The sequence below is a fragment of the Balaenoptera borealis genome (genome assembly GCF_965194805.1).
Source record: "Balaenoptera borealis genome assembly, chromosome: 11".
In the NCBI taxonomy this organism is placed as follows: Eukaryota; Metazoa; Chordata; class Mammalia; order Artiodactyla; family Balaenopteridae; genus Balaenoptera; species Balaenoptera borealis.
In genome coordinates this window covers 101233143-101305231 of record NC_138868.1, presented here as the reverse complement: position 1 = coordinate 101305231, position 72089 = coordinate 101233143, and the positions used below count along the sequence as shown (strand labels likewise).

Genomic DNA, 72089 nt, shown 5'->3' with positions numbered 1-72089 from the left:
CTTTAAATATATCTTGCCACTCCCTCTGGCCTGTAGAGTTTCTGCTGAAAGATCAGCTGTTAACCTTATGGGGTTCTCCTTGTATGTTATTTGATTCTTTTCCCTTGCTGCTTTTAATATTTTTTCATTGTGTTTAATTTTTGTTAGTGTGATTAATACGTGTCTCAGCATGTTTCTCTTTGTATTTATCCTGTATGGTACTCTCTGCGCTTCCTGGACTTGGGTGGCTATTTCCTTTCCCGTGTTGGGGAAGTTTTCAACGATAATGTCTTCAAATATTTTCTCAGACCCTTTCTTTTTCTCTTCTTCTTCTCGGACCCCTATAATTCGAATGTTGGTGCACTTAATGTTGTCCCAGAGGTCTCTGAGACTGTCCTCCATTCTTTCCATTCTTTTTTCTTTATTCTGCTCCTTGGCAGTTATTTCCACCATTTTATCTTCCAGTTCACTTATCCGTTCTTCTGCCTCAGTTATTCTGCTATTGATTCCTTCTAGAGTATTTTTAATTTCAGTTATTGTGTTATTCTTTACTGTTTGTTTGCTTTTTAGTTCTTCTAGGTCCTTGTTGAACATTTCTTGTGTTTATTCTATTTTTGAAATTTTGGATCATCTTTACTATCATTACTCTGAATTCTTTTTCAGGTAGTTTGCCTATTTCCTCTTCATTTATTTGGTCTTGTAGGTATAATTTTGTATAATTTACATTCATTTTGTATAATTTACAGTATTTGAGGTCTCTTTTCCCCAGGCTGCTGGATTGTAGTTCCTATGGCTTCTGTTCTCTGCCCCCAGTGGTGAGTTTGGTACAGTGGCTTGTGTACGCTTCCTGAATCACAGAGGGGCTGGTGCCTGTATTCTGGTGGGTGGTGCTGAGTCTTTTCCCTCTAATGAGCAGGGCCGTGTCAGGTGGTGTGTTTTGGGGTGTCTTTGAGCTTAGTATGACTTTAGGTAGTCTGTGTGTTAATGGGTGGGTTTGTGTTCCTGTCTTGTTTGTTGTTTGGTGTGAGGAGTCCAGCGCTGGGAGCTTCTGGCCGTTGAGTGGAGCCAGGTCTTGCATTCAGATAGAGGCCTCCGTGAGAGCTCTCAGCGATTAATCTTCCCTGGAGCTGGGAATTCTCTAGTGGCCCAGTGTCATGGACTCGGTACTCCCACCCCAGAGCCTCAGGCCCAACTTCCAGTAGAGGAACCAAGACGTCACAAGTCGCTCATCCTGGCAATAAAGGGGATTAAAAAAAAAAAAAAAAAAAACTAACAAAACCCCAGACAAATGGTAAAAAGTAAAATCAAACAAACAAAAATAGAAACAAGGAAACACACACACACAAAAGAAACGAAAACAGAACCAAATAAGTCAAAAAGTAAGAGAACAACCAGACAAACAAAAGAACCCAAGAATGAAATGAAACAAAAGGAAAACTGACAAAATGCAAAAACAAAAAACAAAACCAAAGCAGAGTGCCAACTGAAGAATGAAGCAAAGAAACAAAACAAACTGACAGAAATGATTAAAAAGAAAAGAAAAAGAGTAAGGGGAAAGAAGACAGAACAGAAAAGCAACGTAGAAATAGAAATATAAAAAAAAATAGAAAATATATTAAAGGAAATAAAAAAGACAAACAAAACCCCAGAGAAATGGAAAAAAAAAATCAAACAAACAAAAACAGAAAAAAGGAAACACACACATGTAAAAGAAACAAAACAGAACCAGATAAAACCAGATAAAACAGAAAGCATGAGAACAACCAGACAAATAGAACTCAAAAACTCAGACAATTAGGATTAAAACTAACAAAAACACATAACCTAAAAACAAAACCAAAGCAGTGTGCCAACTGAAGAATAAAGCAAGGAAACAGAACAAACTGATAAAAATGATTAAAGAAAAAAAAATAATAAAATAAAATAAAAAGGAAAAAAACACAGTACAAGAAAGCAAAGTAGAAATGGAAATACAAAAAAAAATTTTTAAATATATTATAGCAAAAGAAGAAGAAAAAAGGGAAAGAACACAGCACAACAGAAAAGCAAAGTAAAAATAGAAATATATTTAAAAAATAAAAATAAAAAATATGCTACGAAACATGGAGATCCCAAAAGACTAAATAAAAAAATTACTAAAACAACACAAAAAAATTAAAAAAGAAAGACCAAAAAAAAAAAGAAAAAGGCAGAACCAACGACAGAATGAATCAAAACATAATAAAATTAATAGTAATAATTGTGTTTCCCTGGGGTCTCTGCTATAAGTGTCCTTGAACACGCCATGATCCACAGCCCACCTCTGCCTCCCCAAGAGGCTCTCCTCTGTCTCTGGGCTGGTCTCTGGACCTGATGTGGGCCCTGTGGGGACACCTCAGACTCTGATCTGGCCCAATTCCTGCATGTGCTGCCCCCAAAGTCCACAGCTGCCAGAACTAGACCATTCTCATTTGTGGGAACACTCATTGCCTACTCAAATATTCCATAGACGCAGGGTCTACCTAGCTGATCATGGGGATTTAATCTGCAGCTTTCACGGCTGTTGGAAAGAGTTTCAGGAATCTCTCATCTGCTTCAGCTCCCCTGCCCTGGGGTGCAGGTCCTGTCCCGCTTTCTCACCTCCTCCTTCTCCCTTCTTTTTTCCATCCTACCCAGTTATGCAGGGATCTTTATAGCCCTTTCCAGTGTCCAAGGTCTTCTCCTAGTTTTCAGCCAGTGTTCTGTGAGAACTGTTGCATCTATAGATGTATTCCTGATGCATCCGTGGAGAGAGATGAACTCCACATCCTCCTACTCCTCTGCCATCTTGAATCTCTCAAATATTTATTTTTGAAAAAGATATTTTAGTTCTTCTACTCCCATTTGTCCTGTACTTCATTTGTGTGGGGAGGTGGAGGGGGGATGAGTGGATGTGATATACGTGTGTATATCTAAACTTTAAAGATTCTGGGCTTCCCTGGTGGCACAGTGGTTAAGAATCCACCTGCCAATGCAGGGGACATGGTTCGAGCCCTGGTCCGGGAAGATCCCACATGCTGCAGAGCAACTAAGTCTGTGTGCCACAACTACTGAACCTGTGCTCTAGAGCACGCATGCCACAGCTACTGAAGCCTGTGCGCCTAGAGCCCGTGCTCCTCAACAAGAGAAGCCACCACAATGAGAAGCCTGTGCATCACAATGAAGAGTAGCCCCTGCACACTGCAACTAGAGAAAGCCCACATGCAGCAATGAAGACCCAACGCAACCAAAAATAAATAAATTAAATAAATAAATTTATTAAAAAAAAACTTTAAAGATTCTATTTCACTCTCTTCTGAAAATCCTGGGTTGTCAGTGGATGTGTAATATAAGGATGGGATAAGTAACACTGAACAGTTTTAAGATACAGAAACTAGTAATAACTGAAACAATAAATTAATCTTTGTAAGTAATATATTTAGAAATTATTTAGGTGCTTGGAGGAAACTTGGCTTATTTGTTCATTTTTAGGTACAGCTAGAAAGTAAATCCCAACCTTTTACTTTCAACTAATTTGTATTTCTGAACCTAAAGTGTGTCTTTTGTGGATAGCATATAGTTTGATCATTTTTTTTAGGATGGGCCCAGGGGATAAAGAATGCAGTTTTATTGTATCTTTCAATATATGTTATATACATGCATACAGACATACATACATGGCAGGATAGATAAGAGATAATAAAACTGAATGAGAACTAATTGTAACAGTGACCTAGGATAAGAGAATTTCTTTGAGTGGATGCTAGATGTAGTTCTAATCTTTTTTCCAGTCGTGGTAAAAAGGGCATCTAGAGGATTATAGATTTTTCAATGTGTAACTGAAGGACTGATGAGATCAAAAATTCATTCTGGATGGAAAGCAGAACATGCTTGGGAAAGGAGAATTGCCTCTGGACCATAAGCTCAACAAATTCCAGGCTTAGTTTGATCATTTTTAAATACATTCTGCCAATCTATGCTTTTTAATTGAAGAGTTTAATCTGGTTATATTAAATCAAATTATTGATAAGGCAGGACTTATGTCTGCATTCTATTATTTGTTTTCTCTATGTCTAATAAATTTTATTGTTCCTCATTCCTGCATAATGCCATCTTTTATGTTAAAAATATTTTTTGTAGAATACTATTTTAATTCCTTTGTCTCTTCTACTATTCTGAGTTATTTTCTTAGGGGTTGCCATAGGGATTAACATTCTCATTTAAACAATCTAGTTCAGATTTACAGTAACTTAATTTCAATAGTATATGTTATGAACTGAATGAATTGTATCTCCCCAAAATTCATATTTTGAAGGCCTAACCTCCAATGTAACTGTATTTGGATAAAGGGCCTTTAAGGAGGTAATTAAGGTTAAATAAGTTCATAGGAGTCGGTTCCTAATTTGATAGGACTGGTATCCTTATAAAAAGAGGAAGAGACACCAGAGGGCTTTCTCCCTGTGTATACAGAGTAAATGATATGTGAGGACACAGTGAGGTGGTAGCTGTCTACAAGGCAGGAAGAGAAGCTTCACCAGAAACCAATTCTGATGCCACCTTGATCTTGTACTTCTAGCCTTTAGGACTGTGAGAAAATAGATTTCTGTTGTTCAGCCACCTAGTACAGTCTGTTATGGCAACCTAAGCAGACCTAATACAATTTACAAAAACTTGGCTCCTGTATGGCTCCATTCCTATCGCCTCTTTATGCTGCTATTTTGACAACTTACACATCTTTACATTGTATGCCTATAAACACAGATTTATAATTATTGGTCTATGCAGTTGTCTTTTCAATCAGATAGGAGAAAAGTGGAGTTACAAACAATAATACATTGTCTTTTTTTTTCCTCATGTGAATTTGCATTTTGTCTAGTATTCTTTCATTTCAGCCTGAAAGATTTCAATTAACATTTCTTGTATGGAAGATCTAGCAACAAATTCTCTCAGTTTTTTATTATCTGGGAATCTCTTAAATTTCTCCCTCTTTTATGAGGAATAATTTTTCTGGCTATAGATTCCTGGTTGTCAGGTTTTTCTATTTGTTTTTCTTTCAGCACCTTGAATATGTTATTCCACTGCCTTCTGGCCACCATGATTTCTGATGAGAAATCAACTGTTAATCTTATTGAGGCTCCCTTGTAAGCAATGAATCACTTCTCTCTTGCTGCTTTTAAGATATTTCTTTTTCTTTCTTTTTTCCTTCCTTCCTTCCTTCCTTCCTTTCTTCTTTCAACAATATGATAATGATATGTCTAGGTATGGTTCTTTTTGACTTCATCCTACTAGAAGTTTGTAGAAGTTCTTGGATGTGTAGATTAATGGTTTTCATCCAATTTGGGAAGTTTTCAACCATATTTCTTTAAATATTATCCTCTGTTCCTTTCCTCTTTCTTCCTTCTTCTGCAACTCCCATTATTCACGTTATTGTTGATGATGTCCTAGATGACTGTAAGACTCTATTTTTTTTTTTATTCTTTCCCCACCCCATTTCCTCAGATTGGATAATTTCAATTGATTTACCTTCAAGTTCACTGATTGTTCTACTGGTGCAAATCTGTTGAGTGCTTCTATCGAATTTTATTTTCAGCTATTGTATTTTTCTTTTCTTTAATAGATCTTTATTGGAGTATAATTGCTTCACAATACTGTGTTAGTTTCTGTTGTACAACAAAGTGAATCAGCCATATGCATACATATATCTCCATATCCCCCCCACCTTGAGCCTCCCTCCCACCCTCCCTATCCCACCCGCTAGGTCATCTCAAAGCACTGAGCTGATCTCCCTGTGCTATGTGGCTGCTTCCCACTAGCTATTTTACATTTGGTAGTGTACATATGTCGATGCTACTCTCACTTCACCCCACTTCCCCCTCCCACCCCGTGTCCTCAAGTCCATTCTCTATGTCTACCCCTTTATTCCTGTCCTGCCCCTAGATTCTTCAGAACAATTTTTTTTTTTTAGATTCCATATATATGTGTTAGCATACGGTATTTGTTTTTCTCTTTCCGACTTACTTCACTCTGTATGACAGACTCTAGGCCCATCCAGCTCACTACAAATAACTCAATTTCATTTCTTTTTAAGGCTGAGTAATATTCCATTGTATATATGTACCACATCTTCTTTACCTATTCATCTGTCAGTGAACATTTAGGTTGCTTCCATGTCCTGGCTATTGTAAATAGTGCTGCAGTGAACACTGTGGTACACGTCTCTTTTTGAATTATGGTTTTCTCAGGGTATATGCCCAATAGTGGGATTATTGGGTCATATGGTAGTTCTATTTTTAGGTTTTTAAGGAACCTCCATACTGTTCTCCATAGTGGTTGTATCAATTCACATTCCCACCAACGATGCAGGAGGGTTCCCTTTTCACCACACCATTTCCAGCATTTATTGTTTGTAGATTTTTTGATAATGCCATTCTGACCCGTGCAAGGTGATATCTCATTGTAGTTTTGATTTGCATTTCTCTAATAATTAGTGAGTTTGAGCATCTTTTCATGTGCCTCTTGGCCATCTGTATGTCTTCTTTGGTGAAATGTCTATTTAGGTCTTCCACCCATTTTTGGATTGGGTTGTTTGCTTTTATGATACTGAGCTCCATGAGCTGTTTGTATATTTTGGAGATTAATCCTTTGTCCATTGTTTCATTTGCAAATATTTTCTCCCATTCTGAGGGTTGTCTTTTCACCTTGCTATGGTTTCCTTTGCTGTGGAAAAGCTTTTAAGTTTCATTAGGTCCCATTTGTTTATTTTTGTTTTTATTCATTACTGTAGGAGGTGGATCAAAAAGATCTTGTTGTGGTTTATGTCAAAGAGTGTTTTTCCTATGTTTTCCTCTAAGAGTTTTATAGTGCCCGGTCTTACATTTAGATCATTAACCCATTTTGAGTTTATTTTTGTGTATGGTGTTAGGAAGTGTTCTACTTTCATTCTTTTACACGTAGCTGTCCAGTTTTCCCAGCACCACTTATTGAAGCGCCTGTCATTTCTCCACTGTATGTTCTTGCCTCCTTTGTCGTAAATTAGGTGACCATATGTGTGTGGGTTTATCTCTGGGCTTTCTATCCTGTACCATTGATTTCTATTTCTGTTTTTGTTCCAGTATAATACTGTCTTGATTACTGTAGCTTTGTAGTATAGTTTGAAGTCTGGGAACCTGATTCCTCCAGCTCCGTTTTTCTTTTTCAAGATTGTTTTGGCTATTTGGGGTCTTTTGTGTTTCCATACGAATTGTTAAATTTTTGTTCTTATTCTGTGAAGAATGCCATTGGTAGTTTGATAGGGATTGCATTGAATCTGTACATTTCTTTGGGTAGTATAGTCATTTTCACAATATTGATTCTCCCAATCCAAGAATATGGTATATTTCTCCATCTGTTTATGTCATCTTTGATTTCTTTCATCAGTGTTTTATAGTTTTCTGAGTACTAGTCTTTCGGCTCCTTAGGTAGGTTTATTCCTAGGTATTTTATTCTTTTTGTTGTGATGGTAAATGGGATTGTTTCTTTAATTTTTTTCTGGTCTTTCGTTGTTAGTGTATAGGAATACCAGAGATTTCTGTGCATTAATTTTGTATCATGAAACCTTACCAACTTCATTGATTAGTTCTAGTAGTTTTCTGGTGGCATCTTCAGAATTTTCTATGTATAGTATCATGTCATCTGCAAATAGTGACAGTTATACTTCTGCTTTTCCAATTTGTATTCATTTTATTTCTTTTTCTTCTCTGATAGCCATGGCTAGGACTTCCAAAACTATGTTGAATAAGAGTGGCAAGAGTGGATATCCTTGTCTTGTTCTTGATCTTAGTGGAAATTCTTTCAGTTTTTCACCATTGAGAATGATGTTTGCTGTGGGTTTGTCATATATGGCCTTTATTATGTTGAGGTAGGTTCCCTCTATGCCCATTTTCTGGAGAGTTTTATCTTAAGTGGGTGTTGAATTTTCTCAAAAGGTTTTTTTGCATCTATTGAGATGATCATGAAGTCACCTGTGAAGCCGTCTGGTCCTGGACTTTTATTTTTTGGAAGATTTTTAACTACAGTTTCAATTTCATTATTTGTGATAGGTCTGTTTGTATTTTCTGATTCTTCCTGGTTCAGTCTTGGGAAATTGTACCTTTCTGAGAATTTGTCCATTTCTTCGTGGTTGTCCATTTTATTGGCATATAGTTGTTTGTAGTAGTCTCTTATAATCCTCTGTATTTCTGTGGTTTCAGTTGTGATATCTCCTCTTTCATATCTAATTTTACTGATTTGCATCCTCTACCTTTTTTTCGTGATGAGTCTGGCTAAGGGTTTATCAATTTTGTTGATCTTCTCAAAGAACCAGCTTTTAGTTTTATTGTTCTTTGATATTGTTTTCTTCATTTCTATTTCATTTATTTCTGCTCTGATCTTTAAAATTTCTTTCCTTCTACTGCCTTGGGTTTTCTTTCTTCTTCTTTCTCTAGCTGTTTTAGGTGTAGAGTTAGATTGTTTATTTGAGATTTTTCTCATTTCTTGAGGTGAGATTGAATTGCTATAAACTTCCCTCTTAGAACTGCTTTTGCTGCATCCCATAGGTTTTGGGTTGTCATGTTTTAATTGTCATTAATTTCTATGTATTTTTAAAATTTCTTCTTTGATTTCTTCAGTGATCTCTCAGTTATTTAGTAGCGCACTGTTTAGCCTCCATGTATTTGTGTGTTTTATAGTTTATTTTCCTGTAATTGATTTCCAGTCTCATAGCATTGTGGTCAGAAAAGATGCTTGATGTGATTTCAATTTTCATAAATTTTCCAAGGCTTGATTTGTGACCCAAGATGTGAACTGTCCTGGTGAATGTTCCATGTGCACTTGAGAAGAGAGTGTATTATGCCACTTTCAGGTGGAATGTTCTATAAATATCAAGTAAATCTGTGTGGTTTATTGTGTCATTTAAGGCTTGTGTTTCCTTATTTATTTTCTGTTTGGATATCTGTCCATTGGTGTAAGTGGGGTGTTAAAGTCCCCTACTATTATTGTGTTCCTGTCAATTTCCCCTTTCATGGTTGTTACCATTTGCCTTATGTATTGAGATGTTCCTATGTTGGGTGCATAAACATTTATAATTGTTATATGTTCTTCTTGGATTGATCCCTTCATGATTATGTAGTGTCCTTCCTTATCTCTTATAACAGTCTTTATTTTTAAGTCTATTTTGTCTGATATGAGTATTGCTACTCCAGCTTTCTTTTGATTTCTATTTGCATGGAATATCTTTTTCCATCCCTTCACTTTCTCTCTGTATGAGTCCCTAGGTCTGAAGTGGGTCTCTTGTAGGCAGCATAGACATGGGTCTTGCTTTTGTATCCATTCAGCCAGTCTGTGTCTTTTGGTTGGAGCATTTAATCCATTTACATTCAAGGTGATTATCGATATGTATGTTCATATTACCATTTTCTTAATTGTTTTGGGTTTGTTTTTGTGTGTCTTTTTCTTCTCTTGTGTTTCCTGCCTAGAGAGGTTCCTTTAGCATTTGTTGTAAAGCTGGCTTTGTGGTGCTGAATTCTCTTAGCTTTTGCTTGTCTGTGAAGCTTTTGATTTCTCTGTTGAATCTGAATGAGATACTTGCCGGGTAGACTAATCTTGGTTGTAGTTTCTTCCCTTTCATCACTTTAAATATATCGTGCCACTCCCTTTTGGCTTGCAGAGTTTCTGCTGAAAAATCAGCTGATGACCTTATGGGGATTCCCTTGTATGTTTTTCCCTTGCTGCTTTTAATGTTTTTTCTTTGAATTTAATTTTTGTTAGTTTGATTAATATGTGTCTTGGTGTGTTTCTCCTAGGGTTTATCCTGTATGGGATTCTCTGTCCTTCCTGGACTTGAGTGACTATTTCCTTTCCCATTGTTAGGGAAGTTTTCCACTATAATCTCTTCAAATATTTTCTCAGACCCTTTCTCTTTTTCTTTTTCTTCTGGGACCCCTATAATTTGAATGTTGGTGCGTTTAGTGTTGTCCCAGAGGTCTCTGAGATTGTCTTTGATTCTTTTCATTCCTTTTTCTTTATTCTGCTCCTCAGCAGTTATTTCCACCATTTTGTCTTCCAGCTCACTTATTCGTTCTTCTGCCTCAGTTATCCTATTTTTGATTCCTTCTAGTGTATTTTTCATTTCAGTTATTGTGTTGTTCATCTCTGTTTGTTCTTTTGTTCTTCTAGATCTTTGTTAAACATTTCTTGTATTTTCTCAGTCCATGCCTCCATTCTATTTCCAAGATTCTGGATCATATTTACTATCATTACTCTGAATTCTTTTTTGGTCTTGTAGGTTTTTACCTTGCTCCTTCATCTGTGACATATTTTTTTTGCTGTCTCTCTTTTTTTTTTTTTTTTTTTGATGATTGGGATTGTGTTCCTGTCTTACTGGTTGTTTGGTGTGAGGTTTCCAACACTGCAGTTTGTAGGCTGTTGGGTATAGCTGGGTCTTGGTGCTGAGATGAGGACCTCCAGGAGACCTCACTCGAATGAATATTCCCTGGGGTCTGAGTTTCCCTGTTAGTCCAGTCGTGCATACTCAGAGCTCCCACTGCGGGAGCTTTGACCTGACCCCCGGCTCATGAACCAAGATCCTGCAAGCTACACGGGGTGGCAAAACGACAACAACAACAAAAAAAAACAAACAAGTAACGAAGTAAAAAATAAAATTAGGCTAGGAAACTAACAGAGGTATTAGAAAGAATATAAGAATAAAAATATAGATGAAACAATAACCAGAAGGTAAAACAGAACCGCAAGAGTAAAAAAGAGGAGGAGAAAAAAAAAGAAAAAGGTGGAAAAGACCTTGGCTGTGGAGGGTGGGTCCTAAGCCGGGGCGGGGGGGGGGTTTGGGCAGCGAGTGGGGCCTATTCTTAGGACCAACAGGGCTGGAAGAAGCCCTGGGTGGTATGTGGGGTGGGGCTTAGGCTCAACGGGGCCCAGGCTTGCCTCCCACCTCTGGTCTCAGAGGGCAGTGGACCCCACCTGTGAGCTCAGCAGGCTTCCCAGGCCTGAGTGGGTGGGGCAGATGCCCTCTGTTCCTTCTCCTGCTTCTCAGGTCCTGGAGGGCCCCTCCCGCCTGCCTCTCCTGTTCTCCCCTGGCCTCTCTCCTATGCCCCCAGGACCAACGTGGCCAGGAGGGGGCCTCTGAGGGCATAGGACCCAGCCCAAGAGCCAGGCAGACTTCCCTGGCCGATTGGGCAGGGGAAACGCTGGGCATGCTGCCCCCTGATCCAAGCCCCCAAGGGTCCCTCCAGGCATGGGAACCCCTCCCCCTTCTCAGCCACCCCTCAGGGGTCCCAGTCCTGTCTGTGATCCAGTTCTTCTCTGCCTTTCAGTCCCCCCATGTTATACTGGTTTGCTTGGGAGTTTCTTCTGTCTCCTTGGGCATCAAGGTCCCCCACCAGCATCTGGCAAGCACCCTAGTTGTGGGGAGACACGAACTCTGAATCTTCCTGCACCGCCATCTTGACTCCGCCCCCCAGCTATTGTATTTTTCAACTCCAGAATTTCTATTTGGTTCTTTAAATAACGTCTATCTCTTCATTGATATTCTCTATTTGATAAACCATAATTCTCATATTTTCCTTTCACTCTTTAGACATGATTTTTTTTTTTTAGTTCTTTGAACATTTTAAAAATGGATGATTTAAAATCTATGTCTGCTAAGTCCAACATCTGGACCTCCTCAGCAGTATCTATTGACTGCTTTTTTCCCTGGGTATGAGCCATACTTAATTGTTTCTTTCCGTGTCTCATAAATTTTTATTGAAAACTGCACATTTTAAATAATAGAGTATGGCAACTCTGGAAATCAGATTTTCCATTCTCCAGGGCTTGTTGTTGTTTCTGCTTGTTGTAGTTGTTTGTTTACATACTGTTCTGAACTAATTTTATAAACTATTATTTTTTATGTGTGGCAATTGGAGTCTCTACATGGCTAGCTTAGAGGTCACCTAATAATCGGATAGAGATGTCCGTAAAAGCTGTCTGTTAGTTTTGTATGGTTGTATAAAAAGTTACCACAAACTAGGTGGCTTAAAACAACACACATTTAATCTGTTATAGTTCTGGATGTTATAATTGAAATAATTTTCAGTGGGCTGAAATCAAGGTGTTAACAGGGTTGCAATCTCTCCAGAAGGTCAAGGGAAGAATCTGTTTCTCTGTAATTTCCAAATTCTAGAGTTGCATTCCTTGGCTCATGGCCCTTTACCCTATCTTCAAAGCCAGGAGTGTAGCCCATTGCCTTAGTCTTCACATTGCCCTTTCCTTCTGTGTCAAATCTCCCTTGATCTCCCTCATATAAGGGCACTTTTGATTGCAAAATTAAGGCCCATTCAGGTAACCTCCCCATCTCAGTATCCTTAGCCTAACAACATCAGTAATTCTCTTTTGCCAGGTATGCTAACATTCGAAGGTTCCAGAGATTAGGACTTGGACATCTTTGATAGCCATTATTCAGCCTACCACAGCCAGGAACCCATAAATGTCCTAGTCTTTGCCAAAAGACTGTGTGTGTGTGTGTGTTGAGGAACACCTGCAACACTTGACAACTCTGCCTTAGCCTTCACTTCCTGCCAAGCAAACTCTCTTACCCCAGCTTTTCCTTTTAAGACTTTTGATTTATCTGTTGTTTGCCCCCATCATTGTCCCCCACTTCATGCAGCTACAAAGTTAAAACACCTATCAGTGACTTTTTGACAAGGACTCCCTAGAGAGAAAGCTTTTCATATTGGACAAGTTCCATGTTAAATAAAATACAGGTGAGCTTTTCCCTTTCTTCTAGGGAATCACCATATAGGTCAAATAATAGTAATGCTTTGTGCATGAGGTTCTGCAAGAGCTTTGGCTTTATTCTGCTCCTTACAGTGGCTGCCAGGCTGCACTAGGAATGTAGGCTATTATTTTTCAAAGTTACTACATAGTTGGTGAATAGGACACGGGAATAGGGCAAGTTAAAAATGTTATAAAACTTACTGTTCTTACCAAGATTCAGCTGTTTTTTTTGATTAGATGTTCCCTGGATTGCTGCAAGCGTCTGGGTAATTCTCAGAGTTCCTAAAATGTGAGTCTGGCCACTTTTGCCAGTTTTGTTCATTGTTTTTACGGAAAATAACATTTTTGAGGTACTCCATTATTTTTGTTGATGTAACTCATCAAACTGTTTTTTTTTAATGGTTGTACCATTTTCTGTTCCCATCAGCAGTGTTTGACAGTTGCAGTGCTTTTGTATTATGTATTCTGTATGATTGTGTTTTTGTTTTAGATATTCTAATAGGTGTGTACTGATATCTCTTTGAGGTTTTAATTTGTGTTTCCCTAATAAGTGGTATGCTGAATGTCTTTTCAGATATTTATTTTCCATCTGCTTATCTTCTTTGGTAAAACGTCCTTTCAAATATCTTGTCCCTTTTTTCCATTGCTTGTTTATTTTCTTATTATTGAACTTTGCAGGTTCTTTCTATATTCTGGGAACAAGTCCTTAATCAGAAATGTGATTTGCAGGTATTTCCTAATGTGTGTCTTTTTATTCTTTTAACAATGTCCTTTGAAGAGCAGAAGTTCTTAATTTTAATAAGTCCACTTTATCAATTTTTTTACAGTATGGATGATGCATTTGGTGTCATATATCACAAATCTTTGCCTAATCCAGTGTTCTAATTTTTTTTCTTTTAGAATTTTTATAGTATTGGGCTCTTACAGCTTTTTTAATGTATAATTTTAGATTTTTATTGAAGTCTTTGATCATTTGAGTTAATTTTTGTTTATACAAGGTATGAGTTGAAGGTTTTTTTCTTTGCTTGCTTGCTTGCCTACCTGCATAGGGATATATGATTCTTCCAGAACCTTTTGTCAGAAATACTGTTATTTTTCTACTGCCTTGTCTTGCACCTTTGTCTAAAATCAGTTGACCAATTTAGGCATTTCAGGACTCCCTCTTTGTTCCATTTATCTATTTTTAGGCTATCTTTATAGCAAAACATTCTTTTGATTCTTGTCGACTCAATTTTGGACTCAAGTAATGTAAGCCTTCCCACTTTATGCTTTTTTAAAGTTATGCTATTTTAAAGTTGTCATGGCTATTCTAAGTCATTTATATTTCCATACAAAATTTAGAATCAATTTGAAAATTTCTATAAAACATATATTTTGGGAGAATTAATTTCTTAGCAATATTGATTGTCCTAATCTATGAAGACAATCTATTTCAGTTATTTTCTAATTTTTGATATATGTTTATCGTCTAGAATATCTCTTTTGGTGAATATTTGTTGTATTCTTTAAAATGAATGAATATTCTGTTGTTTGGGTAAAAGCTTCTATAAATATCACTTAGGTCAAGTTAGTTGTTCAGGTCTTGTATTTCCTTACTGATTTACTTCTATATCCTTACTGAGAGAGGAGTATTGATTTCTCCAACTATACCTGTGGATTTGTCTATTTTTCCTCTAAGGACTATCAGTTCTTGTTTTATGTATTTTGCAGTGTTCTTGTATTATCAAATAGTATAATCTTTAATATCATGTAATATCTGTCTTTATCTGTAATAATAGTCCTTGCCCTGAAGTCTACTTTGTCTCTTGTCTTGTATTAATAAAGCCATTCTAGCTTTTTAAAAACTGTTTAAATTAGTAATTGCACGAGATATATCTTTCATCCTTTTACTTTTAACCTATCTATGTTTTTATATCTTAAATGAATTTCTTATAGATAGCACATAGTTGAGTCTTGTGTTTTTAGCCAATATGACCATCTCTCCCTCTTAATTGAAGTGATTAGAACATTGATATTTACTCACTGCTATGATTCAGTTCAAATCTAATACCTTGCCAAATTTCTATTTGTTGCACATTTTTTGTTGTTCCATTTTCCTCTTTTCCTGCCTTCTTTTTTTATTAATTGAGTTTGATTCCTTTTTATTTCCATCATTGGCTTATTAGTTATAGCTCATTTTTTTAAAGAAAATTAGTTATTGCTTTAGAGAAGTGGTTCTCAACAGCGGGAAATTTTGCCTTATAGGGGACGTTTGTCTGGACACATTTTTAATTGTCACAACTGTGAGGATTCTTATGGCATCTAGTGGGCAGAGGTCCAGAATACAGTTAAATATCCTACAATATGCAGGGTGGTCCTTCACAGCAAAGAATTATCTGTCCCCCAAAGTCAGTAGTATCTAGGTCCAGAAATGCTGTTCTAGGATTTACAGTATACATATTTAAAGTACAGTAGTCCACCTTCAAATAATATTCATCACTTCAGGTATAATTTAAGACTCCTAGAGTGGTTTACTTCAACTTTCTCCTTCCCATACTTCATGTTATTGTGTATTAGAGTCTGGCTCCATCTTCAGTGTCTGACTACTGACAACTTTCAAGCCCCACCACTTCCCTTTCTCTTTCTACCCCACCCTGGGTGTGTTGATGAGAAAGCCCAGGTGCTCTCTTCTTTGGCACCAGTGTGAATTTCAAATTATGCAAGCCTTGGTCTCTATATAGAAATTCCCACCCCAGTCCCATCCCCTAAACACCATAAAATCTAAGCAGGTCTCTTTTCCCCACTTTCCTAAACCAATTCAGGTCAGCTTAAGAGCCCTCCATGCCCTCCTTATAAAGTTTCAATATGTGAGTAATAAGCTTTTTTAAACCCTCCCAGTATGTGACAGGTGTCATTGGTCTCAACATCCAAACCAAATTTTTGACATGTACTGCTCTATCTCTTGACAATGGGTCATATTTTCCTTGTTGTTGTTTGTCTCATAATTTTTGTTGAATGCCAGGCATTATGTGTAGAAGAACAGGAAATATAGAGGTAAATAGCATTTATGTCCAGAAATGGTCATGTCTCTACTGTCAAGACATTCGTATGTGTCTATAAAGGTGTTTTATCTCAAGGTTGTCAGTAATTGGACTGGGTTTGTATTTCGCTATTGCTAGCATAATCCTCAGCACATGACAGGCTTCACATTCCCCTGGTTGTGGGCTTCTGTTGGTTTGTGGGACCTGTGCATGCGTTTTTCTCAGTGTTCCAATTCCACCCTTAGCTTTCAGCTATCCTCATGTCTATGCCATAGAGGAGGTCTCTTTCCATGTTTTTGCCCCATCTCCAGGGTAAACTACCATTGTGTTACTGCTAGCTCATGGTGGGATAAGGGGTTGGTCTTCAGTTCTGGTTCTGACTATTGTATTTTGGCAGTCTTGTTTAACATCTATGACTAAGATTATTTGATTTGACTGTTCTTAAACCTATTAAGATGAGAAAATAAGTCAAGGAATTTCATAATATTAAACAAATTCACATTCCTTCAGTAAACCCCACTCAGTCATTGACATTATTTAAAAATTTTTCCACCAGCTTCTTACAAATATTTTACTTAGAATATTTGAAAAAATATTTGTAAAGGATATTGGTTTGTAATTTTTCAATGCAGCATTTGTCCAGATTTGCTTGAAAAATAACTTGAAAGTTAGTATTTAGCTTCATAAGTTAATTTGCAAGATTTCGTTTTTTTTCCCATTCTTTGGAATAGTTTAAATAGCATTGGAATTACATGCTTTTTAAAGTTTTGACAACATTCTTCTGTAAAACATGCTAGGTCTGGTACTTTTTTTTATGGGTGGGTCTTTTCAGGGGAAATTTATTCACTTAGACGTTTTATTTCTTCTAGGGTCAGGATTGGCAAATCATAGTTTCCTAAAATGTACTTGCATAAAATTGAACAAAGCCCTTTCTTAAGAGTATTTTAATTTTTTCTGCTTATGTGACTTTTTTTTTTTTTTTGGTTTTTGCTTTGTTTTCCATTTACACTTTCTCCCTGTTTTCACTGATTAGGTTAAATTGTATTTTAATTTTGTAATGAAAGTGCTGGTTTTTTTAATGTATTAATTTGTTTTCTGTCTTCCTGTTTTCTAACCCCTTCATATCTAGTTTTATCTTTTAAAATTCCATTCTTCTGCTTATGTTAAGTTTATTTTATGGTGCTTAATTAGTTTGCTTTAAATCACGTTTCATTTTTATGTTTTGTGAACTATTCTATATTTCTGTAGTGTTTATTCTTCATTGTGCTTCTTATAATTTTGATTTTATTTGTGTGATGAAAATTTTCCCTTTATTCTTAAGTTCTGTTAGCTCATATTTCATCTCCTCCTGTTGTCTCTTCTCTGGATTCTTTTATCTCTGCCTTGGGGTCTCCCTTTTAAAGGCAGTAGTTCCTTTAAGTTGTTTTGTCTCTTTTAATTCATGGCCACATGCTTCATCTGCTCTGTTGCAGCATTGGCTGATGAGCGTTCTTTGTCTGTTGGCAAAGTCTTTTGTTTTTTAGCTATATGATCCATCTTAAATTTACTTTTGTGCGTAGTCTAAGGTAGAGTTCCAGTATCATGTTTATTTTTATTTTTTACATATGTTTATCCAGTTGTAACAGCAAAATTTGTTGAAAAGACTTCATTTCCCTATTGAATTGCCTTTAGCACCACTGTCAAAAACAATAGACTATATATATGTGAGTCTCTTTCTGGACTCTATTCTGTTCCATCAGTTTCTGTGCTCATTATTATGCCAGTGCTACACTATCTTGATTATTATAGCTGACTATTAAGTCTTAAATTAAATAGTACAGTCCTCTAGCCTTTTCCTTTTTCTTGAGATTGGCTTGTTTATTCTTGGTTCTTTGCATTTCCATATTAATTTTAGAATCAACTTGTTGATTTCTGCAAAAAATACTGCTGGGATTTTTATTAGGATTATGTTCAATTAATAGATCAATTTGAAGAGACCAAGAAATTTGAGTTCTCCAGTCCACAAACATGGCATATCTCTCCATTCACATAGGTTTGTGTTTTTTATAATAGGTTTATGTTTTTTGTGGGTAAGCCTTGATATTTTCCCCATAGATTTTTATTATAGCATCATTCTCTCAATGGTCTTCCAGTTTCTTTATTATTATTTATTATTGCATGGGTTGGATTTTCCTAGACCTGCTCTTTGAAGGAGTTTCCTGTAGAGGGAAAGATGATAGGGGAGCCTTATAACTGGTACAGAAACAGATTGGTTCCTACAGATATGATTGATTGTTTTATTCTTTATATAGCCCTGACTTTTCTGTTTAGTTTGTTTGTATTTCAGTTATATTGGCTTCAACCAGCAAGACAGCCCACCCTAGTTTCTGACCCTATTTGGGTAAAAAATGGAGCTGGTCTCTCCCCTTTGAGAAGTATATTTTCACTACCCTTTTTTCTGAGATTTGCCACTCCTGGGCTACTCTTTCTATGCTTTTTTTCATGGCTTCACCCCAATATTAGCACCTGTTGGCAGCAGTCCTTACACAGTTTTTCCTATCTGTATATTATATTTCAATATAGTTTCATTTAAAATGGAGTTTCAGAGATTTTCTTGGTGGTTTTGTATGAATTCTAGGGGAAAAAAAGGGAAAAGATACTCAGTTATGTAGCTATGTTAATGTAAGAGGTCCAAATTTTAATTTTCAAAAATGACATTTAAAACAATATATCAAACTTCCTAAACAAACTTATAAAGGAAATTCTCTATGTAATAAAATTAGGAATTATCTCATAATGTTCTCAGTGTAGAAGGAATTCTGGATTTCCATCACTTAACCAAGAAATATCCATTTCCAAAATATATTTCTTTAGCTATAAAGGCCTATATTATTACAAAGGATTAAAACTAAATTAATCTGAGCAATTAGCTAAAGCAAAACTCCTTCAATATTTTCATTTTTCTAAGACTCTTTTTAAGCTCTGTTCTCTTAGATTCGTAGGATTTTAGAGCTGGCAGAGATATTAGAGTTAATTTGGCAGGAAATTGAAATTAAGGGCCTTGATCTAGATGCCATTGCTGAGTGGCAGGACCGTAGCATTTGTATAATCCAACTCTCAGCCGTTGGTCCTTACACTGGTTCCTGCAGGCCCTTTTACTACTTATTTCTGGTGAATTTATCTCTTAAACATTTATTTCTAATAAATTATCAAAGACAATTTTCTTTTATGTAGATGTGAGAAAACAGATTTGAGTTGGATAAGTCTGTATACTTTTGTTAATAACAAAACTAGGACTAGAACCCAGGTCCACTAAAGTAAGCATCTCAATTATTCAGAGAGCCAAGTATTAGAATAATCAATGGAAATCCCTATTTCCTCCCAATATATACATTTATTTCTTCTTTGAGAGAGCTATTTCAGAATAGCTGCAATTGCTTTGGTTTTGAAACCCTAGGAAACAAGAATCTGAGTGTGCAATGCATTAAAAATGACCCAACAAGCCATCTCATTGGTAGCTGCTCTAAGAGTGCTTTCTAATGGTTTTCACCATCAACAGATCATGCTGAGAATAGTGTATGCTTTGGTGCTCCACCTTCCTTTTCTTCCTTCCTGACTCTCCTTGCCACCTTCCTCGGGTATCCAGCTTCACACAAGACCAGGAGCAGTTGATGCTCCCAAAAAAGCAGTTGCAAGCCAAGACTACAGGAGGTAGGACGAAGTGAAAGACATTACATAAGGACAAGGCAGGAGTAGGAAAGACAAAGGGGGTCGTAGGAACTGGGAATTAAGAGAAAACTAGGGATGCAGAAACAAGAGACTCACAGAGCCTGCATATAGTCCAAGGCTGGGAAGATCAGGAACCAGGCAGGCAGCAAGCATAGCAAACCCAAAGCACTAGCAGCAAAAAATGCTTGAAACTGAGGTAGATACCAGTCTTAAGGAGGAACTAGCTTGGGGCCTGTGGGCCGCCATTTTGTACAGCTCCAGGGAGCATCATTCTTATTACCTGCTGTGAAGAGCAAGTCAGCTACATTAGGGAACTGGCCAGTGTCTTTAAAAGGTTAAAGATGAAAGATGGGATATAAATCTCTTCCTGTGACATCTACTATCGAATACACTCTGTAGAAAAAGACTGAAATTCACCTAAGGTTCTGTCTCCCCAGGACAGTTTGGACATTAGCAAAATCAGAGTAATAAGCTAAAGGACTTAACCTTCAAGTGAGGGAAATGTTACGGGCAGGGGGTGATCTGGGCCATTCCTGGGTTCCCTGACAGCCCTGAGTGGGTGACCTGCTGCCTGGGAGCCTCGGTACCAAGTCTGGTAATTGCAGAGTCCTTGGGAGGGCACCCGCACGCAGCGCCTCAGTTCAATACACATGCCTTTAATTTGGTGTTTTTTAATTCAGCTCCAAGGCTGTCGTCAGCCATTTCTCCCTCTTTCCTTTAACACTGACCACCTTGTTCCCTTTTATACCCTGAACAGAGCCAAGCAGTGTGCATTGAAATCCAACATCCTTTGTGCTGTTTGAGAAATCTGAGGCTGACATCTCCGGGGCTTTTTTGTTTCTCTTGCCTCTCTCTGCCGTGACCTGCCAACTCCTTTTGGCTCTCCTGGGCTTTCGTCATGTCCCGTATCGATTGCTACCCTTTTCTTTGTTTGTGGGCTGCTAAGGATGAACCCTCCAGCACAGTGACGCTGGCTTTGGACATGGTCAGGTCAGCCTCCAACCCCGGGCATATAGGTCCAGTGATATTTCACCAGACCAGGGTTGTTGTTGCATCAGCAGCTCATAAAGGAGCCAATTGATTTTTTTTTTTTTTTTCAGACTGCTATTCTGAATTCACAAGGTCTTTTCTGGGATTTCATTCTGCTGCTTTAAATGCTCTTTTTCCTGCTTCTTTCCCATCTTAGACCTTGTGATCCTCAGGTACCCGGTTTGCTAATTACCCCCAGTGCTGGCACCTGACAGCAGGTGGCCACAGTTCTGTTAATTATGTCCCCAGGCTGAGGAACTCTCTTGCAATGACATCCAATCATCTACCTCTGACTCGTGGGCTGAAAGCAGGTTGCAGACATGCTTCTCTTCCCCTGAGCTCTTAAAATCTATTCTTCTGGCCTAGCACCTTAAGATTCATATGCTGTGCCTTGAAGGTATACGACAGAATAGCCAGCTCCATGCCTTCTGTGGCATCCAGTGCAGCACAGGTATTGTAGGCTCACGTGAAGGGGGATTCCAGACCCAGCCTGCACCTCACCATTTACCAGTCACACAGACTAGCTGGGAAAGTATTAGCAGAGGCATTCTGGGTAGACCTGTAGTAGATTAAGGCCCTTAAGGCCCTTCTCTTGTCTTCTTCCATCCCCCTGACCCCAATGTAAACTGTCCTTTAACTCAGAAATTACTGTTTTCCATAGAGAGTGGAATAAAGATTAAAGGGAGCCATGGTGAATTCCTTCCTATGGAAATGACAAAGACTATGGTATAGGATATAAGAAGCCTGGGTTTCCAGAGAAGTAGATTCTAATCAGTTATAACATTCATTCCATGAGTGACTGGGACTCTGTTTTTCATCCCCAAAATGGGGGAAATATCTATTCCTTCTCTGGAAGTGAAGTTTGAAGTGCGGCCAAGAGAATTAATTGTGCAATATTTCCAGAAGGCTTGGTTTTCCACGGAGACAGGTGCTGTGTGCATACATGTAAACACACAAAGATATGTAGATATAGAGATGATTCCTCACTGATTATTTCAAGATACTGGAAGAAATGAATTGTGGGTAAGGAGAACTGTTGAGCAGGGAGTTTTAGTCAATTTGTAGGTACTTTAAAGCAATTGCGATGGATGTGGGAAAAGAAATCAATGGAGAACTATCAATAGGGATTTCACTGTAAATACAATATCCTAACAGCCTAACTAGTCATCAGAAATACTGCCTATCTGTAATGTGGGCAAATTAAAAAGGTCAAATAAGATCTTTGCATATAAGTCATAAAAATAAAACAAAACATGCACTTTGCTTCACACATGATGAGGCAAGTATGGGGCGAAACAGATAAAGTTGGTCCTGGTCCAGGTCAGAGGTGCCTTATCCGGTCTACAGTTACAATTGCAATTTTCATTTGCATAAAAGACTTTTATGTGTTCTTGCAATTGACTCTCATAAATAAGAGAGTAGGTCAGGTTCCCTTTTTATATATGAGGAAACTGGCTCAGAGAGCTCACCCAGGATCACAGGATGTACACACAGGAATGTTCAGACTTAATCCCAGGTCATTCTTCCCGAGCTAGGGCGCTTTCCACTCGTCCACACTTGCTCTGGCAATTAAGTATTTTCTTTGAGGCCTCAGTTCTGTCCTAATACACTGTTCTCTCTCTTCAGAGAATCTTCTTCTCATTGATCTTTCTTCAATGACTTGGTAACGTAGGCCCACTTAATGCCTGTTCTCTGGAAATAAGACCTTCCTCTTGAGTCAGCAGATGCCCTTGGGTTGCCCCGAATGCCCTGATGTATCATTTGGCCCTGGCGGGTCTCCAAACCCTCTCTTCAGCTGATTCTACCTGAGCAGCCTCCCAGTCTGGAATTTCTAGTCATTGCCTAGTCAAAGGTAAGCCCACGGAAAGACGGTGATAAGAAGGAAGTAACTGGGGAAGCTCCCTAAACAAACGCACCCTACAATTCCTGGCAACTCTGTAGTCTCCCCTTCCAACTATGGGCCGGCCCCGCTTCCAAATATTTTTGATTTTTCTGCACTGATAAAATAAACTCTCAAGAGGAATTTTTAATTTGCGCTCAGTTTGGTTGGGTCTCTTCTTTCATGCGTCCATCTCTAGTTATTGAACTCTTTGCTCTCTCTCTTTCTCTCAGGTTGTTTGAAATCCTCTCAATCAATGAATTCCCCCACTCCTACTTGCCAATATCTTTGGGAGCTTTGACTCTCAGACAGATCAGGGAGGCACATGAAGGATGCTGTTAAACGTGCAGGCCAGTAAATACACCTATATGATGACCGTTGTGTCCATTCTTTGTATTCAGTTGGCCAACCCAATACTATGGTTAGATCTAGGGAAAAACTGTCACCATGTTAGGTTCCTTCCATCCCATACCCATCATAATTTTTCCTGACCCCTTGGAGACTGAGAAAAGGTAGCAGTGATAAGGATTTATTGCTCTTCCTTGATATGTGTGAATAAATTGCACCCTTCCAATGAGATCTGGACTCATGCAACAGACTCTCCCTGCCGGCTTGGCTGTGTTCTCTGTTCTGCAGACAACAAAGGATGACAGGTTGTTAAGTTTCAGCATCAGAAGAGAGCAACTGGCTTCCGTTGGCAACCTCACTTGTTAACTGGCAGCTCCGAGAAACAAGACTCCCTGGGTCATCTAAGGACAGGCAGAGGTTGATGAGTTGTAGAAGTGGCAGCAAAGAAGGGGGAAGGGGTTGATGATGATTCTGTAGCACAGCAGTGCCTTGGTCCCCCTCTCCCCCTTCCCTTTCCTCCTCTCCAGAGCTCTCATCCCATCTCTCAGCCCCACGCTGGTAGTAGGGTCAGATTGTAAGAAATATAATAAGAAGCACCCCCATTTCCTGAATAGGCTTCATGGAAAGGACCTCAGCCCAGCCTTTGTGACTACAAAAGTTGTCTCCCCAGTAAATGCCTTTCTATACTCCACAGCAAACCTAGCCAGCTGGAGAGCATCTGATCCTAGTAAGGAGTAAAGTAAACCTGTCTGATTTTTTTTCACTGGAAGACTCCCAAATGCTTAATTTTCATTCAATATTCTAAACCCTGTTAGGTCATAAAATATTTTTAATAAATGTTCTGTCAAAAAAACACTTCATTTTGGAATAATTTTAGATTTACAGAAAAGTTGCAGAGATAATACTGAGTTCCCATATGCCCTTCACTCAGTTTCTAGGAGACCAATTTTAATACTTAACTACATTTAGTACTTAACTAATGCTTTAAATAGGACAACACTGGACTTTTAGAACCTTTTAGGCCTGTCTAATTTGCAGCAACATCTCTCTTCCTCATAACTGGAGTCCTTAACTCCCCCCTGCTGCCTCAGTCCCTTCTTGGGCTCTGGGCTAAGCCTGACCAGCATAGGAGGAATTTGCATGGACCCAGCCACATATTCTGGCCCTCAGCTATAAGTTGACCTTGTGGACAGCCCAGCCAGCCCTTGGGTCCCAGATGTGAGCAAGCTGCACATTGAACATTTACCTCATTCACAGGAGGAGTGTCCCCATTAAGCCTCCATCAGGATCCCCGAGTCAAGAACCATGTGCTTACCTCCCAGCTTAAGGAATAACGCAATCCCTTGCTTGTCCTTTCTATGGCTCCCGAGGCCCTGTCCAGCTCCTGCTACTTATCTGTAGTTATTCTGATGCTGTCTGTGAGCCTGGGTCACTACGTACTTAAAATCAGGTCTACTGGTTCACACTTTTCAGATTTTGTGTCCTGGCTCCTGGATGCTGGACTAAGCCTTCTCTTGACCCCTGCTCTCTCTAATGAACTAATCTAGGCCCACACCCACACTCTTCTGGGGCTTCTTCAATCTACTGAAACTGACCAGGCCATGCTTGATTACATCATGAGTTATGGTAATACTCACCTTATTCAGTCATTTTTGTGCAAACACTTACCACCTGTCATTTTTTAGGCTCCATTACTGAGGTTTATGGAGATGAATAATAAAACCTTACTTTCAAAGAGCTCATAATCTAGCAGAAGGGACAGGCGAGAAGAGTGAGGACTGCCATAGAGCAGAGTCGTTGCTATGAGAAAGCTAGCCCAGGGTAAGTGAATAGGTAGGACTCAGCTCCATACAAAGGGACACATAGGAAGGGACACATAGAATAGCAGGTTTGAAGAGAACAATCAACAATGTCATTTTGGATATATTATATTTGAAATAACAACAGGACACCCAGATGAAGATGTCCATTATGCATTGGAAATAGAAGGCTGGGAGAGGAGAGACATGTGGGATGAGCTTTTGGGGTTATCAGAATACAAAGGCAAATTGAATTCTAAGACCACTCAGAGATCATGGATAGAAGGAAAAAGGTGCTAAAAAGGGGACCTGGAAGATATCAATACTTAAGGGATAAGAGGGACAATATCAAGCAATTTCAAAAAGCATCCCTCTAACTTGAAGCATTCAAGGCATGGGGGAAGGGTGTTTATTCACATCCTCTCTTCCCTGCACGTTAGCTCTCTTCCTGTTGTGTAATCTGCCCAGGCAGGCAGCCATTGGATATTACTGTCTACTGTTGCTGCAACAAAGAGCAAGAGAGCCAAGTGTCATGGCCTCTGCTATTAAGACATCAGAATACTTATTCCTCTCCAAGTTGTTCTGGATATTGGTGAAGTTGGAAAAGAAGCTGGGGAAAAGCTGGGTACATCCACAGTCCCTGAATAGATTTCACTATTCTTGTCTATAATGTGGGGATAAGACATGGGTCATTAAGTGGCATTCTGAGAATGGCATTCTGTGCTCCTGAGACAGAGATTGCCTAGGAGTGATTGGAACCAGAGAGTGATTGGAACTGGTAAATGTTCAGGTTCCCAAAGAGCTTCCAATATAATAAGGACCCCCAAAAGAGCCTAATGAGTAAAGGATAAACTCTGGAGTCTGTACTTGGGAACTAGAGAATCAGGTATATGAACTCTGTATCCAGCAAGACAAAAACAAGATGAAAATACATAATTGCAATGATAGTGCCCAGAAGTGTAACAAACACATTGAAGCATCCAACTTACTACTTGTGTTGAATTAGCTGATCTATGATTAATAGTGAACATTGTTTTCAAGCTCCAGATTATGGAAAAAGTAGCATTATTATTATTGTACTGTGGATCCTGTTGGCTCCCTGTTTTCAAAGTGAGTCTACAATATATATGTGAACCCTGGTTGTTTCCCTGAGAAATTTGAGAACACAATGTGGGTTCCTCTGGGATCTCCTATCTGAAAACATTTCTTTAAAATCTCTTAAGTCTCCAGCAACAGATCAGTTGTTCTCACTGGGCTCTCAGGCCACTTCTGTCCATCTGACCTGGAGGAGGTTCTCATAGAGGTATTTTTAAGTAGCACAGATGGGTTATTGTCTGGTACCGGGGTATCTAAAAACTGCACGTGAAGACTATCCTTATCCCAGAGCCTTGATAAGGCAGCCTGTGTCTATGTGACTAGATATCCTGAAACAAGTTCACCTAGAGACAAAGTACAGGAACAGGCCAATTCCTGCTAACAATGGGACCCACTGATGCTGCGGATTGTGGGGAGAAAGCTGGAAACTGGTACAAAGTCTGGGAACTGTATGCGAGAATACCCCTTCTGGAGTGCAAACTTTTTCTCACCAGTCTGGAGAGCTGCCACATTATTTGTCCTAAAACGCTTCTGCAATCTTGTGCCCTTAAGGAAAGAAGATTCATTATCTAATTTGATCTTCTTAGCATTCCTATGGAACAGATATCAACGTGCCCAATTTTCAGAAGGGAAAGCAGAAACTTGATTTTTTTATCTAGCAAATATCTACTGAGCACCATTAAGTATCAACATCTACCATGTGATGAGTATAAGATATGATCTTTGCTCTTATGCAGATTGCAAATCTGAGAGAGGGAGAAATAAGCAAGTAAACGAAATTTCAAAATTTTAATCATGCTAAAGGTGAATGGACATTGTAGATTCTATTATTTTTTCAAATTCTTTGCTGTCCCTATTTCTTGTGATTTCCTAGGGGACACCTCCCTGATGCTTTCCCTGTAGGAAGTGTATTCTTACCTCACTGAGATCAAGCTTGGATGTATGATGTGCTTTGACCAATGAACCGTGAGTGGAAGTGATCTATTTCACATCTAGGCAAAAGTTTAAAGAACCTCTCTTGGTTTTGCCATTACTTGCTTCTCTCTGCCTCAAGAATTGAGTGTCGCAGATAGAGACTGCCTTTTCTGCCATTTCGTAAATGAAGACAGCACATGGAGGAGAACCTCAGCCTTGAAACAGCCAATGTGAGTGAGACAAGAATGAGAAATGAACTCTTTGTTTCTGGAAGCCACTAAGATTTGAGGACTGCTTGTTACTACAGCATAACCTAGTGAAATCTGATTAGTACAATGAGTATGTTCATGGGTTGGGGCAAGAGATAGAAGGAGGCTTTGGGGATGGTCTCTGAAAGCTTGCTCGGGACCCAACATTTTTTTGATGGGTCTGAGGTCACTGTGTACCCAACATAGTAACTAGGTTTCTCCAAGTCTGTTTAGGCCACTTCTCCGCAAATGACACTGTGCAAAAGGGCTGGATTCTGAGCGAAATTCACAGAGCACATAATGGAAAGATGCATAACTGAATTTCTGTGCAGATTTATGAAAATTTCAAACAATTTCTCAAACATTTATGTTTAGATTAAGTCTAAAGCATGTTTTGCCTCAAACTCCTTGTTTCTTAATTTTAAATCTGTATGGACCTTCAGGAAAATGGAATCCATATGGTTCTCATTCATTTACCCTTACCTCATCAAAATACAGTTTGAAAGAATCACTTGATGTTTTAAGCTCTTGAAATCATATTTTCCTTCCCAAATTGGGAAGCTGCCTTTCCTGTGGTCGGCACCTCAAAGGAAGAAAATATGTTCATCCTTTTGGGGTGTGGCGAGGTCCCCAGGTCAGACTACTACTCTCTGTTGGCCAGAATGAAAAGTCCTGCAAATGTGGCCTCTATTATCATCACTACATGGTAATCTGGCAAACTAAATCACAGTGTCCAGCCATTGGAACAAGACATATTTCTCTCAAGAAGGTGAAATATTCAAAGCCAAGAGTCCAATGTGTCTCCAGGCATCTACTCTTTTCATTGACACAATCCTTTTCTTTGCAACCAGGTCAACGTCAATACTTTATATCTTATTTCTAGCTAGTAAGAAAAGTAATTTTGGAATTTCCCTTCTTTACTATTTAAGAAACTTTAAACATTTTTAGCATGGCATAACTAGCCCTTTGTCCTTTATCCTACCTTGTTATTTTAATCTCTCTCCCTCAACATCAAGCCGCTTGTAATTTCCCAAACAAGACCTGTTTCTGCTGCTGTACATAGTCTGTTCTCACTAACTGGGATGCCATTATCTCCCTGGTCCACCAGGTGCCTTCCTACTCTTCCTTCCAGATTCTGCTGAAAAGTGTCTTGCCCTGTGATCTCCGTGCAATTTCGTGCTTCATCTCTAGTGCTCTCACATGGCCATGCACTTACTTCCATTAACGTTTATCTCATGGTGTTATAATTATTTATATGCAGAATAATCTCCTCCAATAGATTTTGTCCTATTTGAGGGCAGGGAACAGGTTTTATTTGCTTTGTTTCCATGGCATTGCCAGAATAAGAGGCCTCAATCACTGTTCACTGGTTGAATATAGGGTTAAATATATTCTGGGTTGGGGAAGTGGGATTCAACATCTCACCATAATAAAAAAAATCAGAATTTAGTATTTTTTCAAATTACTACAAAAAAAAGAATACATCTGCTGAAATGAAAAAGTAGAAAGAGAAGAAGAGAGCCAGCCAATTATCCGGAGAACTCAGACAGTGTAGCCTGGAGAGGGTGGGCAGTCAGTTCTCCGCAGCTTTCTAGGTCTGCAATATTCCACATTAATTATGCTTTTATAATATTTCTGAGGTTGTTTTTTGTTTTTCTCTCCCCTGCTTCTCTAGGCCTTGCTGCTAACCCACTTTATGTTTCAGAAAGTGCTGAATTTTCAACAATTGAAGGCAGAGTTTCTGGGGGCAAGTAAGGGGAAGAGCAGGCAGATTTTTTCAGGACTCTTCATATTAAATTATATCTATATCTGGGACTGCCCTGGCAGTCCAGTGGTTAACACTTTGCCTTCTGATGCAGGGTGTGCGGGTTCGATACCTGGCCGGGGAGCTAAGATCCCAAATGCCTCGCGACCAAAAAACCAAAACATAAAACAGAAGCAATATTGTAACAAATTCAATAAAGACCTTAAAAAGGGTCCACATCAAAAAAAAAATTTTTTTTAATTATATCTATATCTATATCCATATGCATGTGAGATATATCTATATCTAGATATACTTATATCTGTATCACATGTATATATAGGTATACATATGTATATATAGATATATCTCACATGTATATGTACACACATAAAAATATATATATTTTATATATGTGGCTATACATATATAAAGAAAGAAAGAGAAAGATGTAATACGTGTGTTTCTGCATGTGTGTCCATATTCATTTGACCTTGGATGTGAATATATTTTCAGGCCAATTTAAATCCCAACTGCCTAATTACCATGTTGCCTTAAAGGAAAATTCTAGATTCACATTGTGTGGAAGACAAAAAGTATTTCATGAATTAAGTACCCATTATTACAATAATAAGAAGCACAGTAAAAGCTGGTTGGATTCTGGCCTTAATATTTTGAGCAGCAGAAAGAAGAAACAGATGATGAGAAGCTAAGCAAATAATTCAAGTAAAATGCGTGTGTCTCTTCTTGAAACAATGAAAAGACTCAATCGAAAACTTCCTTCCCCACCTCTCCTTGCCTTAAACCTCTGAGAATCTCTTGCAGAATGTGTTTGTTTTGTTAAAACCATGGATTGAGGAGCAGTCAGGGGAGAACTAGGGGGATAAACTTCATTGAGTATTTCAGAGTTGGAAAATCTTGACTCACATTAAAACTGTGGGCACTGGGAAGTATGAAACAGTGATTCTTATCTCCTAAAGAGTTTTACCGTCATCAATGCCCAGAGTAAGCTGATGAGCTGAGAGTGGGTGACCTTAATAGACATAACTGTGTATGGGTTCATTGTACCATGAAATTAAATTTTAAATCTGAATTGATGAACAAAAATGCTGGTTTGATATTTCTGAACAATAGTTTTAATAGTTTTGTAACTCTTTCCCTTCCATGAGAACTGATCTGAATTTGGGACTGTGCAAGGAAGCTTCTTGTTTCTAAAGACTATATCTGAGTTCTACCACTAATTGGTGAATTATAATTATTCAAGTAAATTGGCAAATCCAGTGGCCTCTTCCCAGCCCTCTAGCTACCTACTCTCTCTTGGAATTGGCCATTGTTAACCATTCTCTTCTTCTTGAGTATCTCCTCTCTGGCTTCAGGACAGAGGCTCCTCCTACTCTTTGGTTGACTCCTTTTTCCAATTTGCTGTTTCCCCCATGTTACCCAAGTAGCCCTGATCTTACTCCACCACACCCCCTTTATCCCCTCAGCAGTCTCATCCTTATCCCTGGCTTTAACCATCACTGCTTCACATGACTCTCAAATCTATACTTTCTGTTTGGCTTCTCATCTGAGCATTCACCCCATATTCTTATTTACCTTCTAGACATTTCCACATGGATGTCTTCTTAGCATCTCAGATCAGCATGATTAAAACCCAAATCATCACCAATTTCTGTGTATTTCTTCTTTTATAATTTTTATTAGAGTATAGTTGATTTACAAGGTTGTGTTAGTTTCAGGTGTACAGCAAAGTGAATCAGTTATACATATACATATATCCACTCTTTTTTAGATTCTTTTCCCATGCAGGCCATTACAGAGTATTAAGTAGAGTTCCCTGTGCTATACAGTAGGTCCTCATTAGCTATCTACTTTACATGTAGTAGTGTGTATATGTCAATCCCACTCTCTCAATCAATCCGTCCCCCTCTTACTCCCTGGTAACCATAAGTTTGTTTTCTACCTCTGTGACTCAATTTCTGTTTTATAGATAAGTTCATTTGTACCCTTTTTTTAGATTCCACATTATTATATGATATTTGTGTTTCTCGGTCTGACTTAAATAAGACATAGTCTCTGACTTCAAGGAATTTCATAGTAAGAGACAAAAATTGCATAAAACTTTCCAGATGCTAATAGAAACATTTGAAATTTGGGACACCAAGTAGGAGATGGTCAGTATCATTGAAGGGAGATAAGTTCAGGAAGTCTTCAAAAATAGGTGGCATGAGACACATCTTAAAAGATGAGTTGGTGTTCATCATGTGCACAGGCCCAAGATGCTGCATGAACAGGCACCAAGGTCTGAAACAGCACCCCGTCTTGTAGAAGCAGAGGGTGGAAGACACTGCGAGTTGGAATTTAAGAGGTAGGAAAGGCCAGTTGGTGAAGATGCTTGTACTCACCATGCATAGGAGTGTGAGTTTTATCCTGAAGTCCTCATGGAGTCACTGAAGAGCCTGAGTTGGGGGATTGCCAGCTGGGAAGGTGCAGTTTTGTCTTCTCCTTGGGCTCCTGCTACCAATTTTAGTATTTATTGCTCTGGCTTTAGTCTCTGACTGAGGAGAGAACAGCCTCCCCTTCTTGCTTCTCCTCCTCCAAACTCTTGAAACAGCTGCAATAGTTTCCAGTTTTCAAATAGAACTTTACTAAATGCTAAAGGGAAATAAAAGGAAATTGTTGCAGAAATGTCATCTGTAAAGCAGTAGTCTAGTTTCCTAAGTACAGATGTCTGAGTCAACCATTCTGCTAGAAAGAGCAAAGACATTTACATGGTTTCCAAATCTCTCTCTACAGTTCATACTACTCTTGCCACCAGTGTTATTACTTCTACCACTGCCACCATTACTGCTGCTCCCATCACCACCACATATATGTTAACACTTTAGCAGCTCACATACATTATATATCTTATGCCAGTTGCTATGCTGGTTGCTTTATTGATAACGTCGCCTTTAATCTCCATCAAAAATAAATGGATGAAATATTTGTCAATATCCCATTTTATTTATTTATTTATTTATTTTAACATCTTTATTGGAGTATAATTGATTTACAGTGGTGTGTTAGTTTCTGCTTTATAACAAAGTGAATCAGTTATATATATACATATATACCCATATCCCCTCCCTCTTGCATCTCCCTCCCACCCTCTCTATCCCACCCCTCTAGGTCATCACAAAGCACCGAGCTGATCTCCCTGTGCTATGTGGCTGCTTCCCACTAGCCATCTATTTTACATTTGGTAGTGTATATATGTCCATGCCACTCTCTCACTTCGTCCCAGCTTACCCTTCCCCCTCCCCCATATCCTCAAGTCCATTCTCTACACCTGCATCTTTATTCCTGTCCTGCCCCTAGGTTCTTCAGAACCATTTTTTTTTTTTTAGATTCCATATATATGTGTTAGCATATGGTATTTGTTTTTCTCTTTCTGACTTACTTCACTCTGTATGACAGACTCTAGGTCCATCTACCTCACTACAAATAACTCAATTTCGTTTCTTTTTATGGCTGAGTAATATTCCATTGTATATATGTGCCACATCTTTATCCATTCATCTGCTGATGGACACGTAGAGAAATGGAAATAAAAACAAAAATAAACAAATGAGACCTAATGAAACTTAAAAGCTTTAGCACAGCAAAGGAAAACATAAGACGAAAAGACAACACTCAGAATGGGAGAAAATATTTGCAAATCAAGAAACTGACAAAGGATTAATCTCCAAAATTTACAAGCAGCTCATGCAGCTCAGTATCAAAAAAGCAAACAACCCAATCCAAAAATGGACAGAAGACCTAAATAGACATTTCTCCAAAGATATACAGATTGCCAACAAACACATGAAAGGATGTGAAACATCACTAATCATTAGAGAAATGCAAATCAAAACTACAATGAAGTATCACCTCACACCAATCAGAATGGCCATCATCAAAAAATCTACAAACAATAAATGCTGGAGAGGGTGTGGAGAAAAGGGAATCCTCTTGCACTGTTGGTGGGAATGTAAATTGATACAGCCGCTATGTAGAACAATATGGAGGTTCCTTAAAAAACTAAAAATAGAACTATCATATGACCCAACAACCCCATTACTGGGCATATACCCTGAGAAAACCATAATTCAAAAAGAATCATGTACCACAGTGTTCATTGCAGCTCTATTTACAATAGCCAGGACATGGAAATATCCCATTTTATAGGTGAGGAAACTAAAACTCAATTGGAAGTAAAGGAGCATCTCCAAGATCACAAGCAAGTAAGTGATAGAACAAGTGGTCCATATCAGCTGGTACCAGCAGGTTCGAGGAGTTTTTGCTGTCATGCTTGGCAACCAGAGGCATTCATGCCAAGGTGCCTAGCTCACTGTGGCTCACACTAAATACTTGCTGGACACACCCAGTCTCTTGTCCTTTCTGCTGCTAAGTGTCTTCTCTTCTCTTTAGCTCCTTTGCCCAATAGAGTACTTGACTGGGATGGTAGAGTAACTGCTCTCATCAAAGCACTTCCCCAGAACCAAGACTCTTGTCATTCTCTTACACAGAGCATTCTGTGGGGAAGGATGGGTGGGAAAATTGTTGATCTGACGTGTGGTCACTCATATGTGGCCCAAAGAAAGACTAATAGATGAGATTCAAATGTGTTTCACTCCTTGTCATTCTCTTGGATTAAGGGTTTGTGGGGTAGAGGAAAGTAGTAAAAAGACAACTGCATCCATTTCTTGTGTGGTTTTGAGAGGATTCTTCATGCATTGTTGGGGTTTTTTTGTTTTATTTATTTCCAATAACTGAACCAACCAAATTGTCTTCAGATGTAAAATAAAATAATCTATCAGTTCTGCATTTAGTATAACACAGTGCAAGGGATTTCCAGAAGCCACTGACTCTCTCCAGGATCCACTTTCAGAGGACTTGAAACTAGAGCTGAAGGCAGACTGTCTCTTTCCTCAGAAAACAAAGATTATGGTGACACTTTATTATCATCATCAACGTGTATAAAGTCTGTGCCATGTTCTAGGCACATCTTTAAATATTTTATACATCTCACAATAACCCTACAGTGTAGGAATTATCCTCATTTTTGTGTTGAATACACTGAAATTTTGATAGTTGGGTAGCTCACTCAGTATCACATGTTTAAGAGGCAGAGCTGAATTTCAACTAGCTCAGACTAACTTCCATGCTTCACATCAGCAAGTCAATATACAGGGCTACATGACCCTTCCTTGATATCCAAGATCCAGGGATGCTGTTTCCCATCAGTACACCTGTACTTTGTCTTCCTCTCCTCTTTGTGGTTAAGTCCCCACCCACCACCTGCTGTGTCTTAGATTTAGACTCTGTCTGTACCTTCTCATGTGACTTAGAATCTCCCACAAAGACTTCAATCTATTACCACCTCTTTATCAATTATTCTCTGCCTCTTGTTTATCTTTCCAGTTTGACCTGAAATTAAAAATGTTGACTCTAGCCTAACACTCTGAATTCATGAAATCACATAGCCTCTCTTTCTACACAAAGCTCCACATTCTCCAAGACTCTGTCTTGTATTCTGTGCCACCCACCATACCCACCTTGGAACCATTTCTTGTTTTCCTGCCTTATTCAGCAGCCACCCATTATTGGCCCAGACAAAGAGACTAATGCAATGGACAGTGTGGCAGTGTTAATGAGAAATTTTTTAAAAAACCAGACATTTTGAAGAAAAGTCACAATGATAAAGAGCTGTCAACAATTTTGTTCCAGATGCAATTACTTCACTCGTAAGCACCAGAGCCACTCAAGTTGGAAGTCTCTTTCCTGCTGTGTGTGTGTGTGTGTATGTGTGTGTGTATGCATAATTATTTATCTGAAAATAGAAATGGAATCTTTAGAGAAGAAATAACTGTGCAGAGCAGATAGCTCTTCCTTCCTAAATTCAAATGGTAATAGTGCAGCTATTGCAAATAGGCCCATTTTCCCAGATCATCTCAAAGTCCCAACTTTTCCTTGGTACTCAAGTGCAGGGCTGCTCAATGAAGATGAAGTATCCACCCAGTTCTTTGCCAAGGGAACAATTATTTATAGCCCTAAGAGTTTTCTGAAGCACAAGCAATAATAATGTTTTATATCATCATCACCACCATCACGGTATCATCTTCTTTGGCACTTTGCAGTGTGATCACAAAATCTTTCCACACCTAATTTACCCTTTGATCCTTATTAAAACCACCCTGCGAGTTAGGTATTGCTGACCCCAATTTTATATAAGGAAATGGAGTCTCAACGAGGACAAACTACAGAGAATGAAATCTGTGCTAATTCCCAGGCCTCCTGACTTCTAGGCCAGGCTTATTACATCATGTCTTATTGGGTAGTCAGGGCTAAATGATACTTACAGGGGCAGGCAATGTGGCAAAGTGGTTAAGACCAATAATTTTGGAGGTCGATTCCTTAGGGTTCAAATCTCAGCTTAGGTGCTTGCTATTTGTGTGGCCTTGGACAAGTTACTTGAGATTCAGTTTCATCATCTGTAAAATGGAGCTAAAATGACTATTCACAATACTGAGGTGAAGGTTGAATAAAATCATGCCTGTAGAGTACTCTGGCTCAGTACAATGCTTGACACAAAGCAGGTGCTTAATAAGTGGGAGGTTTTTTTTTTTTTAATTACATGACGTCCACAGTCTACCGTCTTTCTATTCAGAAATATGAAAGCTCTGAAAAGCAAGATTTTCAAAAATAACTTATTTCACTGCACAACTCAACCTAAATAGACCTTAAGTTAATCTTGTATTTTTTTATCTTTTAAAAATTGTTTTTTACTTGGTTTATCCACCTTAGTGTGAATATTTATGCATTTTGGTGCAGAAATATTACTGCTTTTGCTGCCACAGACCCCCGGGTATATTACATAATATTCAATATCACCTCTTTTCTAAAATTTAAAACATTCTATATTCTGAAACATATACTCTGAAACATAACATATATTCCATAACATAACATATAACATATATTCCATGAGGTTATTGGCAAATGACTGTGCATCCACTCTTGCACACTGGTGATACTGGCATTAGGAGAGGCTACTAGTATTTCTATTTATTCCTGATTCCTTCGGTATTTATTTCTTTTACCAATGGGGGTTGGACGGTCTTGCCAGTCGGTATAGAGTTCTGAAGGCCTGGAGCTGGAATGGAGAAGACAAGCTGAAAGCATTAGCCACAGGGATGGTTAGACCAAGGTGGGTTAGAGAGAGGTGAGGCGCAAATGCCTGAGAAAGCAAGCAAGGATGCTGAGTGCAGGGGCCAGAAAAGGGAGCTGTACCAGCATAGGCCCTCCGAGAAGCAGAGGCCAAACAGAATTAAACCTGCAAGAGATTTTTTGGAAGAAGCACCTGTACATGATAAGGCAGCACGAGTAAGCAGGGAAAGGGTTCAGATTGCGATGCTGGTCTGACACCTGTGAAAGGAGAAAGAGAAGAAAGGAGGGTGGGGTAAGTGAGGCTCTCAGGTGGTAGCAGAGCACAGAGAACGTCTCAAGCAAGATGATGGGAGCCCTGACCACAGGTTCACTAGTGGAGAACTGCACTGGGCAGGAACAGCCCTTCTCTGTCACCTCCCGTGATCGGTCACTGGCTGGGAGCACCTCGTAGAGACTGTGGCCTTGGCACCAACACTGCAGAGGATCCAAAGGTGCAGCATCTGGAGGTTGTCAGGCAGATGCTGTCCTCACAGTGGTTCTCTTAAAGGCAGGTCTGAGCAGCAAGTCTCTGTGGCTGCCGCAAAAGTCAGATTTTGTCAGAGAAGGCATTCTGAGTCTGGCAGAAACTCAGAATCAGAGCAAATTAGAAACAATCAAAGGGAATGGGAACATGTCATAATAATATTAAAATTCTAAAACAATTTCTAAAGACCTCAGAGGATATTCACAACATTACCACTCTGGCTAATGGGTTTATGCATCAGCCCACCTAGCTTGGGTGCCAGGGCAGAGTTCCTGAGGCATTAGGAATTGTGTCCAGTTCATCTCACCATACCCAGAAAAGAAAAATTATTGAGTCATCCACCTAATTCCCTGTGGTCAACTAGGGCAATCACCCCACAGTTCCTCCTTTCAGTCCTTCTTCAGAATTCTGCTCATGGAATTCCAACACAATGCCCTGCGCACAGCAGGCCCCCTGCAGGCATGGTCCAGCGTCTAGCACAGAGGCTGAAAATTGTTGCTTCCCAGGTCTGATAGCTCCGTTCAAGGCAGAAGGCCATCTTAGTCCCTATCTCCGCTTTGTGCTTTTCCACCATTTTCTGACTTCAACAGAATGCTCATTTAAGAAGAAATACTTTGGGGTCTTATTCTGAGCTGAAGATTTTGGAGCTAGCCATTACATAGGGCAAGGAAACCTGCTGGAGTTGGTAGACAATACAAGTCAAGGGACCGGAAATCTGAGTCAATAGGTGTTTTCTTCAGAGATCAATACTAATATATTTAGTGCTATTGAGCATCATTAAGTATGTATTGGTTCTTTTTATTCTCAGCTAAAAATCATTCTAAGTGTATTCTGCATGCAAATGAGTATTTAGAGCTGATGCGTTAATGCCCTGTCTCCAAGCATGGGGTGTGTGCCCAAGCTCAAGTTCATTCACAGAATGAGGAGCCAGTGAGCTGTACTGAGCTGTCTTCATATGGCTCGTCACAGCTTATCATGGAATTCTCTCCTGTTGACTGGGTAGTCACGTGCCCTTCTAATGCCAGTGGAAATTGAGAATATGCATTGAGTATGAGCTATGGTATCCTATAACCAAGAGTAGTATTTGGACACTGTCATTTTGAGACCAGAAGGACTTTAAGAAGTGAAATGCAGCATGCACTTCTACAGACAGCCCCATTTGGCTCTCCCTACAGCCTATGTCTGGCCCTCAGCTCCCTTTTCAGAGTGGCTCAGGTCTACTTGGGCTGAGGAAGAAAGAGATGACTTTTTAATTCCAGAAGCGAGGCCAAGTAATAAATGTATCTGTAAACTAAAGGAGATATATTCTATCATCTTTGAGATCTCTTTTAAGGCAAAATCCCTAAGAGACTCGTAAGTAAAAATTTAGAGGATAATTATATTTAAAAAAAGAAAAGACCAAGTTCAAGTTGTTCAGCCCCTGCCAGGCTTCCATCAGTGGGTTTACAGACGTTTAAGCTCTACATACACAGGTAACCATTTGAGTTTTGATTGGAAAATTCTTTTCTGGTATAGAGTATATAATAACTTCTGTCCCTATAAGACAAGGGAGGCGTGTGCCTATCAAGCTCTAGAAGACTTCATGATACAGCATGAGATTTGGAGTCATAGGCTTGCAATCAAATTCTACCTGCCCCACATCATAGCTCTCTACCTTGCTGCATCTATAAAACAGATGCAATGAATATGGGCCTCTCATGGCTGATATGAAGCCTAAATGTGAGAACCGAAACAAACTGCTTGCTAATAGAATGTGATAGAAAAATGGCAGTTTCCCCCATACCCAAAGGCCAGAATCAGAATGGATTCTCTCATCATTGTGATTCTCCTTAATCAAGAGGATGAATGAATTGGGCTTTATGGGGTCATGGGAGACACAGGTAAAACCAAAGTAGAAGAAATTGGAGTTCCCTAAGTGTGTGATGAAATCCCAGAGAATAACATGCTCAAAGGTAAAAATCAACACCACTCTTCTCCAGCGTGGCACACCTCTCTGAGAGAGAGAGCAGGCTTTGCACACAGCAGGCAGAGAAACATTCTCCGCATACATCCAGCAGCTGCACTAACACATGGATCCCAGGACAGGTTACATAATCCCAGAACCAATAGCCAATAGTGAGCATCAGCTCTGAGAGATAGTCACATAAATAACAGTAAAGTTTAAGTATCATTATACTCTCTCTGGAAGAATGTCTGTAAACCCACATGACAGCATAGAAGGCGCTAAAATACAACAAGTTTTAAAACTGCATTATGTTAGTCATCTATTGCATGTCACAAATTATTCCAAACTCAGAAGCTTAAAACAGTAGACATTATCTCACAGTTGATGTAGTTCAGAAATCCAGGAGCAATTTAGCTGTGAGTCTCTTGTGAGTTGAAGTCCTGGTATTGGCTGGGGTCACAGTTAACTCTAAGCTCGAGTGGGGAAGGATCCACTTCTCACATCACTCACATGCTTGCTGGCAGCCCTCACAGTTCTCTATAGGCTGCCCGAGTGTCCTCACACCATTGCTGCTCAGGACAGGGCAGCTGACTCCTCTCAGAACAAGTGACTCAAAGGGAGGGTTGGGGGGGGGGAGTTTGGAAGTGCACCCAAGACAGAATCCACAATCTTTTTATAACCTAATATTAGAAGTGACGTCTCATGATTTCTACTCTGTTTGACTCACCAGAAGTGAGTCACTAAGTGCAGCCTACACTCAGGGGGAGGGGAAGGAAGGTCGACCTCTTAAGCAAAAGAGAGTCAAAGAAGGTATAAACGCATCTTTAAAACCAGCGCACGCATTTAAAAGAAGAATTCAATTCAGAAATTGAAGTGGTGGTCATGCAAAGATCTTGGATGGAAAGTAGACAATAGAATCTGAATGGATTCTATGTTATCCATTCCGAATAAGCTAGTGAGATCCCAGACTGTCTGGATGAGCCCGCTGTGTGCATAGAGCAGATTTCCTTCTCCCTCTGGCCCAGAGCTACAGGCTACATTTCTTAACCCCCTTTATAGCTACTTGGGGCTGTGAGTCTGAGTTCTGGCCAATGAAAGGTACAGAAGAGATATCCTCCCTTTCTAGGCCTGCCCCATAAAAAACTTCTTCCACACCCTTTTTCCTCTACTGAATGGAAATACTGATTGGAGATGATTCAAGGACTCAGTAGAGGGTGGAGCCATAAGAGAAAGGAGCCCAGGTTCCTAAATGAGAGATTGGAAGTTTGCCTGACAAGCACATCTGATTTGAATCCACATGAGCAAAACTAAATTTTTATTTTTTAAACCTTTGGAGCTTGGAAGGTTATTTATTATAGCAGCTAGCATAACTTATTCTAATTCACTGTCGTTTAAGAGAGGTAGTTCAAAGGTAATAGATGAAATAATGTTGAGTCTATAAGATCTTCTGAACATGAATTAATACAATTATATTAATCAAAGGGCTTTTAAAAAATTCAAGAATAAATGTATAAAATGGTTATTTAAAACATCTGCTGTGCCCTATGACTGATAAATTGTTACTTTGATTCTTGGAATAAAACCTGGGAAAAAGACCAGTAAATTTTGCTGATTATGATATGGAATCCATCATAGAGCATAAACTTATTAATCAATAAAACATATATAATCTACTTGGCTTTGGGGAAAATTGGCTAGTAAACAACATAGTATAATGGATAAGGGTGTAGTCTTCGGAGTTACACAGACCTGGTGTCCTTTCTGTAGCACCACTTTGAACTTATATAACCTTAAATTTCTTACTCAATTTATTTAAGTTTCCTAATCTATAAAATGAAGATGATGAGGAGGAGGAGGAGGTTGATGATAATAATAATAACAATTATATCATTTACATGATAAGATTGCAGTGAGAATTAACTGAGATCTCTGTATTTACATAGAAACTACACAATAAAGTGTTCAGAGAGTGTTAGCCATTATTATTATCATTGTTGCAATTTTGTTATTTTGGGGAGGGAAATTAATACTTTGCTAGTCTCTTTTGCTCTTTGAGGAGAGGTAAATAAGGTTATGATTAAGATAGAAGTAAAGATTATAATTAATTGAAGAGCCAAAAAGACCTAATTTACTAAGGCTAATGGGAACAGTCTCCTACAGGTCATATGAGAAGATTTTACTGTGACAGGTGAATTTTGTAGGAAAGTATAAGAAACAATATCCCCAGAACATATTTGCCAGATACAAGAATTTTTAGTCAAAATCTAGGAAAGGGATAATCACTTAGATATCCGTATCACTTAGATTTTCCTCTGGAGACAGCTGCAGTCATGAAGTGAGAAGCTCAAACAATGTGGATAAGAGAGGTGAAGAGAAGCTCCAGGACCTGGTGAGGTGGCCTGGCTGCCACAGCTAGCCCCAGAAAGAGCAAGTGGTGGGTCTGTTGTATTCAGAGGGAATGGACAGCTCAGGTGTGTGTCCTGCAGGTATCACACTGAGGAGAGAGAGTGGTCCATCTTAACAGGCAGCACAAGCTCGAGAAGAAATTGAGGTACTTCTCAAAGTTTTGTTGGCAATGTTATTGCAGGAGGTCAGTCCAACAGGCCAGGCCAATGCAGCAAGCTGTTAAGACCCAGCGGCTCTAGCCAAGCAAATGTGGTGTGAGGCATGGTCAGACTTTGAGCTGAGGTTGGAAGGGAAATTGAGGCAGAAGGACAGTTGTATAGTCTGGGCCAATGGGGATGACTGAGGTTGGGGAGTAGGGAGTGGATATTAAGAAATACTTTGACTGCCTTGCCACACCAGGAGTCAGATCAAGTTGGCAAACATCTGTCAGAGCTAGGGAGCTTGATTCACTTCTTTCAGAAGCCAGAATTCCCCAAGGCCTATAGGTAAGCCTCATCAAAAATAGATAGAGCTAAGGAAAGCTAAGAAAGACTAGGATAAGGGAAATGGTCATACACTAACTGTTACCTGAAAAGCTCTAAACACATTGAAGAGGACACATCAAGAGCTACAATCCACAATGAAGAATTCTCCTGACTCTCTGTGCACTAAATAATGCAGCTTCAAAATTCAGGAAGCAAAGTCCACAGAAATTACTAGAAACTCATCAGTAGAAAGGGACTTATTAGGCCTCTCTGAGTTAATGATAGATCAAGAGAGGATATTACAGACAACATTCTTTGATCAAAAATGTAATAAAATTAAAACTAGGAAAAAAGAAACCTATTATCTAGGAAATTTAGAAACTTTAAATAATTCTTGAGTCAAGGAGGAAATCAAGGTAAGAATTGATACCTATGTAGAAAATAATAATACCAAACTCTATGTGATACAGTTAGAGCAAAGCTCAGTGAAATAGTCATTGTTTAATATTGTTTACATTAATAAAAGAAAGATTTTTAAAGATTGAATTAAGTATAAACTCAAGAAGTCAGGAAAAAAAAGTAATCCAGAAGAAAACAAAAATAAAAGCAGAAATTAAAAAGGAAAACCAGACAGGGTAGAATAAATAAATATACTCAAGACCTTTAACATACAGTATTTGTCTTTCTCTGTCTGGCATTTCATTAAGCATATTACCCTCCAGGTCCATCCATGTTGTTGCAAATGGCAAAATTTCATTCTTGTTGATGGCTGAGTAATATTTCACATCTTCTTTATCCACTTGTCTGTTCATGGACACTTAGGTTGCTTCCATATCTTGGCTATTGTACATAATGTTGGTATGAACATTGGGGTGCATGTATCTTTTTGAAATAATAGGGGAAGGGGCAAGATAGGGGTAGGGGATTAAGAGGTATAAACTACTATGTATAAAATAAATAAGATACAGGGATATATTGTACAGCATAGGGAATATAGCTAATATTTTATAATAACTTTAAATGGAGTATAATCTATAAAAAAATATTGAATCACTATGTTGTACACCTGAAACTAATATAATATTGTAAATCAACTATATTTTAATTTTTCCAAAATAGACCTTTAAAAAAGTAAAATAAAACAGATAAAACATTAGCTAATCAAAGCACAGGTATATAAAAGAAGAAATAAGAATAAAGAAATAACCACAAATAAGAAAATAATCTTTAAAAAACGACTTTGCTCAGCTCTTTGCAGACAAATATGAGAACGTAGTTGAAATGGATACTTTTCTAGGAAACCATAAATTGCCAAAACTAACCCCTGAAGAGATCAAAAGTTTAAAACTACCAATATTCATAAAATACAGACAAATTTGAAAGAACTTAGGCCTAGATATTTTCACAAATGAATTCGACCAAACTTTAAAAACAGACGGTTTCAATGTTATTTAAAGCCTTGTGATTCGGAGTGGTTGAGGACCAGCATATGGGTATCACCTGCGAGCTAGTGAGACATGCACTCTCAGGTTCCACTGCAAACCTGCTGAAGGAAAATCTGGTTTTAACAAGGTTCCTTGGAGATTGCATGCACGTTAAAGTTCGAGAAAACTGATTTATACCAAGGTTTGGCAAACTATGGTCCATGGGCCAAATCCAACCCGCCTCTTCTTTTCATAAATAAAGTTTTATTGGAATACAGTCACACTCATTTGTATATGCTTTCCCACTACACTGGTAAGCTGAATATTTGGGGACTGAGACCATCCAGCCCACAAAGCATAATATACTTACTGTCTGGCCCTTTATGGAAAAAGTTTGCCTACGCTGATTTATACTGCTGCAGGACATAGAAAAAGTGAGAAAAGCTTCCACTTCTATTGATTACAGAAACATCAAGTAGGTCACAATAACTTCAGACTTAGCCAATATTTCACAAGCAATAGATAGCAAAATAAGATCACTCTCGCTTATGAATAATAATGCAAAAATGCAACCCTGTTAAATATAATTCAGCATAAAAATCATAAGATAATACTCTTAAGTATTGTAAAGGAAATTGACAAAGTTCAACATCATTATTGATTTTTAAAACACTTAATAAAATGGGAATCAATGAATAGATTTCCTTAGCATAATAAAATTCATGAATTTAAAAATTTTAAAATTCATGAATTCATAAATCTGGCATCAGGCTTGATGGGGAAACAATAAAGTGATTTTTTAAAAATCACACCATTATCATTACCTGCAGACAATATCGCAATCCTTAAGTAACATAAAAGGATCAATTGAAAAAATTATGACAATAAGACAGTTCAGGAAGACACATGTATTAGTTATCTCTTGCTGCTTGACAAATTACTGAATCACTTTGCTGTACACCTGAAACTAACACAACATTGTTAATCAACTATGCTCCAATATAAAATAAAAAATTTTTTAAAGTCTCAGAATGGAGAAGTGTTACATCTAACTCCACTTTTTGGCATGGTAAATGAAATATAAATAAAATTTAAAGATTGACAAACCAGGGGAAAATATTCCCATATTCCAAATGGCTTGTCTCTTTAATACATACAGACTTCCTTGTTAAAAGTCCTATGACCAATAACCCAGAACAGTATTAGACTAAAGTCATGAACTGACAATCCACAGAAATATAAATAGTGTTTAAACACATGAGAAATGCAAGTGGAAACCGTGAAATAATATGTTTGTCAATTAGACTGTCAAAGATGAAAAGGCTGGTGACAGTGCGAGGAAGGAGTCGGTCTTGTGTGTTTGCCCAAATTGTATGGGAGGGTTTGTTGTCAGATTGTCTACAGAGGGGCGTCTGTAATGATCTATCAAAATGTAAACAGTCCACATCCTTTGACCTAGAAATTCCACCTCTATAAATTTTTCCTGGTGATATACTTGCACATGTGTGAAATGATTTATTACATTGTTTGTAATTGCAAAAAAATGGGAACAAATTAAATATCCCTTGATAGGGGCTTGGTAAAATAAAATATGATACATTCATGGAAGTGAATACTAGGTAGTGGTTTTAAAGTGGGGTCATCTCTCTGTGTATATTGAAGAAAGATCCGTAAGACAAATTGCAGAGCAAAAAGTGATGTGTGGAATAGTGTGTATGCATCCATTTGCAGAGGGGGAAAAAAGAATAGTGTACATACACGCTTATTTATACATAGAAAATTCCTGAAAGGAGAGGAATGGAACTAAGAACAGTGACTGCCTCCAGTAGTGTCCTGGTCGTATGAAAGAACCTTGAATTATATAAAAAAAAAAACAAACAAAAATAAACAAAAACAAACTCTGAAACTAAGAAGCTAAGACACCTGATCTAATTTAGCACCGAGGTATAAATTGTAAAATCCTCAGTGCTGGCCATTTGAAAATGGAGAAGTGTTGCTGATGTGCAATTCTGGACCTAATTACTTTCTTGCTAACCACTAAACATTTCTCTCCAAAGGTCCTGCTACACAGCCAGTCGGAGAGAGGGAGAGGGAGAGGGAGAAATGTGGCTTCTTATCAACACAGCCCCACAAATCCAATCAGCACCCTAGAACTGCTTACCTTGTGCTTCCTGAGTCATTTCTAATGAGAGATAATGATAGCAAGGTGAGAGGTCTCAGGTGGGTGTCAGGAAGGACGCCAAAATGTAGGCCAGGTCAATTTTGATTCATTGCACATCACATTTTTCACTTTTCCTTCCTTTGCACATTTATAGCTATTAGTGAGGAATTTGGGCGCACTGCAAATACAAGCCAGTCAGCAAAATTGGCTTTAGATCCCTCGTGTATGCATTCTGGAACTGGAGATCTAGATGGAGAGAAACAGAGGCCATCCTCCAGGAGATGCTATGGGACATGCCTGCTCTCAGGGATACAGGGGCACACACTCTGGGAGCAGGGCAGGGGCTCGAGGGTGGGGAGGGAAGACAGAGCAATCCTTACCAAAATATATAAACATAAAATTTGCCCATATGTTTACTGCATAGTGAGGGAAGTGTAAAGTGAATAAAGCTGGGGGAGGCTCATTAGCAAATATTTTGTGGCTCTGGAAACACAAGGGAAACTATGTGATTTATTATATAGTCAGTAGAAATGTTGAACATGGAACTTCTCTTGAGTACTTACAATAGGCCTGTCACTGTTGTAGGTCTTAGGGATATGTCAGAACAAAATGCAGCCTTGCCCCTCATGCTGATTACATTCTAGCAGCCAGGGCAAGGGGCTGGATACGGGAGATGGTACATAAATAAGTAAACACACCTATGAGATAATATTAGGTAATGAACAATCTAAGGGTCAATTTGCAATGGTAAGGGAAGAGAAAGACAAGGGGTAGTAAGAGAGTATTTTAGATAAGTGGTCAGGGCAGCCTCTCTGATAAGGTGTCTGATAAAGTGACATTTGATTAGAGACCTGAGGCAAGTTAAGCAGCAAGCCATGAGGATATACAGGGGAAGTGCAAAGGCCCTGAGGCTGAAGCATGACTTTCCCCACACAGGTAAAGTATTCAGCAAATAATGATAAGAAACAATTGAAACAAAAACATACCTTCCTTATGATTATGTATGCATAGAGATATATATCAGGAAAAACTATTAAAAAATATAAATCCTTATAGTTCTTCAGTGAAGGGATAAAGACTATTTCTCAGGGCAGGCAGTATCTTTGAATTCCTTGTGTCTGATCCAGCCATGCTTGGTATTTGTAGAATTTTGGTATCTGTAGAAACAATATCTGATGACTAAATCAATGATTTTCTTTGAGAATATTTTATTTATCATTTAAAAAAAAGAAAACAAAATGGCTGTTTTTGAAAAATCATGTTTGTAATAGCACATTGCGTCATAGAGTTTCTCAGAAAGACCTGACTTTAGCTCTGGGCCAGCCCAGGATGTAATTGGGGAAGGGGACGGAAAGCTAAATTTTACTGATTACCTAACAACTGCTATATATTTGTATGTGCATTATCGTGGGCAAACCTCAGAACACCCCAAGGACAAAGGTATAGTTGTTCCCATCTTGCAGTTTAAAACAATGAGGCCAGGGAGGCCAGAAATTCAGTTTCTAGCTCATGGACAGAAGGCCCGTAAATGGTAGAGCTGAACAGCAGACCTTCTGCCTCCAAGTTCAGACCTCTGATGATCACAGTTATGGGGGGCGGGGGCGGGGGAGGGTCTACTCTAGACCTCCTCCCTCATGCCCAGTGGTTTTGAGTACCACTTCCTGGTCCCCAGTATTCTCCGTGCTCCTTGATTTTCTCAAACCCTCCCGGTGACGTACTTCTTGGGAGCTGTTCTCTCTGCCATCCCCATGTCTGATCTTTGTGTCCAAAGCTCACCATTTCGCTCTTACTAGCGGTGTGACTCTGGGCAGGTCATTTCACCTCTCTGAGTCTTATTTTTGTCATGTTTTAATGGACATAACTATGTGTTGGAATTGTGGTGCAGAGTCAATGAAATCATTCAAAGTCTTTGGACCAGGGTCTTATATATATGGCAGATACTCAGTAAATACTGGGTGAGTCTATTTGTGACCATCTTGGGTCTGGGTCCAGCTAATGATTGACTAACCTGATGAGTGAATCCTGGATTAGCTGCCAATGATGATAATAGCATAAAATAGTGTGCCTCCCCAATAACATTTTCAATTTAACATGAATTAATTGCTGATGGTGTGAAGGCCAATCACAGTTGCCAGAGAAGACCTCACTGACTTTCCTTACCTTGTCATTCAGTGGGAAAGCAGCACATTTGTTCAGAATTCATTAGGCCATGACTTAGGCTCAGAGTAAATTTAACATGTAGATTGATTGTCATAAATTGAATGAAAACCTCCTGCTAAGAAGACACCAGTCTGCATATGTAGCCCTCAAACTTAAGGTTCAGAAAAAAAAAAGAAACTCTTTAGAACAGTCTAGAAATAAGTCTAGTGAGCCCTGTTTTCTGAAATCTAGGATTTATCTTTTTATATAATAATTTTATTTTCTTAATCATCTTGACTGACAGCAGGAGAAGGGGATACGTAGACAGTCTAACAGGTGAGCGTCACAGTTTGCTAGGGCTGCCACAACAGAGTACCACAAACTGGAGGACTTAATGACAGAGATTTATGATCTCACAGTTCTAGAGGTTAGACGTCCAAAGTCAAGGTATCAGCAGGACCATACTTCCTCTGAAATTTGTAGGGGACACTCCTTCCTTGCCTCTCCTGGTTCCTGGTGTTTGTCTGCAATCCTTGGCAATCCTTGGCTTGCGGATACCTCAGTGTTGTCACATCTTCTCCCTGTGCGTCTCTTCTCTTTTGAAGGACACCAGCCATATTGGATAAAGGGCCCACTCTACTCCAGTCTGACTTCACCCTAACTAATTAGGTCTGCAGCAGCCCTATTTCCAAATAAGGTCACATTCTGCAGTATTGGGGACATATCTTTTTGAGGGACATAATTCAGTCCATAACAGTGGGTCACTAGCCTTCCTTGAAGTATAGAGGGATACAGGGCCGGAGAGCCAGGCAGGTGATTTTAGTTGCACACTTTTCTAACCACACTTTTGTCTCGCACTTCAGAAAGTATCCTGGAAAGGCCATGAGGGACTACAGCTCCTAGAGCCTGTGATGACATGAGAGGGGTAGAGGTTACCTCTCTCCTTCTTTCTCACTGTAGGAGGCTTGCTTCTGCAGATGCCACAAGTCTCAAGCTGGGCTACCCCATTCAGATGACTTGGAGCCACAGATATATAACTTTGGGAGCCAAAGTGAATGACCCTTTTCTGTTTCCATTTTAATAGCCAGATTTTTCAATCCTGTGTGTGAGAAAAACATATTAAGTGTGCTCAGCACTGCTGATACTACTTTTATTAGGTTGAATCATATAAAGTTTCCATTTTTATAGACAAAAAATGGTCAAGTATTGGCACTCTCACATGGTTCGACCTATGTATTCCATTAGATGCTGTCATGGATGAGCCGTACTTGGCCCTAATTATTGAAATTGATCCCAAGCCTTTGAACTTTATACTGGGCCCAATCCTACCCTCATGTCCTACAAGGGAACCACTGAGAATGTGTGCGCCCTCCCATGCCCAGCAACCCTATGAGAGGCACACGCTCAGAAAAGAAGCAAGGATTTGGAGTTTCAGAAAGATCTGGATTCAAATTATTCCTGTTAGTTCTAGGATTTGACTTTAGAGGCCCAGTTATGTAGGTTTCTTAGGGTCTCAGAAACCTTATCTGTGAAATGGGTATAAAACCTTGCAGGATTGTGAGGATTACATTATATATGTATTTAATATATATACTACCAACACATAGTAGATGTTCAACAAATTTTGATTCCCTATACTCATGACCTCCATAACCTCTACTATAATCCCTCATAATCCCAGGAACTGCTCAGAGACAAGCAGAAGCAATGGGAAAATCTGCAGGCCTAATTAGGATAACTAAGGATTACACGATAATGGGACAAATAGACTACTTGGCATGTACCCTGTTCTTCTGGATCCTACAGCAGATACCGGTCTCAAAAAACACACCTTGAAACCCAGTTACTGAAAGACATCATCATTATGTAGTCTTTTCTCATCTCACAATGAGTAAACTCCATTTGAATTGCATACATGATGTGCCTGTGTTTACACCAAATGTCATTTTCCAGCATAGTAGTTCTCAACCTTTTTTCTGTTGGGACACACATGACATGGACATAAATTAGCATATATGGCACTCTCTTTGGGGGCTATTCAGAGACTCTCTAATTCCCTATAACCACACTTTTCTCTTCCATTTCAGAAAGCATACTAGAAAGGACATGATGAGGCGGCATTCTAGAGATAACCTCCTTCGATATTTTCCAATTAAATTTTCTACAAACTTGAGCAAATTATCCACAAGTGCTATGGTTGTAACCCACCTGAAACTCGTGTGTGGTACGATACTGAGGTTCAGAGTCAGTCTTCTAAGAGATGCTATTATCATGACCATTCAGAATGGTTCAAACACACCGAAGCCACTAGACAATTCAGATCCCAGGAGACAGTTGCAGTCTCCTACATCTCATTTAGATACTTCTAGGTGCTCTGACCCAGAGTGAACACACGGAGTCAGGAGAATTGCACACACTGAACAAATGGATCTTTTTCAATGACAGTGTGTTGGCACAAGTGGTACTCCTGCCTCTGTGTCACGGAGGCAAAGCAATGAGGTAGAAATAAAACCACCACAGGCTCCTTGACTTCCAGCATATTCTATATATGCAGTATTGCTACTGATATGATCAATGATATCTAACCACCAGAAGCAGTCTGCCCCATCTTTTGGCACTTAAGCATTCTGTTCAGCTAATCTACTTTCCCCTTTGGTCAAAGCCATTTATTACCACTTGTAAGTAATGTGACTATGGGGGATGCTATCTGGGGCCACTGGAAGCTGCCATGGTTTACAGCACTTGGAACAGACTCAGACATTGTAAGTTGAAAAAAAAACCCAAAAAACACAACAACTCTTTAAGCCAAACCCAAACCTTTTACAATTGAAATTATAATAAATCACACATCCTAAATCTTCCTGGAAGCAGGACTCAGGAAAGATTTCCCCTCTCTCTCTGCCAAAGAGCCCCTTAATAAGGGAGAAAGATCACGAAAAAGCACAATGGTGTTTCAGCTGTGCTCAGGGCTAAGATAGGTAGTCTAAGATTGGGTCAGTTCTTAAGACATGGAGGCCGGGCATTGGGATAAGGATAGATAGAACAAAAGGGAAAGGGAAATGGGAGCATGTTACTGCCTAGCTTTAACCATCAATGGCTCCCAATCACATCTAAGATACATCCACACTGAGCATGACGTATATCAAGGCCCTCCACGTTCTACCCACACCTGACATGTCCCTCTCTGTACTCACCTCTCTGTACTGCAACTATGTGTTTGCTTTCCCTATTAGACTGTGAGGCCCTTGAGGTAGGGAGCTTGATTTAGTAAACTTTAACCCTTAGTACCTAGCCAGAAGCCCAGTAGGTGCTTAATCAATTCTGAATAAATGAGGAAATTGACCCTGGGCTAAAGCTGTACATAAGCTAAAAGGGCCAAGTCGAGAGAAATGAGCCTCAGATTTTGCATAGTCTGAAGAACTCATGGGCATGTCCTTCTCTTCTGCCAGGCACTATCAGCTATTTCAGGGAAGGCTGTTATAAAATGTGACCGTGAAATAATGTTTTACTCTCTTCCCCACAAATGTATCACGATCTGCGATCCCTTCTAAGTCCTCTCCTTGGGAGGCTACATGTATATTTTTAAATGGCTGAATTTGCTCAAGACGCTTCTTGGCCTCGGAATTGTGGTCAGATTCAGTTTATATGCCATACAAGAAAACCAATCTAATTCCTTTATAGGCACATTATTTCCAAAACAATATTCTCCCAGCTTGATTGCCCACGATATTCATGGGACACAGCTTCAGGGCAACTTTTTTAGTAGCTTCCCACAACAAATCCACCCTCTGAAGATGAAGATGTGCCACATTTGAAGATATTTAAGAGAGAGTGCCAAGAGTGTCCACACACGATTCTAAAGAAGAGTTCCAAAAATGCTTTGAGCAATTTCTCATTATCTTGGAAATAAGCATACATCTATCAAGGAGAGTACGTTGAAGGCAATAAGGATTGTCTATTCTAATGTGTGCCATAAAAATAAGCAGAACTTATTGAGCGTTTATTATGACTGAGCAATGTGTGTGTGTGTGTGTGTGTGTGTGTGTGTGTGTGTGTGTGTGTGTGTGTGTGTGTTAAGGGTTCTTTCACTTTAATCCCCATTTTATAGACAAGAAAACTTAGGTTTAGAGAGAAGTGACCTTCCTAAAGGTCGCGAAGCCAGTAGAGAAAACCTGAGATTCATGTACAAATTTGTCTGACTTGTTCTTAATTACTGTGATACATGTTGTGTTATAAGCTCTGCTCTTAACCACTGTGACATGACCTCTGCATTTTTATTAAAATATTAGGGATGCTTGTAATTTATATCTTCATCCTAACTCATACTTCTTTTTAATCAAAATGTTGCCTAGTTCAGGGCTCAATAAATACTAGTTGAATTAATAAACCTATGTCAGTGGCGGTGATCCAACCAAGACCAGGCAGAAGGGCAAAAAGAACAATAGGCCAAAGTGATACAAGATGGTCCAGCTCATCTCATCCCCAAACTAAAGCCATGCTCATAGCAAAGAGCAGTGGGTGTCAGAGAAAGTGCCTGGATGGCTTCCTGCCGGCTGCAGCATGCGGCTTTGTGAGTTGTTTGCTGTTTCATTCCCAGTAAGCCCCTGCAGGGCCCTGGTCCTCAGTCCCCTCATCCAAACATTGGGAATGGGTACATTCACCTCTCTTCTTCAGCCTTCCCCATGCATATTTATAAAGGACTCTAGAATCCTGGTATCCCATAAAAATGCAAAGTATGATTATTATTAATGATACAGTTAGCAAGAAGGACATTTGTTATTTCTACTCAATTGGTTTCCCCCGGGAGCAGAAACAATTTTTTTTTTGGCATAGTATTAATGTGCCATCTTTGCAACTTTGATCATCTGTCATTTGCTTTTGGAGAAAGTTGTGCCACTGTTTCAGGCAGCACCCTGCCTTTTCCTCTGCAACGTGGACACTCTCTGAGCACAAGCTGCTTCATGGTTTAGATGAAACTAGGGATCTTTATTTGATTTCTGGTATCAGGAAACCATTTATTAGGATCAAGGCAGTTAGGCTACGAGACTTCCTTTCTTGCCTGGGTAGTCACTAGTTGAGCAGGCAGCCTGGGCTCATAAATCTAGTTTTATTTCCCCATCTATTCACCTAGAACTAAGTGATTTTTTTTTTTTTTTAAGGCAAAGGGGGAACACATTTCCTTATGTAAGCACTCTTCCTCCGGCTCGTAATCACCATTGTTTCTTAGACAAGCTAGTGAGCAGCCGAAGCAGGGAGCCATTTCTATCCCGTGCATCACACTTGTATTTTCAGAGTTTACAGAAAAACACTGCAAACAATTTGGGATTTCCCTGTAACGATCCACTTCCTCGAAATAAATCAAAATGGATTCAAATGTGCATTTCAGAGACAAAAGGGCTTTCTGCAAATATGTCTTTTCCTAGGCCCTTCAGAAACTACCTTGCCTCTCTTTCGGGCCTCCATCCCCCTCTCCCACCCTCCCGCAAGCCCCCCACCCCGCCTTCCCCTCCTTCTTAAGAAGACTTTCCCAGGTCCCTCTTGGCTGTGGTTGAACGACGTTGGCTCCTGTCCACGCTGCAACAAAGACCTGGCATTCCAGCTGTCTGAGTCTAATCTCCAGTGTCAGCTCTCGTTAATGTGTGAGCGTGAAATCAGAGGGGGCAGAGCTGCACGGAATATTAAAACCATGATCAGAATTCCACTGAAATGCTGAGAGTCTGCAAGCACCATTAGAGGAGGCTGTCAAATCAAGGCTTCGCATTAAATAAAAGAAAAGATTTCTATCAGAGGAAAATACAATCAGTGAATCGCTGAGCTAAATTAGCATTTTTTCAATTGGAGATCGAAGTTGATTTATTGTTCTACACGACATTAATGTAACTATGTGCTTGACCTGCTAAGGCAGCTACTTTTTCATTTAAATGGTTTCTTTCCTTCCCGGTGCAAAGGCTGCAATCATATTTCAACTTTGCAGAGTGATCAGAAACGTCGTGGAATGCTGCAGAAATGTCTTAGGGCGGCCTTGCCTCCCCTCCCCTCTCCTTCCTTTCCTTTTTCCAACTCTAGCGCCTTCCTCCTCCCCTCCCCTTCCCCCCTTAACCTCATGGCTGGTGGTCAAGGTCACAGAGGAAGAGTAATCTCAAAGCCACCAACTTCAAAGCTGCCATCAAAGAAGCCCCTACGTAGCCACTGAATTAAAAGGGAATGGGGGAGGGAGGGCTCTGGGCACTGGCGTTCATATCTGCAAGAAAGGGCCCCTTAACTGCCCCGTTGGTACAGCCCAACCTGGGCGCCCTACATCCAGTTCTTCCCTGCCGGCCTCTCAATACGGGTCTCTTCTCATCCTCCCCAGTCCCCCTCCCCACACACACATCGCCTGAAGATAATATACATTTCCAATTAGCAGAGCATATTGTAGTCATGTTCTCTTTTACTGCCCTAACTATCTTCCTTTTGCTAAAAAGCTGGGCCGTCATTAATGAAATCCTGCAGTTCTGTTAATCCGAGATACAATGCTCCTTTTCTCTCTCAGCCTCTCCCAAACATAAAAAACTACAGTTACTTCAGCTCCCCTTTTCTGTTTAGATTTCTTGTCATTTGTCTTTCATTACATACCTGATGTAGCACAGTAGCGGTCGAAGTTCCTGGACATAGAGGGAAAGGACGCAATTATGTTCCTTTTCCAATGCGCTGTTTGCAAAGGCAGCTGGCATTTTCTGGTTTTGTTTTGTTTTGTTTTTTTCTTTCTAAAGCGCACTGATTTTAATCTCTGGAAGTTGATGAATATGTTTAGGGTACTTTCGGGGCCCCAACATTTAGCAAGCTTGTTAGATTTTAAACTAGCTGGGAGCCCTGGAAGAACCCTGATAAATGAGATTTCAGTATTTATCTGCAATGCCTCTTATGAATTACTTCATTGTATCCCACAGTGAGAAAAAGGCAGGCCTTGGAGGTGGGTGGTGAGGCTGGCATTTGCCACCCTTTACCAATAGAAATACTAACTTTTAAAGCAAAACAGACATTGGACCAATAGCTAGTGTTTATATTTTATCTTTCTTCCCCCGACCACCAAACATCCACCTTCTGAAATGATCAATGGAGTAAAGGCCTATATCTGGGGGAGGCATGAGGGCATTGTCAGCCCCGTAGATCTGCAGGACCTTAGGGTATCAGGCAAAGGAATAGAATAGTCACTGCACACAGGGCTGGCTGTGGCCAGATGAGGTAGAGCGTAGCCGCCACTCTCCAGCCCTCTGGCCTCTGACACAGATGGAGTCACTCCAAGGGTCAAAGGCCTAGAGACAAAGTCCCCTCCCACTTCCATCACAACTGGACCTAATTGGCGCCCCTTGGTCAGGCGAGAGACCGCGGAATGAATGGTCAGGATGCTGCCCTTTGCTCTCACTCAGTGAGGGGGCCTCTGTGCGGCCAAAGGTGAGGGTCTTGGCAGAAGACTGCTTAGCTGGCTGCTGAAGACACGCCCCACTAGTCCCTGTGTACCTGCCGCCATTTTGTCCAAGTTGCTTACCCTTGCGCATCTCTTACGCCGTTTAGAAAGTTACCCTCTCTTATGGGGATATATGTATATGTATAGCTGATTCACTTTGTTACACAGCAGAAACGAACACACCATTGTAAAGCAATTATACTCCAATAAAGATGTTAAAAAAAAAAAGTTACCTCATCTCTTCACCATGTGGATTATCACTCAAATCAACCACTGTACAAAAGACGTGTGGATTTCATTGTCCAAAGGCAATAAGAGTGTGGTCACTAAATACAGAAAAAGCTTCAAATCGGTCATTTGCATCTCTCTTGGACAGTCCCCACAGCGGTTCTCTAACGAGAGCCAGTGTCCTTGACCAGGGATTCTCGTGTCGCTTGACAATCCACATTTATTAGCCCTCAGGTGGCGTCACAGCACGTGCCTCTCATATTTCCCACCGACAGAGCGATCATACGACAAAGCCAGCCTCCTGAAGGACCCAGATGCAAAACTCAATGATTTCCTGCGCTCACAATTGCCATGGTCACTCGTTCCCCAAACATGATGCTCCTCTCCTTTACATGACAGTCTCTTTCTGAATATAGCTTTATTCATGGAATTAAGGACCTTCAGATGATTTGGGTCACTTCTGCTTCACTAGTGCACAAAATGGAGCCCCAGCCAGCCCCCAGAAGAGATAACGCAGACACTTTGTCAGTCACCCCACATGGCCTGCAACACCTTGGGAGCCCAGCAAGCAACATGCACCTCAAAGGCTAGGAGGGACCAGGTCCGAATGTCCTTTAGGGCAGGAAACACAGGAGGAAAACCAGTTTGGTAGCAGAGGCAGACTCTGTGGAAGGTAGCCAGACTGCCCAAGACACTGGTCTAAGAGCTTGGCTCAAGAAATGCTTAGCACCAGAGACACAGCCCAGTGGGCACTTGGGCAGGGCAAAGGATGAGGTCATGAGATCAGCCCATTCCACACAAAAGCTCAACACACCAAGTCTACCCCAGGGAGAAGAATGCTGTGGCGAGTGAGGCAAGAGCAGAGGCCTGCCAGCAGCTGGGTTTTGGGGAGAAGGCTCAGTCCTCAAGGAAAATGAAACTGCTGCCAGAATAGATGTGTGGAAAGACCAAGAAGCACATGCAAAGCAGCAGCCCTGGCCGGAAAAGCTGTCCTCATCTGCTTCCCCATCCTAGGAAAGGGGTCCTAATGGTACTACCGCACAGGGCTATTGTGAGGATTAAATGCCTTGAGATCTGTATCCATACCTGAGTGTGTGTGTGTGTGTGTGTGTGTGTGTGTGTGTGTGTGTGTGTGTTAGATCACACCTGCACATGGAAAGCCACAATGCTCATTCGGCACCATCAAATACTCAGGGCTCCTCCCAGGTGTATCATTTAGTTTTTTTAATAAAAGAATGAAACAAACATTTATTAAGACTGTCACACAGGATGCTAGACACTTCCATATGTTATTTACTTAATTCAACCTCACAACATTCATTCAATCATCACAGCAACTCTGTGAGGGGCGTATGATTACCTCTCCTTTTTACGTTGAGGAAATAGAAGATTAGGAAGGCCTGAGTAACTTCTCCCAGGGAAGACACCTAATCATGGTAAAAATATTGAAACTCAAGTTCCAGGATCTAACTCCGAATGACTCACTCTTCAAAAATACTAGAAGGATTTGAAGCATCTATTCTCAGCAGTGGCTTTTTGTAAAATTGAGCCTCAAAGCCTTACATATGATTAGAAAGAAACATCAGTGATGCAATACCACAGTAAACTCAAGGTAGGAATTATTTTATTTGGAGAGTAATAACTAATACCTAGCATCTCTTGAACAGGTGTGTAAAGTGCCATGCAGTGTTCCACATACGTAATTGCAGGTATTAACACATTTAATCCTCACACCGACCCTATAAAATATGTTCTATTATTATCCCCATTTTAAAGATGAGGAAACCTAGGCACAAATATATTAAATAACTTCCCCAAAGTAACACATTTAACAAATGGCAGAGTGAGGATTTGAAGCCCACCAGATCTGGGCTTCGAATTCCACACTCCTAGCCACCACGCTGTGCTGCCCTGGAGGAGAAGGAAGCATAATTCCTTGTCATCATTCTAGTTCATTACGGAGTTTTGAGAAAAGCACATTGGAGCCCTGCAGCTATATTTGAGCCAAAAGAGATTTTCAATGCAAAAATTACAAACTTAATTATAAAGCTCCCTTTTATGAGGTTTAGGCCACTAATAGACTTCCTCCTCCTGTTAGAATTCTCCCAGAACTAGGGAAGATCTGGTCCTACAAGCTTTGGGGAGGTGGGGGGCAGGAGAAATAAAGGCAGGAGAAATAAGGTGACAGCCAGCACTTGGATCACATACCGACTGTGGAACTTCAGACAGAGTAGAAGCAGAGTGCTTTTGGAGCACTGGAAAAAGTGATTCATTCTCACTGTGGGAAGGCATGGTGAAGAAGTGAAAGGAAGGGCTCCCAAACTGGCCTTCAGGAATGGGAGGGATTTCCATGAGGAGAAAGCAGAGTGAGCTCCATCCCAGGCTGAGGGCCATGCGTGAGCAAAAGCAGAGAAACTAGGAGCTCCTAGAAGACAGGCTATACAGAGGGCTCACCCCTGTGTCTTTCATAGCCCCTCCTCTAGTGCCTGGCTCTGCCTGGATCACAGTAGGTGCATGATAAATGTTGAGTGAGTTGGACAGACCATGCTTTCACGCATGCATGAATGAGTGAAATCAAAGTGCAGGCCACGTCCAAATAATAGCAAGTCATCCAATATGGCTGACATTGGTCTCCCAGCGCATTTCTGTGGATCCCAGAGAGTGGTTTAAACAATGAGCAGATCTGGTTCCTGAGGGCCTGGGTCTCCCGTCTCTCACCATGCCACCGCATCATTGCGATGTGTGAGAGATTTGTTTGGAGTGAGGAAAGCATATTTTTGTTTGCATTTGCTTAGCACGTTGATGTCGCACATTTTGCTATGAGATGTAAAGTCATCTGCATGCACCGGTTGTGCAGTAAGAGAAAAGTCAAAACAAGCGTCAGGCGGGGTGTCAGCCACATGGCCCAGGCAGACTGTCATACTTCTTTGCCCGTGATTGCTGCCACCTTCTCGCTCCTCTTCCCCCCACTCTCTTCCTTGTTCCTGAATCCCCACACCTGCATGTACAGTTCTAAGGGTCTAATTTCTAATCGGCTTAATTATATGTCAAGACAGTGTCTACACATACTGCAGATCCAGGATGGCAATGCCCGCACCATTCACCCCTGTGGATAAACAAACTTTGCATCAGTCTTGACTGTAAGTAGGTGCGGGTTAAGAATCCTCAGGAAGCCATCCTACCCTGCATCATAGTATCACCTAAAAAATAAATTTAGCAGTGTGCACAGGCCAAATGATAATATTTTCTTTTTATCATCTAGAAATACCCCCATTCTTTCAGCTCCATTTCATCCAGGTCAACATCAAGACTATTAATGTCCTGAAGAACATAGACTCATGTTACCAATAGAGATAGCTGTGATACAAGGGGTATCTGTGTAATCTGTGAAATTTTGGGTCAACCACTTAGTTTTCCCCAAACTTATAAGTAATATAAGAATGATAATAACATCACAGGGTTATGTGATGTTATTATAAAAGTAAAGGCCATTCATACTCATTCATTTATTCAAAGAAACTTTAGTTAGTGTTCATTTTGTGCCAGAGATGACACCAGGCTTCAAGATGGAGCAGATAGCAAAGCAGACTTCGTTCCCGCCCTTGTGGAACTTAAAGCCTACAGGAAGAACAGAGCATCCTCAGGTGTGATGACGGCTATGAAAGAGCTGTACGGGTACTTGGAAGGGTACATTAGCCAAGAGGGAAAAGAACATGGGAAGGTTCTGTGCCACAGAAAGCATGATGCATTCATGGAGATGAAAAAAGCCACGGATGGATGAAGGATCACAGATAATGAATGTGAGAGAGCTTAGTAAACAGAAAAGTGCTGTGCAAATATGAGGGATTTCATGCTAATAGAGATAATATCTTTTGGAAAAGATCGTCCCCAATGAAGCTCCTGAAAGATTGGTAAAGGAGATGTGTAGAGACAAAAGAGACCATTTCCACTTCTCAAATCTCATCTTGTAGGCAAGCATCTATTTTATCAACATCTGAGGCTAGATCCACAGAAGAATAGATCAGGAGCATCCAATGATTATAAGAATGATAAAGAGGAAAGCTTGTACAAATGCCCACTGCCTTCTGGATGTCCTCTGGCAATATTCAGGCCATTCATGCCCAAGTTCACAGGCTGAAAGATTTCATTCCATATACGTTTTCCTGCTGCCACATCAAGATCCTGCCATCCAGCACTCATACTTGTCCATTTATTTTGCCTTTGTTTTAAAACACTGAACCTGATTAGAATCAGATTTGCTCATATACTGTGTACAAGGACGCATCAAAAGTGACACACCAATAAGTGGTTCACAAGTTCCCCCTTAATCCAGGACTCTCACAGCCTCTGGAAGATGCTCATTGTAGGCGTTGGCCATCTTTGGGTGCTACTAGAAGGCAATCATGCCTGGTTAATCGTCTGAGTGTTAGGAAGTTCCTTTCTACTTCCAGAGAACCAGAGATCCATGGAAAAGACTTCCAGGGTCTTCTAGGAGCCCTCTTACCAGTTCAGGTGTCTCTTCTGCGACAGACCTAACAGCTAGTCAGGAAGTCTCCTAATGAACACTTCCAATGACTGGGGAGCTCACTACCTTGCAAACCACCCACACCATGGTTGAGCCACGGGTCTTCACACTGGCTGCTCCATGCATTGGTCTTAACTCTTCCTTTGCTAACCCAGAGAATAACACTGTTCCTCCATTCAGCATGCATTTATCGAGCATGTTCCTGGCTCCCTCTTATGTGACAAGATTCCATACAAAGACATGTAGAACAAAGCTTCCTCCTTAAGAAGTCTACCATCTAATGAATTTGGTACACTCCCTGTGTTAGTTTGCCAGGGCTGTCGTAACAAAGCACCACTGATTAGGAGGCTTAAACAACAGAAATTTATTTTCTCACAATTCTGGGAACTAGAAGTCTGAAATCAAGGTGTCAGCAGGGTTGTTTCTCCTGAGGACTCTTCCCTTGGCTTGTAGATACCATCTTCTTTCTCCCTGTGTCTTCACCTGGTCTTTCTTCTCTGCATATGGGTCTGTGTCCTAATCTCCTCTTCTTATAGGGACGCCAGTAATGTTGAGTTAGGGCCCACCCTAATGACCTCATTTTTTTTTTTTTAAGTTTAGTATTAGTTGTTTTGTTTGTTTGTTTTTTATACTGCAGGTTCTTATTAGGCATCAATTTTATACACATCAGTGTATACATGTCAATCCCAATCGCCCAATTCAGCACAACACCATCCCCACCCCACCGCAGTTTTCCCCCCTTGGTGTCCATATGTCCATTCTCTACATCTGTGTCTCAACCTCTGCCCTGCAAACTGGCTCATCTGTACCATTTTTCTAGGTTCCACATACATGCGTTAATATACGATATTTGTTTTTCTCTTTCTGACTTACTTCACTCTGTATGACAGTCTCTAGATCCATCCACGTCTCAACAAATGACTCAATTTCGTTCCTTTTTATGGCTGAGTAATATTCCATTGTATATATGTACCACAACTTCTTTATCCATTCATCTGTTGATGGGCATTTAGGTTGCTTCCATGACCTGGCTATTGTAAACAGTGCTGCAATGAACATTCGGGTGCATGTGTCTTTTTGAATTACGGTTTTCTCTGGGTATATGCCCAGTAGTGGGATTGCTGGGTCATATGGCAATTCTATTTTTAGTTTTTTAAGGAACCTCCATATTGTTCTCCATAGTGGCTGTATCAATTTACATTCCCACCAACAGTGCAAGAGGGTTCCCTTTTTTCCACACCCTCTCCAGCATTTGTTGTTTGTAGATTTTCTGATGATGCCCATTCTAACTGGTGTGAGGTGATACCTCATTGTAGTTTTGATTTGCATTTCTCTAATAATTAGTGATGTTGAGCATCTTTTCATGTGCTTCGTGGCCGTCTGTATGTCTTCTTTGGAGAAATGTCTATTTAGGTCTTCTGCCCATTTTTGGATTGGGTTTTTTGTTTCTTTAATATTGAGCTGAATTTTGGAGATTAATCCTTTGTCCGTTGATTCGTTTGCAAATATTTTCTCCCATTCTGAGGGTTGTCTTTTCGTCTTGTTTATGGTTTCCTTTGCTGTGCAAAAGCTTTGAAGTTTCATTAGGTCCCATTTGTTTATTTTTGTTTTTATTTCCATTACTCTAGGAGGTGGATCAAAAAAGACCTTGCTGTGATTTATGTCAAAGAGTGTTCTTCCTATGTTTTCCTCTAAGAGTTTTATAGTGTCCGGTCTTACATTTAGGTCTCGAATCCATTTTGAGTTTATTTTTGTGTATGGTGTTAGGGAGTATTCTAATTTCATTCTTTTACATGTAGCTGTCCAGTTTTCCCAGCACCACTTATTGAAGAGACTGTCTTTTCTCCATTGTATATCTTTGCCTCCTTTGTCATAGATTAGTTGACCATAGGTGCGTGGGTTAATCTCTGGGCTTTCTATCTTGTTCCATTGATCTATGTTTCTGTTTTTGTGCCAGTACCATATTGTCTTGATTACTGTAGCTTTGTAGTATAGTCTGAAGCTAATGACCTCATTTTAACTTAACTACTTCTTGAAAGACCTTATGTGCAAAGACAGTCCCATTCTGAGGTTATGGGAGTTAGATCTTCAACATATGAATTTGGGAGGGAGGACACAATTCAGCCCATAACACTCCCCTTTGCTTGTGCAACTCTTCAAACATTTAAAAATAGACATCATATCCTTCCGCTAAGCTGCTTCTTCTTGAGGGTCAACATTCTCAATTTCTTTGACTTTTTATTCCACTGTATGGCCACCAAACCCATCACTTTCTTTGTTATTTTCCCATAGAGACACTTTTGTTTATTATTGTATCCACTAAAATGTGGGGTCCAAAAGGGCACAAGGCAATTGGATTGTTGTCTCACCTGAACTGGTGACACTAAATAACTATCGATTTAGCATTTGGTTAGGTGTATGTTTCAGTAACCATCTTGTACATTAACTCATACTGACTTTGAAAACAACCAGAATCCTTGGACGTTACAGACTATTGTTTGTCATATAAGCTTCTGTTTTTAGCAATAGTTTCTTTGAAACAAAGCATAAAATTCTGTGGTTATGAACGGGTTGACCAGGGTAGGGACATGAACAGTCTGGAAGCAGACAACTAGAAAAAATACGCCCAGCTTGCCAGCCTTCTATTAATCAAACCCTTTGAAGATAGTGGTTTAATCAGGCAAGAATCTACCTAATTGCATTACCATTAGGCCCATATTACTCCATGTTACCTTGGAACCAATTATCAAGTATCTTAAAATTCAAATATGTATCTCTGTGGCAGCGTTTCCCAAAATGTATTCCAAGAAACATTTGATCCTATGGAATTCTCCAATTAAGGATGATGAAAAAATTGTTCAAAGCATTGTGACTATTTCTTCTCGAAGATGTCTAAGCTACATTGTCATATAAAAGGCTATTGGGTGTTCTAGGGTAAAGAAACCTATTTAACTTTATATAACACTGCTTCATAAACTTATTTGAACATGGAACACTTTTTAAAGTTAATACATAATAACATCAATAGAACTCGTTTCTGTGCAGTGTACTTTGGGAAACATTAGTCTCTAAGCCAAGCTAACTTTTACCCATAGAGTTTTTATTTTCATAGATTTCACTTAGCCTTCTTATAGCCAAGCAAATGCCAAAACATTCCCTCTACAGCTCTCCCCTGTTCTCTGAGCCTGTTTTTTTTTTCCTCTATTTTTCCTTTTCTCTCCTTTTTGCACATATGTAGCACTTCCACCAGTTTCCTTAAAAACATGCAAATAGCAGATCATACAGGCTAATGGAACTCAACCCTGGGGCCGTGTACTCCACGTGGGGTCTTGAACAGTGTCAGGTGAAAGGTTGTGATTAAAGTTTAGAGGATGATCAGATTTCTGGGAGCAACTGGGGTTGGAGTTCAGGCAGAACACAAGGCATGGCCAAATTGCCAGTGCTGCAGGGGTGCTCATGGGTGATGAGTAAGGAAGGGAGAGAGAAAATTCCAGCAGTAATGCTTCATTTAGTATTGGACATTTGCTCTGCACTGGACACTGTACTGTGTTCTGGACACTACAAGCAAATGATCCATATTCCCTTAGAGTTCATTGTCCAGTGGGAGAGACAAACAGGTAAACAAATAATTATAAGTCACGGTAATAAATATTATAATAAAAGTGGGTTTAAGCTGTTATTGGAGCAAAGGAGGAAACTTATGAACCCTGCCCAGAGAGTCTCATTCTCGCCTCCATTTTCAGCCTTAAATGTGCAAGGGCATTGACACTGTGTAAGTGATTGGGACTCCATCAGAAAGGGTAAGAGATTCAGGTTATTGGGCATCTCCAGTGCACTCCAGCGTCCCACCTGAAAACTTTGTGTCCGAGTCAGGGAGCGTCAGGAAGCACAGAATCAAGGGACCAGCCAAGATAATGTCATAAAGCCCCTAAAAACAAAGACTTCCTGGTTTGATGACTCTGAATAATAATTTTGCTCAATTAACTGCCAGGTCTAGTACCTGGCCTTTGAGCAGCCCTTTACAGTTCACAAACTGCATTCACACCTCTTACTCTCAACAATCCTGTAAGGTTCTTGAGATTGTCCCAATTTATAGATGAGGAAAAAGCAGTTCAATGAGACCAAGTCATACGTACTACACCCACAGTAAGTGGAAGGAAAGAGAAATTAACTCCCCACTTCTTCAGACATCAAGTTCAGTTTTCTTTGAAATGAGGAAATTTCTGAGAGTATAAGAGAAATAGCAGAGGAAAAACCTGTTTAGCAATATTCCCAAAGGTAGATGATGAGAAGGGGGCCAGCCAAGGAACGCAGGGTGGAGACAGTCGTTAACCTGGATAATAAAGAAAGAACTGCATGAGAACTTTCCCTTCCGTAAAGTTCAAAGTGATTAAGGGAGAGACATATCCCAATAACAGTCTCCAAAGTAAAGAGCGTCCCTGCCTTTATTTTACGGGTGAGAAAACTGAGGCATAAAAAGAAAAAGTGAGTTGTCCAAAGACAGTTTCTAGGCTGGAGATAAACTCCGTCTTCCCTGCCATGAACACAGGGGCAGTCACGGGCTACCAGTTCCCACTCACCTGCTGTGACTCCCTGGGTAGATATCCTTTCCCACCCAGAGCTGAATGGTCCGTGGAAGAGAAGACATTTCTTCAAAAGAAGTCATCCTTCACACCACGCCACTTTTGATAGCAAAGAGAAGCCAGGATGTGAGTGCCCGTGGCTGGTATCTCAGGCTCAATCAATTCTTTTCATCTTATCATTGAGGAAGATATAAAAGGAAAGCGGGCACACAATAGGGATGAGTTAACGTAACCTTTCACAGCCTTTTGCCTGCCCTGTCTTCCTCCTCCCTCTCATATTCTCTGTGTTCTTGGCATAATTCTTTCCCAGCAGCTCCCTTGAGCACCTTTCTGCTCATTACTTTACTCTACGTGCCTAGATAAATCTCCAGATGATTCACTCCCTCCAAACCCACCTAATCTGATATGTCAGGGGATTCCTACAAAGAACAATCAAGCATTTGCCTGGAGGACTAGTGGACTAGATTTCTTCTGTTTTAATTTATAACATGAAAGAAGGAGCTTAATCTACACCAGGCCCCTGGGAACCCCACTTAATAGACTGTGCATCAGGGAACTTTCCAAAGACTGCTTTGGAAGATATCTTCCATCCTACTGGAATATTCTTTGATCAACTAACCAATTGCTAATGTCTATTTCATGTCTCAGTGGCTTCTTGTTGTTGACCTGGGTTCATCCTTTCATTCACCTTATTGACCACTTTTTATGAGACAGGTTGTTATCAAAAGGCTTTATGCACCTTCCTCTTATCAGAGGACAGAAGGAAGTATCTAGGAAGGGCATATACAACTCATCCATTTCTCTCACTCCTCAATATTGTGAGCAGTTGCTCAGAGACATCCATAGAAGGTCTTGTTCCAGTGATGTGGCCAGAACATCCTGCAAGAAAAAGCGAAAGAAAATCATTTCCTCCTCCTTAAATATGATCCAGTCTAGTCCCATCCTTCGACTTCGAAATTCACTGAAATTAGGAAATGGTGCTTTCGGTGGATAGCCCTTGGAGATATAGATAGAACGAGTGTAGTCAAACCTGGGAAAGACACAAGGTAATCCTCCAAAGCAGTATTTCTTCAACTTGATCAGTGTGTGAATGTCTTTTTAGAGGAAAACAACTGTCATGTAGCCCCATGTTGACTTCATTGTATCTTAATGTTTCTTAAATACATATAACCATTAAACTAGGCATAAACTCCTTATGCATATTAGCTCTTAAGCAATACAGTCAAAATTAATTTGCAAATAAACAAAACTAAAAAATTAATACTGGAATTATTACCATTAATTTAGTATGACATACGACAGCTTGGTAAAAATTAATTTTTGCTCAGAATGTGAGTGTGATTCCAAGCGCTATGGCGTATGTACTTGCTTTTGAGTTTGGTCTTCCTCTGCTGTCACCTGCTATGCAATGACTCCAACCCTTCAGTACTTCTCTTTATGACAATTCTAAGAAATCACTATTTCTTCAGTACACGTTGAAGTCCTCTGGTTTTCACTAGAGTGCAAGTGAATTCTACCTCACCCCTCTTCTCATTCGTGAAACGTACTACTTGGCCCTAACGCAAATGCAATTGGAGCGTTGGAATCACGTGGCAGTTGTCAGTTACGAGGTCTTCCAGATGCCCCAGAATATGTGCATATGTGTTTTTAAAACCATCGAACTGAAAATATGACATAAAAAACTTCTCATCAAAAACTTTTGACTCTCCAAGAATATGCCTCTAGCCTCCCATGGGGAATCCACATATTCCTGCTTGACAAATATGACCAGGGAACCAACCGAGCTTCTTCTGTCAGAGCCCATAATGACAGGGGTCCTATATCACTGTCCAGACAGAGCTGGCCATGCTGCCATCACAGAGATGGGGGAGATGAGGAAAAAGGCACGGCTGCTCAGACTCAGCCATCTCCAGAATCTTCCAGATGGAAATCAGTCAGAAACTCAGTTCATTTGGAATATTTTGCACTTGCCACAAATGGCTGAGAGACTATTATGATCTAACCCTGTGTAGGATGCTTTTATGGGATGTTATAAAAGAGAAAATACACACACACTGGCTAGCAAGAGAGCCGGGATGACATAATGGCCTATTTCATCTATAATTTCAGTGATTATATAGATGATGAATAAAATCCAACTACAAGTGCTTTTTTATTATCTTCTCGATGGGGTAAGATCTGAAAGCTTGACCCCTGGAAAGTAATAGCCTCTTATAGATGTATCCAGAGCTGGAATAAACCTGGGAATCTGGACTTTGACCTGAAACTCTTAAAGAGAATGCTGCTTATCACTCCCCTGGGGACAGAGAGAGTTTTACAATGAGATCATCTTACGCTGGAGGAATAGTATAGATGACTCTTAAAAGTCAAAGGAATCTACCCCAAAATGGCTTCAATTGGGGGCAGCTGAGATATCAGATTGGCAGTACTGAGGTGTTCACCAGGGGCCTCCTACCCTGACTAGGATAGAGGAGAAGGGCAGAGGTCAAGCTGCTGATATTCGTGACAAGGAGGCAGGGCATTCTATTTCTGTATTGAGGTCACTAGATAGAGCCAGACCTGAGTCATTCTCCCAAAAGGTTTGAGCTCAGATCAAGTCCCTAAAAGCCAGCAAACCAATTTCTGGGCAAACTACCTAACCATACATCACATTAGCTGTCCTCTAGGCAGGGTGACCAGAATCTGGGTTCTTTCCAATAGAGTGAAATCTCTGGGTAATACCCCTGATGGTCTAGCATCCCTGGGGGAAGTACTTTGGCATGTGTGGCTGAGGTTGTTTACACCTGTTGACTGTCAGGCATTTGTAGTTGGAACCAACATCACTTGTAACGCTACCTGATTGAACCAAGAAGATTTCTCCTAGTAACTTCTGCCTATCTCAGGACTCACCAACCATCCAGATAACTTGGGGCATTATTCCCTATCAATGGGTTCAGCTAATGTGTGCTGAAAAGGGAAGGCAGATCAAAGCAGCCCTTCTGGGTAGAAGTGGGCAGTTGAGAGAAAGGGTCTCTCACACCTCTGATGGCAATACACAGTATCCATTAGAGAGATACCTCATCATCTGTAGCTGTCAAATCCAAACTGTCCTCTTTTAAGAGCCAATTTGTTTTCTTGCCAGATCAGTGCTCTTATCTGTAATTGTGTGGACCACAAGCAACAGCCAATAACCAGTTAACATGCAATTTAATTTCAGAAGAAAAGAAATGTCTTAATTCAGACATTTATTGTACAAGTGTGAAATGCCCTTAGTGAAATTAATGGAGGCTCAGAGACTATAACTTATAAATCAGTTTGCCTGTGTGGAGCAAAATGATAGAAGGAAATAATATAGCTTTTGGAAGAGACAAATGCAGCTTTGCTCAGTCTTGATTTTTAACACTGGGTCTGCTGTCATTACTATACTCTGATGATAATGGTTGTCAACATGCCTAGATCTTAGTGAGTATAATAGCTGGAACAACAGTGCAAGTTTCTAGTGCTCCCACTGGTCATAACTTCTGATCAGATGCCCATTAATCTATCATTAGACCCCATCCTCCATTTTTCATTTGAAATGGACACAAAGAAATATTTCTACTTTTTGAGACACCCTTGTGTCGTACAGAGGCTGTGCTCTGATTCACACTTTTGTGTATAGCCAAATCTTATCTGCCTACCGTGGTCCAATACATTTGCTCATGAAGCAAAATGTCACTGAAAAGTGCTCAAAGCAAGTAGAATTTTCAGTTGAGAGCAGAGCATAGCTAGCTGTTCACTAAGCCTGTATGCTCTTTTTCCTTGCCACATAGCTAGGCCATACCCTTTCCTTACTTTTCTGTTGGATGTGGCCGTGTGACTGAGCTCTAGCCAGTGGAATGTGAGCCTAAGTGAACACAAGTGAAGTGAAGATGGGCTTGAAGTCCTGGCCCTAAAAAAAATCTTTCACATACCATCCTTCATGTTCTTTCCTCTTCCATTAACTTGACACAGATTGATGATGACAGTTTTGGAAGCCAAAGTGTTGATGATGGAGTAGTAGGTGGAAGAAACCTGGGTCCTTGAATCACCATTTGGGGAAAAGCTGTGCATCAATCCAGAACACCTATTTTATGCTTTATCTGAGAGAAAAGTAAACTCCTTCCATGTTTGAGCCTTTATATCTTTTGGGGTTTGTTTGTTACAGTAGCAAGTGTAAAGGCCAATAATACAATGTGTTCTACTGAATATAATGGGAAAGAACAGTCATATTTCAAGGTTCCTAACAGTTTTAGGATGTTTTTCTCCCAAAATGAGTGTTTCAAAAAGACGACAGCATCTTCATTTGCTTTGAGATTCAAGTTCCTTGTCTGAGAAAAAAAAGAGAGAGAATTTTGGACTAAATCTTCATGAACCCATATTGTGTTACTATTTTTTTGCTTCCACAGTCCTCTTTTTTTTTTTTTTCCTTTGAGAAATAAAATGGAAAACATAGGACCATACAATGAAAAATCTCCTTCTTCCAAGTAGGATGGAGAAAAGTAAGGAGGCCGAGTCAATGTAGAAACAAATAAATACAAAATCTATTAGAATTAAACCAACGAGTTACACCTGGCTTTAACAGTGCTTTGGGGCTTTTTATTGCTGCATAGAAGTATGTAACACAATGGTATATTATGAAGGGAGGGAAGGGTAGAGGGAAACATGGAGGAAGGAAGGGAGGAGGGCAGATACAGCGCTGAAGCTCAAGTAGGAAACAAAGCAACATTTAGCATTCATTCCATGGCTCTCTAGCCAGTCATCTCGGATAGAATGTGACCCCACCTGTTAACGAAAAGAGCTATTGTTTGGTTCCTGCTTGCTCAACTCTTGCTCTTCCAACAGACGAATCTCACATGTACCTCACATGTACGTAGACACATACTCCCACACAAGCACACGTCCAAAAGCAGGTCATAATATCCTTCAGCATTAACTCTAAGAATTGCTACACTGTTAAATTCTGTCTTCCAAACAAACTTAACCTTCGTGTGTAAGTGATTTGGCATTACATCTCTTCCTATTAAGGAAAAAAAAAAATTCTACAACACGCAGCTTCTAATTAGTAATCCCCAGTACGAGATGTAAATCACATTAAATGTTTAAAATATTTCTGGACACACCTTAATCCAATAATCCTTTCTTGACTCAAGAAGGGTCTTAAAAGATCGACGGCCATTTATCAACCCAAGAGAGCTGAGACCCACAATTCAACAATACGCTGTTTTCATGAGAGGCTCCCCTGGTTGGCATGATACTGCAAAGCACTGTGGAATGCCAAGCACCCAACTCTTTGGATTAAAAGCACAGTAATTCCATGAAGTTTTTTGTTCTGAGTTGAGAGAATGGTTGTGTAGTGACTCACATTTCTTCAGACTTATCAGAGTAGCATTATGTCAAGTATTTCATAGAATGATCTTTTCTCTCTCTCATGAGAAAGGGCAAATTTAAGGTGGTTTGTGGATCTTCCCTTCAAACTTTCATAGCTAAAATTTAGTTTTAATCTGTAACATTAAAAAGATTTTTAAAAAACCAAACAAACGAACTGAACTTTATGGAGAAATGATCTGCCTCAATCTGGTCCATAGCTAAAAGGGTTTCAGTAACAAGAAGGGTCCTCTTACTTGGTCCATTCAACACTGAGCATGATCAAGATTCCAACCACACTTCTAGGCATAGGAAGTGGAGAATGAAGATGTAGTAGGATTTGCCCATGCCTTCTCTCTCAAATGTCACTGCTTTTTACCCAGCACTGGCATAAGGATAAGGACTGCAGCTCCCAGGAGCTCTGAGCTTGACCGTCAATGGCCCATGAGCATTCTCTCTTGAAATGTTTAATCAGACACAGAAGAACAAGTCTGACCTCAGAGTGGAAGGCTCCAAGGCCATGTTCTGGACTCAAACTGAAGAGAATTGAGTATGAAAATCACTTAGGACATACAATTCACATTTCTTCCCATTTGCCTATTTGTTTAGTCCTTTGTTTCATTCCACAAAGGATTGAAACAGATCTTAGGGTAGGGAAGGGGAGAAACCATCAATGTAAAGTTATAAAATAAAAATCAAAAATCAGACTGAAAGAAAAAGGCAGTACAAATATGTTAGCCATAACATAGATGCCGTGACAGACAGTCATGTTTGGTCCTGGCCAAAAGAAAATATAATCAGGAATGTTCTTCAAGCTTTTGGTCTGACTGAGGTTCTCGAAATTTTAGAAGATGAAGAAAAATGTAAAAATAATTTTAAAATAATTTGTAATCCTATTACAAAGAGATTTAGAACTGTTAATATTTTGGTGTGCTTCCTCCTAGTTTTTTCTCTTTCTCTCTCTAGATATACATATATAAATTATATCATGTGCATTCTCCCATGTCATTAACTACTTTATGCAAACATGATTTGTAATGGTCTTAAAATGTTACATCATAGTCCAGACTCCTTATTATTAGATATTTTGATTGCTTCTAATAATTTGCTACAGTAAACTCATGATGAAGAAACTTATACATGATCTTTTCAGACATTTCTCATAATTTTTCAAGGATATATTTTTACGAGTGGAGTTACCAGGACCAATGGTAGAAACTTCTCTGTGGTTCCTGATAACTATTGTCAAGTCAGTTTCTAGAACATCTGTAGCCATTTTCATTTTAACAGCAATTGACAAGAGCAATTTCTCAACATTCTTTTAAAAAATATTATTTTTTAAAATTTTATTAATTTGATAGGTGGAAAATAGTATTTCATTATTTTTTCTTTTCTTTGACTTCTAATGAAATGGAATACTTCTCTTCTTATATTCACTAAGCATATGTTTTCTTTTTTGGAGGATAGCCTATTTATGTGCTTGGCCAGTTTGTATTTAATTTTTAATATGTTTTTATTGGTTTCTATTTTTCTGTTTTTTAATATAAGCTTTTCACATATTTTATTATAGTTATTTATACTTATATTCTTGCTATGCTTTGAGTGGATGCTTTTATTCTTTATATTTTCTAAATATTTATAGTAGAAAAGTAATTGAATATCATATATGTGCTTTGTTACCTACCACTTGATCCAATGCTAAATTATTCTAAAGTATTTTGAAAATTATGAGTATTAAGTTTCTTCCTTTTGAATAATTTTATTTCTGTTTCATATGAAAGGATCTTCCCTCTCAACTCCTGCCAATTTTAATGAGCTTGATATTTGTAATTAGCAAGATATAGACTCTTTTTCATATTAAGAAAGAATACTGTTTGTCCTACTTCACTATGATTTTCTTTTTCAGTACTGGATACTAAATTTTATCAGATGTGATTGATATGATCATGTGGCCTTTCACGTTTTGACTTTTTGAGAGATAGATTTTTTTTTTTTTAAATAAACTTGGATTGTTTTATTCAGGAATTCACTCTTCTATGTCAATATGGTTTTTTCTAAACCATACTGTTTAACTTCATTTATTGGTCTATTTAGTTTACTACTTATTTATTAGTGTTTTATTTTGAATTTTTTATATCCACATTCATAAATTCAAAATAGAATTCCATAGTATTATTATATACATTATAGGTAAGATTTTTGGTATCACTTTTATATTAAATGAATTAGATATGTTCATTTATTTATTAAATTTATTTAGGTTATTATTTCATTATTTAGTTTATTATTTACTTTATTAAATGTATTACCTATGTTCAATATTTTTCTCTGTTCTTATACTTTTTACAGTTCATATTACTTTTAGCATTTTAAATAATTTAGTGGAAATATCTGTCCCTAAAACTTTTATCTAATAGAATAATTGCTTAATAATCCTTTGAAATATTTGCCATATTATTTCATCTGTTCAAAATTTCCATTTTTGTTCAAATCAACTTTGATAATTTGTAAGTTCCCTAGACATTTACCACTGTATAGTGTTTTTCAAAGTAGCATGAAGTTTCACTTACAACATTTTCATTAAAATTATTTTAATAATACATAGTACATATACCACATTACATATTTTTTCATTCATTCTGAATGTGATGAATTTTTAATTTTCTGATTAAAATTTACTCATTTTTTTTCTTTCTCTAATTTATTTATTTCCATTGTTTTCTTTACTATTTTATTCTTCCTGCTTTCCTTATGTTGATTTCAGTTTTCTAGCTAGTTGACAAAAATGATTATATATTTTTCATAACTAAGTCATTTTAGGCAATGAATTTACTTCTAATTAGAACTTTGGCCATATCCTGTAAGTTTTGGTAAACAGTTTTCATTGTCATCATTTATAAATAGACTGCAGTTGTAATTTTTATTTCTTTTTTGATATACTCATCCAAGGATGATTTACCATACTTTTGTGAACCACCTTCCCCCTAAATACACATACAGCACTCTTTGGTCTTTGTTAATATGACCTGAACTTTAAAAATATTTTTCAAGAATATTTTCAGAGAGATATTCAAGATGGCAGAGGAGTACGTGGACGTGGAGTTCATCTCTCTCCACAGATGCATAAGGAATACATCTATAG

The 72089-nt window shown here is 39.4% G+C and overlaps 2 long non-coding RNA genes across 3 annotated transcripts; both read right to left on the bottom strand.

The window, feature by feature from the left end:
• Positions 1–16724: 16724 nt before the first annotated feature.
• Positions 16725–35524, bottom strand: LOC309604871. Its single transcript, XR_014231106.1, has 2 exons — positions 34931–35524; positions 16725–31202 (listed from the first exon to the last, which is right to left on the bottom strand). It is a non-coding gene; the product is annotated as an uncharacterized lncRNA (long non-coding RNA).
• A 628-nt stretch (positions 35525–36152) lies between these two features.
• On the bottom strand, positions 36153–63570 carry LOC309604873. 2 transcript variants are annotated; one of them, XR_014231108.1, is made up of 3 exons: positions 61011–63570; positions 53416–59575; positions 36153–45818 (listed from the first exon to the last, which is right to left on the bottom strand). It is a non-coding gene; the product is annotated as an uncharacterized lncRNA (long non-coding RNA). The 2 variants fall into 2 exon arrangements; XR_014231109.1 differs by having other exon boundaries at positions 36153–37552.
• Positions 63571–72089: the final 8519 nt, after the last annotated feature.